The sequence below is a fragment of the Lactuca sativa genome, chromosome 1 (assembly GCF_002870075.4).
Source record: "Lactuca sativa cultivar Salinas chromosome 1, Lsat_Salinas_v11, whole genome shotgun sequence".
Lineage (NCBI taxonomy): Eukaryota > Viridiplantae > Streptophyta > Magnoliopsida > Asterales > Asteraceae > Lactuca > Lactuca sativa.
Window position 1 is genome coordinate 23,989,342 of NC_056623.2, and position 72,089 is coordinate 24,061,430.

Here is a 72,089-nt window from a genome sequence, read left to right on the forward strand (position 1 = left end):
TGTTTGTAGTAAATGTTTGTATCTCCTAGAAAATCCTATATTTTCTACTAAACGTAGCCTTCTACCAAGGCATCAAATGTTCTGTATGTTTGTTTCTTGTAAGAGTGTGTATTTTCCCAAGTGTGACTATCATTAACCAAAAATATAGTTTTACATTACCGTTTATGTGAGAAGATCACAATGTGAATGCAAAGTGGAAATAATAAAGTACTGTAGTGTTGTATTATAGTAACTATTGCTATACCAACTACCTTAAACCAATTGTTATTTAAGGTGTAATGTGATATGATTTCACCATACTATCGACTAATAACACGACGATGAAAGACATCGAAAGAAATGATATTTGGCACCCGTAGACTTGCAAGCCCCACTGTAGCTAACAACAAGGTGTAGGATAGTCAATCAAGTATAGATCTATACACAAATTCACGCTCTCCCTCCAAGAGTCTCTAGATACAAAACGAGCCATGGCAGTGATGCCATGCCCTGAAATAATGGTTCACATTTATGTTATAGTATTCTTGTATATGTATTGTATGTACTAGTGTAATGTATGTTCTCTCTGTCTAGTATGTAGTGTGTTCACTTTGTTTCTTATCATAGTATGTTCTCTTGTATAGTGTATAGTATGTATTGTTTCTCATTATAGTATGTTCTCTTAGTTTCTCATAATAGTATGTTCTCTTAGTTTCTCATAATAGTATGTATTGACTCATGTATGAACTGACTCTTTGTATGTTTCATTGTACTAGAAGTAATGAGTGGTGTCTTCCTAAACTATACCTATTATAGTTTACTCGTAGAGTTGTTTGTATAACTGAGTGTATTGAACTGAGATAAAAGATTTTATGTCTATACATATATACATAATATATAACTAAGGATCAAACGACATTGGACAAACAACAGGGTACTCTAAGTCCACAACCAAACAAGGAACAGGAAATAAAGTGTGTTATCAGTCCTAAGTCCTTCCAACCTTACTTATATAACTATACATGCATTAAACATGGTTTTGACAATATATAAGTTTAAAAGAGTTAAAGGAAAAGGTTTGTCATGTAAGAAAAAGTTTTATAAAGAGTTTAACATCTAAAAGAGTTTAATAAACATTCTAAAGTAGTTTGTTTGATAAAATAGCTAAAAGTATAGCAAATCCATTTGTTTGATAGTTATTAATCACATGTGATTGATATAATAACTATAATGTTTCAACTTGTATTCCCCCCATAAAATCATTTAAAATCATTTACAAGATAGATTAAGGGGTATGAACTCACCTGTAGTGAGTGATACAGAAGTATGCTTGGAAAAAGGATGTAGAGTGTCAGGTGAAACCTTGAGCACACAAATATCCTAATAAACATATAATGACATGTATATGTATTTGATTAGTGTATAAACAACTAATTATAAGGGATAACACCCTAATAGGCTAGGAAACTCTTAGATTCATGGGATAGAATCACATATGATTGCATAATGAGGGTATATCAAAGAGGCATGACCAAAGGGAGTTCGCGATCCAAGTGTTCACAATACTTGGAGTTTACGGTTCTTGGGTTCACGGTCTAATGACCTTACGGTCATGGAGTTCACGGTCTAAGGAGATTCAACCGCAAACTCACCAAATCTTTCACAAATGATGGTTTTCAAGGACTTCAATCAAAGGCATCGGATTCTAGGGACCATGCTTAGGCTTAGGAACGGTAAAGGCTATAAGAACACCCTTTATAAGGGTTTACGATCTATGAAGATTCATAGAACCGTAAACTCTTTTGTTCATGTAAAGAGTGATGATCTTAAGTCCAAAATGAAGGATCCTAACTAGATAGATATAAAGGAGGATGGTACTTACGGTTTTGAAGGCAAGGAAGGTGTTTTCGGTCCAAAACACAACCGTGTCCTTGAGAAACTGATCGGTCTATATTTATAATACAATAAAATGTACTAAATATGTTGAATTAATGTAATGATTGCCCAACAATGGCACTACTTTGATGAGTTGTTGAACTTTATATGCAGGTCATTATATACGGCTAAAATTGGGTGGAAACTGCAAGAAAAATGAGCAAAATGAAGTTAACAAGCGTGGGAGACGAATTGCTAAAGCAATGAAGAAAAATGGTGCTAAGAAATTTGACCACTCTTCAATGTTTTGATCATATCTCAAGATATAGAGCTCCGATTGACATGAGTGATGAAGTTCTAGAAACTAGACAAAATTTCCTACAACTTTTATATTTTTCGTTTTTATTGATTCTACCGTTTTCATCACCAAAAAGGGGAAACAAAGATGAGAGACGTCCTAGAACGCGTCTAATATGCCCCCTAGGACGCCTACCCATTTTAGGCCATTTTCAAGTGAAAATCAAGGACGGCAGAAGACATGTAAAGCGTCCTGAAGGACGCCCTGACGTCCTATATGACGTCTAAGATGCCTACTACGATGCCGACGCGGAAACAGCTCCGAAAATCAGTTTTTCAGCACCTATTTAAAGGAGATTTAACCCTAATCGACTTTGGACCTATCCCCTATGATTTTTCCCAGTTTTGGAGGGTTCCAAACACGTTCAAACCTTCTCCAAACACGTTCTTGATCATCAATTTCCAAATCAAAGCCAAGAAATCATAAAATTCATTATCATTCAACGTTTGAAGATCATTCAACCGGTGAATCGTCATCAATTCCATCAAACTCCATATTTGATTACTTCTTCTCCAAGGTTTATTCGTTCCATGATTGATTGATCATTAGACTTTATTAGTTTTATGATTTCAAGTTTTTTTTATGAATTTTAGTATGAATTTTAGTATGAATTCCATTGTTTAATCAACACGTTTTGATTATTACTTTTATTCTAGTCAATTTCAATTATTGTTTCATTCTTAAAGTTATGATTTTTACTTATAGTAATTGGAGTTGGGTTTTCTTATTGTGTGATATTGCAACTAATATAGTGTATTGTTAATTCACTAATCATTCTGAATTCAAGTAGTTTAGGAACTAAGATGATCAGTTGAACCCACATACATTATTCCGAATTTGTAGTATTATATATTCAACATTGTAATAGGTAATCGTAAGACACATTATCGCCAAACCACTAGTTGTTCCTAATCCAATTAGACATAGGGAGTAAGACAACTAGTTGGTATAACATATTGCGTGCTCAAAATTATTCGTTGCAAGTTAATCAACCTTAATTATGTCTAGGTAATTAAATTGGAATTTAAGGGAAGAAAAACGTGTAACTCCAACCATCTAAACAACTGAACCGGAAGTATCCTGTTTTTTTTCTCTTTGATGGTAGTTTGTTTTAGTGGTTCTTGCATTACCAAGTTTTTAGCTTTTTCATCAACTTTTAGTTTAAATAATTTCGTGACAATTGCTAGTAGTTTTTCATTAACTATTTTAACACAAAGTTTGACCACAACCTCCTCGTGGATTTGACCCTTACTTACCCTAGCTATCTAGTGTGTGTGAGGTTTATTTTTGACTGAGACAACGAACTCGATCAAAATTTGGCGTCGTTTTCGGGGAGTTTGTGCGCTTAAACAATTGTGTTGAAGTAGTCATTAAATTTTGTCTTTTTTTTTTTAGTTTGGAATCTTCACTATTTTTTGTTTTTGTGTAGGCATACCGGTGTCTGCAAACAAGGCACAACATATATATTCTTGGTGATACTCGATCGTGAATGGAGAAATATAATTACATCAATCAAGACATGTGGTGGGAGAACGAAAATCTAGGCCAATATCATTACTATAATGATGATCCATATGATGATGATTGTTGGTGGACTGGCGATTCGTCTCAAAACCAACACTATGAATCACCTTGTTTCCCGGAAGACCAAGAATCAAATGAATCTTCATTCAACAAGAAGTTGGATCAAATGATAGAGATATTGAATGAAACCTTCAACAAAGAAGAAGACATCTCCAAAATCAATTTTAGGGATTGAAGATCAACTAAAACAAATAATGGATCAGCTAGAGCAACAACCACTGGGCAAACCTTCGGATACTACCCAAGTAAATGAGGTTAGTTTTCTATGCAATGATAACATTGAGCATAATCCTACACCACCCGAACTTGAGGTTGTGATGGAGGATGATGCACATTTAAATGATAATGATACCCAAAGGATGTTTGAAATCAAAGAATCTGTAACTGAATTGGAAAAGTCTAATGAAGAGTTTCATGAGTTAGAAGCGTCCAAAGTTGGGGAGGGGTTTGTGGAGGCTAATACCACCCCTACCCAACAACTTTTAAAAAAACCAACCCACAACTTCTTTTGATGGATTCTAAAATATTGGCCAAATACAAACAACCAAGTATAATCATTGATCGTCCTTTTTTGAAAACTATATATGCTCATATGAGTTGTCAGGAAGGTGCGATAAATGTGACCTTTGTAAGCCATAAATTAAGACTCCTATTATTTGGACCTACTAATGATGCTCCAATTAGTGGTGACCTCTTTATAATCAATACTATTGATGATTATGTTTATGAGCATACCGCAAATATGCTCTATGGCACCACCCAAAATTTGGAGAAAATTTTATCATGTAACAGGTCAAAAACATTAGATGATTGCATGAGTCAACACAAGAAAAGAAGATTAGGGAATAAAAAGCATGATTACACACACTCTCAAAAATCAAAAATGAAAGTGTTACATGATATCAAGTATCGATTAAAGAAGTTTACTAGCCTAAAATATAGAATAACACAACAACTTAAAATTTGTAATTCCATCGAACCCTTTGACCATGTATGTCTTTCTAATACCGTGACTTTAAATTTTAGTTATATATCAGTTCACCAAATACTCGAAACACTTAACAAATACTATTAATTATTTACACATATTCATTACATTGACTTTGTTGGTCAAACCATAACAACGCGATAACCTATATTAATCTTGACATGAATAAGTATTTGAACATTGACTTTGAAAATGGAGTTTTATAATTTATTCGAATATCTTAATTCTTACGCAATCTAATTCGAACATGGACTAGAGCCCGCTATTTTGAGGGTAATTTCGTTTTATAGCCCATTAGTAAAACCCTAAAACATAAGCCCAGTTACACTTTAAGATCGGATTCTATGTGATCATCCTCACTCGAATGACCGTGATCACGCAGTTGAAAACACAACACTGATCGGGTTTTTCGTCTCTGGATCTCTCTCCATTCTCGATTTTGCAGGCGAGAGAGAACGATGACGATGTTTCACTTCTTCAACTGTGCAATCTTAACGTTTGGCCCTCACGCCGTATACTATTCCGCTACTCCTCTGTAAGTCTCTCTTCTCGAATTAATGACCTAATTTGTGGCATCGTATCTACAGATTTACTTTTCTAGTGTGATTGTTTCAGCTAGAAATATAGTTAAGCAATTAAGAATTTAAGAGTTCATTTATCGAATGCTGCAACCATAATTATTGAAAGCGATTACTGGGTATTAATTATTTGTACTGTTGTATAATACCGTATGTAAATTGTACCTTCTGCTGTGACATTGTAATTTCGTTATCATGAAGATTTAGTTTGGGGTAAAGAATTTAGTTGATAGCTTTAGATTGGATTTTCCACGTTGAGTTTATGTTCGTCGGACATTTCTATAGATTAATCGAACAACTGAGATTTGTGAGAAACTGGTAATTCTCTAGCTCGTGTTTCTATATTGATGCTTTTGGGACTTTGTTTGCTCTTCGGGAATTTTGTCAATGAAATTGAAACTTGTTTATGTTTAGCTCTGTGAAAGCGTATTGTTGATTTGTGTATTTCACACCAAGAATGCTTACACTTAAGAGATTTAATGAATTAAATTTGAACTAATAGTCAAGAAACTTGCTAATATTTAGCTCAGAAAACCATATTGGTACTTTAAACTCATTGTTTCTTGGGAATTTCGTCATTTGTGTGTGATGGATCATGAAGTTAAAACTCAGATTGTTTAATTACATGGAAACAAACTAGGTGGAAACCAGATGACTCCAGTGTTTGTGAATTATGATCATAATATCCATTCAACCAATACTATGAAATGTGGTATATAATATTAGCATGATTTATAAAAAGTTGAATATTTTTACATAAACTCATGGTAATTTTTTCTTTTTTACTAAAGATCTGAGTATGATACATTGGGGACTTCTGTGAAAACTGCTGTTGTCTATCTTGGCACAGCATTAGTGAAGGTATGCATGCATTCTTCACCAATTTTTTTAATTACTCAAAATTATAAACAAAACTCATAAAAAACATCTTCTTTTAACTAATTTTATCATTTCTATTCAAATATTTGACCACAGCTTGTTTGCCTTGCTACATTTCTTAAAGTTTCCGAAAGCGACAGTTTTGATCCCTCTCAGGTAAACTTTCTTTTCCATTATCAACTCACCAATAAATTCATTGTCTTTTTAATGTTCATTTTTTTGTAGGAACTGTTGAAAGCTTTGATTGGTTTTATCGATGTTGCTGGGCTTTACTTTGCCTTGACTCAGTTGACTCACAGAAACATCTCACAAAATCACAAGTTCCAAGCCGTTGGACTCGGTGAGTCACATTATTATAATAATATAATCATTATATAATTGTTTAATTAAAATTAATGAATTTATGATGACAGGGTGGGCTTTTGCTGATTCTGTTTTGCATAGGCTGGCTCCACTTTGGGTGGGTGCTAGAGGACTTGAATTCACTTGGGATTACATTCTTCAAGGCCTTGAAGCAAATGCAAATCTGGTATTTATTTTCAATTTTTTTTAAAAAAGAAAAAAGTTTACTACATTTTCAAAAACAAGATTATAATGAATTGTTCTTATTTTGAATAAAAAATCCAGATGTTAAGTCTATCACTTGCTGCATTGGGATCTTTGATGTGGTTAAGGAAAAACAAGCCAAAGACATTGATTCCTATCATATACGCATGTGCAGGAATTGTAGCAACAATGCCTTCTATCACAAGGTTTTTTTTTTTTTTTAATACACAAAAAAGCGTATATTATTATTGTATAATAAAAACATATGTTTATGTTTTTGTAGCTATTTGAGGTGGGGGTTGAAATGGCATCTTCCGGAAGTTGTGGGTTTTCAAGTGTTGACCTCGTTGACCATGGCTTTGATCAGCTGGCAACTTTTCTCAGCCTGTCAAAGACCATCATCATCTGCTTGATTCAGATGAATGGGATTTTTCAGCCTCAATGGCACTTTTGTTATTCTTGTAGAAATTTAGACTAAATTCGTCAATCTGTTTTTTGATTTTACTTGTTTTGCCCTATTCCACAACTATTGTTTAGAAATGAGCTTTCGTTAACAACAAAAAAATAAAACCCTTAATTATGTTGTGCTCTAAAATTTTTATGAAAATGAATGACTCGCGAAATGAGACAAAATATTAACCAGCAGATTAATGTCTAAATATAAATACTTAAACGTATATTTATATGAGAAATTTACTAATTTAGCCAAATTTGCTAATTAGTTTTCACAAAATAACTAAAAAAACATTTTTTTGCAAAATAGCTACTAAAATCAAAGATTGTTGGGGGTCGTTTGATTTGTTGGAATCGGAAGGAATTTGAATTTAATTCCATCACTTTCCTATGTTTGGTTCAAGTTTTGAGAAGGAATTGGATTCCTAAATGTGTCAAACTTTTCTTGCATTGAGGGAAACCAAATTCCATCTAAAAGACGAGGAAATTCAAATTCCTTCAAGTGGAAATGTTAAAGGTTATCATTTTGCTCTTTTCGTTTTTAACAATAAATATGAAAAACCTCCATCACTGCTCGCGACCACCTCCACCACTACCCACGACCACCCACCACAACCACCTTCGCCACCCACCACCCACCACCACCACCACTAACCATCACCACTGCCTCTACCATCAACACTAGTGATACCACTACCACCACCACCACACATTGCCGCCATCGCCGCCGCCACCACAACCATTTACTATTTTTATAATTTATAAATATATCTTTACATATAATTATAAAACAAAGTAAAAGTAACCAAAAACCAAGAAGGATAGTTATGCTATTTTACACTATTCCAATTATATTTTCCGCCAACCAAACAAAATATAAAATTGAATTCAAATTTCATTTACAGATAACCAAACAACATATTGAATTGGATTCCAATTCAAGACAGATTCCAATTCCTGAACAGATTCCAATTCCTTCAAAAACATTTTGTGAACCAAACACGCCTTAGATTCTATCTGTTATTTAGGTTTTCCATCTAGTATTTTACAAATGTTATAAACATGTTAAATTTTTCCAATCGGGACACCAAATTGCAAATGTATTTTGTTCTATGTGTGGTTTCTTCTCTTCCCCGTCTGCGATTATATATATATATATATATATATATATATATATATATATATATATATATATATATATATATATATATATATATACACACACACACATTAGGTTATAGTCCGTGGAAACAACGGTTACAAAAATAATTAAACTTTTTATAATAAAAACTCATAATCAATTATTTCAATAAATGATTAATTAAGATAATTATATTTTTTTTATTTATATAAAATTAAATAAATATATGAAACTATTTTTTAAGATATATGAGATAGTTTTGTAAGATAAAAATAAAACAACTACTTATAATAAGTGACCCTTTTATTTATATAAGATTCTTTTTAAACACATAATTAAAATTAAGACATCTAATTGTGCAAAACTTTAAAAGGAGGGAAAGAAGAAACATCAAACATGTATTTAGCTTCAAAACACAATATATCCTTAATGACCTTTATATACAAATACACTCAATTATTTTGTCCTAATTCATTTAGTTACACTAACACTTGAAACCTTCTAAGTTTTATTACACAAAACCTACAAGGCATCTCAGTTTTAGTATTTAGATAGCTCAGTTAAGTAATACAAAAGAAAACAACAAGAGAGTGTAAACCAAGCTTTATATATTATACGATTAAAAAAATATAATTGTAAAACTTTGCATACCATCGACAAAAGACCAAAATTTACATATGTAAGAGTAAAAACAAGTGATGTGAATTTTTAATGTACTGGTTTTTTATTTATAATTCCTAACTTATCGCATCTAAACCACACCTTACAGGCAGTGAAACCGATCGAATATAGTATAACTTTGATAAGCAGGGGTGCCGAACTCAAGGGGAACGGTAGTGAATTAATTTAAAATGTTTGATTATAGGTTATATAAAACACACAAAAGCAGTAAAGAAAGGGTTTATTAAATGTCAAACGAACAACTAAATAGCAAATCTCGATAAACTGGTAGGAAGACAAATCTCTTTAGGTACTTTGGTTTAGACAGATTATATCTTAAAATCATAGATAATTGCTCACACATATTTATTTATTCATGTTCACCGATTTCTAAAATGATTAGGTTCACGTTCGCTATTACTAATCCTTTAACAAACAAGTCAATTCAAACAATGATCAGTTAATTAAACTAACAGGTTTCCTAGTGTTCAGTTCGTATCAAGCAAGACTTGTAATAATAGTGAATCAAATTGGTCGTCCAATTAACTCATTTGTGGTCGGTCATCACACATGCTCACACATTAACTTACTTATTTTCTAGTTAACCCTAGATTCACGTTCGCTATTCATAGGCATATAATCTTAATGGTCATCAAGATCATAAAAGGCAAACAATCAAGCAGATGTTCATACAACTCGATATACTTAAATAACAGAGAATAATTGTCATTAACACATAAGGATCTTTTAACAAGCTTATCAAGATAAATTAAACATGCATAAAACAATCCAATATAGCAATTAATCCACAAATCAAGGTTTTATCTAATCATAAACTCAAAGTAAATGGTTCTGACACCAAAATTAGAAAGTAAAAACATAATAGTATCACAGTGGAATGCTAAACATGGTCACGATAACAAACCACATGATTACCAACACGAATCCGCTCTCTAATCCTTCAGATCTTCGCTCCTGTCAGCTTAACGGCATTCCGGCCACCTCCTATACCCTCAAAACGGCTTACCAGAAGTTATTTGTCGACTAAAATAGGTTAGAAGTCGGAATCTCTCCTTAGAACGAATTAAATGTCAATATATAACAACTTTACACCTCCAAACAAACGCAACACCTAGGTTCAAGGAACGCAACGCGTTCCACCAAGCGATCCCGTAAACAGCAAGCCACGAACGGAGAGTGTTCATCATGGGAACGCAGGGCGTTCGGCCCGCTTTCAGCCCAATTCTTCATATTTGCAGTCTAACTTTGTTTTCTCGGGCTTTTTGCTCCATTTCCGCTCCAACAAAATATAATAGTTGTAACTTGCAAGTCAAAGTATTATAAGTACCTTTTAGTTCTAAATAAGTGTAATAAAGACTAAAATATTAAGATATGATATGGTATATATATATATATATATATATATATATATATATATATATATATATATATATATATATAAACACATATCAAAATATCCCACACTTGGCCTTTGTTTGCCTCCAAGCAAATTTACTTTTAATTTACCAATATCGCATAAAATAATCCATTTTAAACCCAACCATTATTGTAACATCCCAAAAATACAGGCCAAAAATTTTATGTTTAAATACGTCATTATAAAACCAACAGTGTAATAAAACATTTGTAATATCATGTCATATCAAAACCAATGTAGAAATAATCAAACATGTTATCATAAAACAATATCAGAGTGTAATCCCAAAGATCTCATGTGCGGAAAACCATAGTGTGATGCGCTGCGATCAAGCCGACTCCTTTCCTTTAAACACGAAGTACCTGAACCAAAACTGAAAACCGTAAGCACGAAGCTTAGTGAGTTCCCCCATCATACCACATACCATACGATCATATAACATACATATATTGTCAGGCATATCTGGGTGCCCGACCTACCCCTTCGGTCCTCTCGACCGGATACTGCCTAGCATACCTGGGTGCTAGCCTCCCCTTCGGTCCTCTCGACCGGATACTGCCTAGCATACCTGGGTGCTAGCCTCCCCTTCGGTCCTCTCGACCTGTAACCAGGGACTATTTCACCCCCTAACACTACCACATAAAAGCATAGCATAAACACATAAGTCATATACTGCCTAGCATATCTGGGTGCTGGCCTACCCCTTTGGTCCTGTCGACCGGTAAGTAGGGACTATTTCACCCCTACTACTACCACATAATATCATATCACATATATCATAATCTGTCTAGCATAGTTGGGTACTAATCTACCCCTTCGGCCCTATCGACCGGTAACCGGGGACTATTTCACCCCTACTACCACTATCACATAACATCATATCATGCTAGCACATAAACATAACAGGTAATAGCAAACATAGACAATTATCAGAAAGACAATCATCTAACAACAACTCCTACTGGTGGGCCGACATTGTGGTCGTAGACCCACCGCTACTGGAAGGTAACTCACCTCACACTGCCATAAGTCCCAAAGACACAATCCCACACTTGTCGAAGTCCCGCAGACTCGACCCCAGTTGCTGGCTGACAGATTCCCGAACTATCAACACCAAAATAACACCCAATTAATAATTGGGTCCTAATACATAACCATACATACATTCTTTGGGTAATTACTACATTACCCCTCGCTTGGCTTATTCAAGCCCAAGGCCCAATCCGTAGGCCCAAGGTCAATTAGGAATCAAAGCCAAACACATGGCCCAATTTTCCAAATTGGGCCTAGGCCTATACATGGTCTCATTCTGAGGCCCAACATCATATACTCATTAAGGCCCAAACTATGGCCCATCTATGGCCCAATTTTCTAAATTGGGCCCAAGCCCCTTACTTGGGCCTTACCCTAGGCCCATTAAATTGCTCTAGACCATTTGCTTGATCTTGGATAGCCCATTTGATATCCCAATCATTAAGGCCCAACAGAAAGGCCCAACCATAAACCCAAATGAAATTAGGGTTTCACATAAAATGATGATTAGGGTTAAGTTTCCTACTTAACCCATTAAGCACTTAATCCATTAAGGACTTAATCCATTAAGTCCCATATTGCTTAGATTAGTCTTTGCCAATGATTATTATTTAATATCTCCAGTTATTAAATAATTCCCGTGTGTCCCGATTAATTTCCCCTAATTAGGGTTTCCAACCCAATACTAGTCCATTAATTAATTTGTTGGGCTTTTAAATCAATTAGGGCTTTATTGGGCCTATTAAGCCCACTAGAATATCATTAAGCCCATTAGGGTTTTAGTCCTTTGTCCAATCATCCAAACAAGTCCAAACACCATCAAAGAACACCGCCACCCGACACGGCGGCCGGTGGCGGCAGGAGGCGGCAGCCACCACCCTACAGTGGTGGTTTGAGTTTCTTTTCATTATTTTTCTTTCCGGTTACATTTTACAATGTTAACACCCCAAATAATCACACACATACACACACAACAATACAAGTACAAATACAACAACCTAATGGCGGCTGGCAGTGGCACGTAGTGGCAGCCACCATGGCTGGCGGCCATGGTGGTCGTCTTCTCTGTCTTCCAGCCAACTAACACCCCTACAACACCCCCCACACACATTCCTTAACTGCACCAGGACCCAGCCACCCTTCGGTGGCGGTTGGCGACGACAACAACCCAGAGAGGCGGCAACGACGACTTGACAGCGACATCTTGCGGTGGCGTGGCGCGGCTGACGACGAGACTAAAGAGGAGGCGAAAAGGTGGCGGCAGGCGCAACCCTTGACGGAAGGAACTAGGAGCGAGGTTGCGACAACGACAAAACCCTGCCCTGAAGATAACATTGGCGGCAGGACGGAAAGAAGACACCTGCTTGCGTCCTTGTCAGTAACTGCGGTAGCAACGGTGCTGGGAGGCCGTCGGCACACTCCGACAGCAATGTCGTTAGTTGGGAAAGGAAGTCACGCTAACCCCGACGTCGGTCTTCCGTTTCCCCGGTTTACCAGCGACGACTTGTGATGGCGTTGGACTAAGGATAAAGGCAACAACAGACTCGTGGGGGGGGGGGGTAGTTTCGGTGGTTCACGGTCTTAACAGTGGCGGTGAGTTGCCGGAAATGAAGAAGGAGATGAATGATGGCGGCGTCGGTGAGAGGGCATAAGGGTGGAGAGAAGTGGCGGCTGCTTCATACGTGATTAGGGTTAGGGATGAGTTAGGGTTTTTGCAATGAAACAGTGAGATAAAGAGGCTACCGGGTATATCCCGTGTTCCTCTAAACTTTAATTCAAATGTCCATCTTCGGCCCCTCCTCACATAAATCCTTTCATTAAGAGTCTATAAATTTCCATTTAAACCCTGTCCCTTCAATTCCTTTACAATTTAAGTCCAAATTTTACTAAACAACCCTTCTCTCAACAAATCCCTATCAAAATCAATCCATAATTTATCTTTTAACCCCTAATTCTCAGTTATGACATAAGCAGCCCTTCCACCTCATTTCCTTTTAAATTAAATTCAAATAATTACCACGGAGCCCCTGTCTTCATAAATATTTATAAAATGTGTCCCAAACTTACGCTTTTAACCCCCAACAAATAAAAATATGGCAATTAACTCCTCGAACCCAACACTCTGCATATATAATTATTTATTTTCGGCTACCATTCGTTCATTAATTTATTTATTTAACTAAATAAATAAACGGGTGTTACAATTATCCTAAGACCGCAATGCATGTATTTGTGTCTAATTTTTCCTAAGAAACCTCCAACTTCTAAATACTCACAATCCTTATGAACATTCACCCCTTAGTTTATAAAACACTCGTTTCCGCAACCCTCCAAATTAATCCTCATAAATCTTTCTTAACCTCAATGTAACGACCCAAATTTCATGTCCAAAAATTTCGTTTTAAAAACATTACTTTAGAAAAAACATTAATAGTTAAAAACATTGTTTGATCAAACCATAACAAAACGTAAGCCATGTCTAAAAGTCAAATCATACAATCATCAAAATATCAGAGTATGAATCCCAGAGAATCTCATAAGTGCGGAAACCCGTGTGTGTGCATGATGTGCCGCTACCGCGCCGACTCCTTCCCCTTCGACGAAGAGGTACCTGAAACCAAAACTATAAACTGTAAGCACAAAGCTTAGTGAGTTCCCCCACCGTACCACATACCATACAAAAACATAACATACATATTGCCAGGCGATTCTGGGGTGCCTGACTACCCGGTACGACCATTCTGGGGTGCCGACTACCCGTGTCAAGCCATTCTGGGGTGCTGACTACCCATGTCGAGCCATTCTGGGGTGCTGACTACCCATGTCGAGCCATTATGGGGTGCTGACTACCCATGTCAAGCCATTCTGGGGTGCTGACTACCCATCGGTCCTAACAACCGATCCTCGGGGACTAGTCCCCTCCTACTACCACTATCGCATATAACATAACAGGCCAGCATGCAAACATATCATCACGTACTGTCAGACATTTCTGGGGTGTCTAACTACCCTCCGGTCCTAACAACCGAACTCTACTATTATCACATATAACATTTCATGCTAGCATATAACATATCAGGTAGTAGCAACTTAGATGATATCACAAAGACAATTATCTAACATACGGCTCCTACTGGTGGGCCGACATTGTGGCCGTAGACCCACCGCTACTGGAAGGTAACTCACCTCAAAGTAGCTGCTGAACTGAGCAGGAACTGACTGTCTACTGCTGCTGCTGCTGCTCGGGAAATCCTCCGGCTGCAATTCCCACAACATACTCAATCAAACACTGCTAACTGTCCTTTGGGTAAAATGACCATTTTACCCCTGATTATGACCTAAGTCAAAATCAGAGTCAACTTTCAGTTGACCCGACTCGCCGAGTTGGCTTTCCAACTCGCCGAGTCCCTACCCAAACGTTTTCCCTGAATCCCGTTCCTACTCGTCGAGTTAGGCGACGACTCGACGAGTTCTCCTTCTTAACAGGTACTCAAGTCCTTCATCCTACTCACCGAGTTGTATGAACAACTCGTCGAGTGCATCATCATCCGATGAACACTTATGCTAAGACTCGCCGAGTTGTATGAACAACTCGCCGAGTCTGTTCTTGATCTAAGGAGATTGCCTTGAACTCGCCGAGTCAGGGCATTGACTCGCCGAGTACCTCCATAGATGAGTTCAGCTTCCGACTCACTGAGTCACACCCCGTGACTCACTGCTCACTCGACACTACGAAAAAGGGACAAACTCGGAGACTTGCGAACAGACTCGCCGAGTCACATGAACGACTCGCCGAGTCGTTGCCATGCACCCACCAAATACACAGATTTGCTCGATTCCAGTCCATGCCATTCACGGATCTGGACTTCTAGGACATGAATCACACGTAAAGTTTCCAACTTTACGTGTAGATATTCACCAATATGGAATTTAGGGCTCAAAATTCCTCAAAATGGTAGATCTAGGGTGAACAAGCGACATGGGGCCATAAAGCTAACAGATCTGAGCTCCTGGAGCTCAATCTTGCCTAGATCCAGAGGCCAAACATCTTATTATGACATATAATGCACCTACAAGCTTGGGGATTTGTCCAAGAAAGACCTAAATGAAGTACTAAGCATAGAATCATGGGGAAAACGGGTTATACCTCAAAGGAACTGCTGGAAGAGCACAATAATGCCTGGATGGCTTCCCTTCTTCTGGATCTACTTCCTTCCTCCTTCAAAACCTTCAAAAGCACACACCAAAGCTTCAATTCTTCAAAGAACAAGCATAAACGAGGGTTGGGAGCTCTGGAGAGAGAATGGGGGATGGCCTGGGGCGGATAAGTCGCTTAAATAGGGTGCAAACCCATGAAACTTAGGGTTTCATCCAACAGTTGTGACTCGCCGAGTCCAGGATACGGACTCGCCGAGTCGCCAACTTAAACGTGTCCCGGGTCCCGCATCCACTCGGCGAGTCGGACCTATGACTCGCCGAGTCCAAGGCTAAAAGAAAGGAAATACTTCAAATAAGATTTACGTACCAGAAACCGGGTGCTACAAATCTCCCCCGCTTATTTTAGACTTCGTCCTCGAAGTCTGCTACTCGATCCTAAAACAGCTCGGGATAATGCTCCATTATCTCGTCCACCGGCTCCCAAGTCCATTCTGAACCCTTGCAATGTTGCCATTTCACCTTCACTAGCTCCACCCTCTTGTTCCTCAAATCCTTCGACTTCCTGTCGAGGACTGCGACTGAGCGCTCAATGTAATTCAGGCTGTCATCGACCTGAATGTCCTCTAACGGCACAATCGCCGAATCGTCCACTAGGCACTTTCGCAGCTGGGAAACATGGAAAGTGCTGTGGATCTGGCTGAGCTCGGCTGGCAGATCCAACCTATACGCCACCTTGCCCACCCGGGCTACAACCTTGAACGGTCCGATGAATCTCAGGCCCAACTTGCCCCGCTTCCTGAATCGGATGATGCCTTTCCAAGGCGACACCTTCAGGAGAACCCTATCCCCGACTTGAAACTCCAAGTCGGATCGACGCTTGTCGGCGTAACTTTTCTGCCGATTCTGAGCAGTCTGAAGCCTGCTCCGGACCTGCTGAATCCTCTCGGTCATCTTGAGCACCACTTCAGTGCTCCCCATGACTCTCTAGCCAACTTCACCCCAGCATATCGGGGTCCTGCACCTTCGTCCGTACAAGAACTTAAATGGAGGATGATCAATACTCGCGTGGTAGCTGTTGTTGTATGAGAACTCGGCCAGAGGAAGATAGGTATCCCAGCTACCACCGAAATCTAGCACGCATGCCCGCAGCATATCCTCCAGAGTCTGGATGGTCCGCTCGCTCTGACCATCCGTTTGTGGATGAAAGGCAGTGCTGAAATGCAGACGAGTGCCCAACTCGTCATGGAATCTCTTCCAAAATCTGGAAGTAAAACGCACATCCCTGTCCGAGATCACCGATACTGGCACCCCATGCCGTGCCACGATCTCCCTGATATAGATGTCGGCCAATTTCTCGGCCGATATGCTCTCCTGAATCGGAATAAAATGAGCACTCTTGGTCAATCTATCCACGATGACCCAAATCGAATCCACTCCACGTGCGGTCCTGGGAAGCTTCGTGATAAAATCCATCGTGATATCCACCCATTTCCATAGTGGGATGTCCAACGGCTGCATCTTGCCATGTGGCCTCTGGTGTTCGGCCTTGACCTTCATGTAGGTCAAGCAGCGCTCAATGTACCATGCCACATCCCGCTTCATGTAGGGCCACCAATAATCTATACGAAGATCTCTATACATCTTCGTCGCCCCGGGATGCATGGAGAATCGGGACTTGTGCGCCTCCTCCATCAAAATCTGGCGCACGCCTCCGTGATACGGCACCCACACCCTACGGTGCAGTGTCAAAAGTCCTCGACTATCATAATCAAAGGAGGAAACCTGACCCACAACACGCTCACTCTTCCGATGCTCCTCCTTGATAGCCTCCCGTTGAGCCTCCCGAATTTGCTCCAACAGGGGAGTCACCATGGTCATCCTCATACAAACGTCCCTGATCGGCGCCGCCTTGCGGCTAAGCGCATCGGCCACCACATTGGCCTTCCCCGGGTGGTAAAGGATCTCGCAATCATAATCCTTCACCACATCCAACCACCGACGCTGCCTCATGTTCAGATTCAGCTGATCCATGAGGTACCTCAAACTCTTGTGGTCCGTGTAGATGGTACATCGAACCCCGTAGAGTTAATGTCGCCAAATCTTGAGGGCAAAAACCACCGCCCCCAACTCCAAATCATGCGTCGGGTAGTTCGCCTCATGAGGCTTGTGCTGCCTCGAAGCGTAGGCAATGACATGCCCCCTCTGCATCAGTACCGCGCCCAACCCAGAAATGGACGCATCACAATAAACCACAAAATCCTCTACGCCCTCTGGCAGGGCTAAGATTGGCGCCTCGCACAATCTCTGTCTCAGCGTCTCAAATGCAGCCTGCTGCTCGGGCCCCCACCGAAAGACCACGGATTTCTTCGTCAGCCGCGTCAGGGGCACGACTATCTTGGAGAAATCCTGAATAAATCTCCGATAGTAGCCTGCCAATCCCAGGAAACTCCGAATCTCAGATGGAGACTTCGGAACCTCCCATCTCATCACGGCCTCAACCTTGGCCGGATCGACCAGAATCTCGTTTTGGTTGACGAGGTGTCTAAGAAATTGCACCTCGCGCAACCAGAACTCACACTTGGAGAACTTGGCATACAAGCTCTCCCTCCTCAGGGTCTCCAACACCTCCCTCAGGTGTTCCTCATGCTCCTCCTGAGTCTTGGAATATACCAAGATGTCATCGATAAAGACTATCACAGACCGATCCAGCATCGGTCTGCACACGCGGTTCATGAGGTCCATGAATGCGGCAGGAGCATTGGTGAGCCCAAACGGCATCACCACAAACTTATAGTGGCCATAGCGCGTCCGAAACGCTGTCTTCTGCGCATCCTCCTCCCTGACCCTCATCTGATGATAACCCGAACGCAAGTCAATCTTGGAGAACCAAGATGCTCCCTGAAGCTGATCAAAGAGGTCATCAATACTCGGGAGTGGGTAACGGTTCTTCACCGTCACCTTGTTCAGCTCCCGGTAATCTATACACATCCGATGCGACCCATCCTTCTTTTTCACAAATAGGATCGGGGCTCCCCAAGGCGAACTGCTCGGACGAATAAATCCCTTGTCTAACAGCTCCTGCAGCTGCGTAGACAACTCCTGCATCTCGGGGGGAGCCAACCGATACGGTGCTTTGGCTATCGGAGCCGCACCAGGAACAAGGTCAATCCTGAACTCCACCTGTCGCTCCGGAGGTATTCCAGGTAGCTCCTCGGGGAAAACATATGCAAAATCTCGAACCACCGGAACCTCACTCACTGTCGCCTTGCCCGCCTCCTGGGTATCCATCACATACGCGACATATCCTGCGCATCCCTGCTGAAGGTAGCGCCTAGCCCTCGCTGCTGAACATACAGTGGGTCCACACTGAGGCCTCTCACCATGAATCAATAACCCTCCCCCGCTTGGGGTCCTGACCCGCACTAGCTGCTGCGCGCAATCTATCACCGCCCCATTAGGGCTCAACCAATCCATGCCAATGATCACCTTGTTCCCGCGCAACGGAATGGGAACCAAGTCTACCAAATAACGCTCCTCAAACAAACGCAAAACGCAATCTCGAAACACCATCGATGCTCGCATAGATTGATCATCAGCAATCTCTACCTCTGAAGGGCAATCTAACTCGCCCGAAGTCTCATGAAACTTCTTGCTAAGCGCAAGAGAAACAAACGATCGGGATGCACCCGAGTCGAACAATACCTGAACTGGGATGTCGTTCACATGGAACGATCCTAATACATACATATACATACGGAACACATATCAATATAATAACATCATAAAAATTAAAAATAGAGGGAAAGAATCATACCCGTCACCACATCGGGTGCGGCGCGTGCCTCCTCGGTAGTCAACTGGAATGCTCGGCTCCTCACCACCAGAGCCTCTGCCTTACCCTGCCGGCCATCCGTGATCCGCAGGGTCGCTGGAGCTGGCGCCTTTACTGGCGCTGAAACTGTCAACTGGGGGCAATTGGCCTTCTTGTGGCCCCTCTGGTTGCAGTGAAAACACAATAACTCTAATGTCTGAATGACGGCTGCCGGAGCAGTGCAATCCCTGCTGATGTGCCCAGGCTTTCCGCACTTGTAGCAGCCTGATGATCCCATCCTACACGCCCCCTCGTGCGGCCTGCCGCCTTTCCTGCAACGACTCGGTCCTGGATGGCCTTTCGGCCTACCATCTGATCCCTTGGGCTTCTTCCCCGAAGCCCCTCCTGCCTGTCCCTCCTCTAATTTCCGTTTCCGGATGTGCTCCAAATCTATCTCCCTCTCCCTCGCCCTGGCAATCATAGAGTCCAAGGTAGGGCAAGCCGAAAAGCTAACATGCTCCCGGATGTCAGCTCATAGCATATCGTGATAACGAGTCCTCCTCATATCCTCGTCACCAGCATAATGGGGCACCAACAAAGCCCTCTCCCAGAACTTGGCGGTGATCTCCACCACAGTCTCTGTCGTCTGTCTCATATCCAGAAACTCCCTGGCCAGCTGCTGAAGCTCGAACCTGGTCACGAAGTCCGACCAGGTCATAGCCTCGATAACTGAGGCTCCCAACGAGTCACCCACTGACTCCCACCAATCCCGGGCTCGGTCCCGTAAACATCCTGTTGCATATCTCACCTTCGACCCTCGAGGCAGAAGCTAGTCAACTGTGCAGACTCAATGTCTGCAATCCATCGCCTGGCAGCAATGGGGTCTTTCACCCCATGTAAATTCGGTGCACCACTGCCCCTGAAGTCCTTGAAGGACAGTGTGCGAGATCCTGACTGGCTAGATGCCATATCACTCCTGAATGCCCGAAGGCGATCCTCCATCAACTCCATGATCCCTTCCTTGATCGACCCAAAGAGAATGGGGGTCGACTCAAGGATGCCTCTGGTGATCTCTGACGCGATGAACTCGCGTAATCCCTCATCAACCGGCTCGGAACCTGATCCCGAACCTGACCCCTCTCCTGCACCGCCATCTACCGGCCTCGATCGAAGTACCACCATTCTGAAATACATAATACAATCATTAGTGACACTAATACTTCCTGAGGGATCACAACTACTTGCAAGTTCCCTGGTCTTGTCTTGGCCTTCCTTGGTTCGGGTACAGATCCTCTGCTTTCAGTAGTACGGGCCCATACTACCTTCCACATCTATCCGTACCTTCTTCAAGGACCGCCTCGACTCCACCAGATCCCGCCCTATTGCTGATCACTACTAACTCATCCCAGGCTCGCCCTAGGAAATCTCCGACTCCACTCGATCCAGTCCTCAGCTGCTACAGACCTCCTTGTAATGCCAATTAGCCATCACCCGACTACCATCACATGCGACGAGACTCAGATAATCCTTCGAGTACCTGACTCGTCCCTACAACGGTTGAACTCAAACAAGAGCTGCGCAGTAGGATCAAATCCGGCACTCTAAGATTATTCAACTCTGATCACATGTGACGTGACGTATTCGTCTAATGGCTAATTCCCATTATTCGGAGTCCCACATAGCACGAAGCAAGCAGCATTCAGACAAGGGAAACAACCTCAAGCAAATCCGCTCTCATGGAGGGAAACTGAACTAGCACACAGTGCTAACTCACACTACCGGGCACAACCTTAACAGGCTACCCTACTGCTGTCTACTCGATACTAGCATGCAATTCTCATACAGCTGGAACACATAAGGCAGGCACATAAGGCATCACTCCTAGATCCTTAGTCCTATTCTAGCATGCTGTTCTACAAAAGCTGATAAACATAACATAAACTTGTATGGGTACTTTGGGGAATACTTACTTGAGCTCGGCCGGTCGCGCACATCACACACTTCGTTCTTTCTCAAACTCTTTTCTCAATTTTTAGAAAACATTTTCTTTTAGAAATTCTTTTAATCCCTCGATTTGAGTTCAGACACTCCCGAAGGTGTGTCCGAATCCCTCAAACCAGGGCTCTGATACCAACTTGTAACGACCCAAATTTCACGTCCAAAAATTTCGTTTTAAAAACATTACTTTAGAAAAACATTAATAGTTAAAAACATTGTTTGATCAAACCATAACAAAACGTAAGCCATGTCTAAAAGTCAAATCATACAATCATCAAAATATCAGAGTATGAATCCCAGAGAATCTCATAAGTGTGGAAACCCGTGTGTGTGCATGATGTGCCGCTACCGCGCCGACTCCTTCCCCTTCGACGAAGAGGTACCTGAAACCAAAACTATAAACTGTAAGCACAAAGCTTAGTGAGTTCCCCCACCGTACCACATACCATACAAAAACATAACATACATATTGCCAGGCGATTCTGGGGTGCCTGACTACCCGGTACGGCCATTCTGGGGTGCCGACTACCCGTGTCAAGCCATTCTGGGGTGCTGACTACCCATGTCGAGCCATTCTGGGGTGCTGACTACCCATGTCAAGCCATTTTGGGGTGCTGACTACCCATCGGTCCTAACAACCGATCCTCGGGGACTAGTCCCCTCCTACTACCACTATCGCATATAACATAACAGGCCAGCATGCAAACATATCATCACGTACTGTCAGACATTTCTGGGGTGTCTAACTACCCTCCGGTCCTAACAACCGAACTCTACTATTATCACATATAACATTTCATGCTAGCATATAACATATCAGGTAGTAGCAACTTAGATGATATCACAAAGACAATTATCTAACATACGGCTCCTACTGGTGGGCCGACATTGTGGCCGTAGACCCACCGCTACTGGAAGGTAACTCACCTCAAAGTAGCTGCTGAACTGAGCAGGAACAGACTGTCTACTGCTGCTGCTGCTGCTCCGGAAATCCTCCGGTTGCAATTCCCACAACATACTCAATCAAACACTGCTAACTGTCCTTTGGGTAAAATGACCATTTTACCCCTGATTATGACCTAAGTCAAAATCAGAGTCAACTTTCAGTTGACCCGACTCGCCGAGTTGGCTTTCCAACTCGCCGAGTCCCTACCCAAACGTTTGCCCTGAATCTCGTTCCTACTCGTTGAGTTAGGCGACGACTCGACGAGTTCTCCTTCTTAACAGGTACTCAAGTCCTTCATCCTACTCACTGAGTTGTATGAACAACTCGTCGAGTTCATCATCATCCGATGAACACTTATGCTAAGACTCGCCGAGTTGTATGAACAACTCACCGAGTCTGTTCTTGATCTAAGGAGATTGCCTTGAACTCGCCGAGTCAGGGCATTGACTCGCCGAGTACCTCCATAGATGAGTTCAGCTTCCGACTCACTGAGTCACACCCCATGACTCACTGCTCACTCGACACTACGAAAAGGGGACAAACTCGGAGACTCGCGTACAGACTCGCCGAGTCACAGATTTGCTCGATTCCAGTCCATGCCATTCACGCATCTGGACTTCTAGGACATGAATCACACGTAAAGTTTCCAACTTTACGTGTAGATATTCACCAATATGGAATTTAGGGCTCAAAATGCCTCAAAAGGGTAGATCTAGGGTGAACAAGCAACATGGGGCCATAAAGCTAACAGATCTGAGCTCCTGGAGCTCAATCTTGCCTAGATCCAGAGGCCAAACATCTTATTATGACATATAATGCACCTACAAGCTTGGGGATTTGTCCAAGAAAGACCTAAATGAAGTACTAAGCATAGAATCATGGGGAAAACGGGTTATACCTCAAAGGAACTGCTGGAAGAACACAATAATGCCTGGATGGCTTCCCTTTCATCTGGATCTACTTCCTTCCTCCTTCAAAACCTTCAAAAGCACACGACAAAGCTTCAATTCTTCAAAGAACAAGCATAAACGAGGGTTGGGAGCTCTGGGGAGAGAATGGGGGCTGGCCTGGGGCGGATAAGTCGCTTAAATAGGGTGCAAACCCCTGAAACTTAGGGTTTCATCCAACAGCTGTGACACGCCGAGTCCAGGATATGGACTCGCCGAGTCACCAACTTAAACGTGTCCCGGGTCCCGCATCCACTCGGCGAGTCGGACCTATGACTCGCCGAGTCCAAGGCTAAAAGAAAGGAAATACTTCAAATAAGATTTACGTACCAGGAACCGGGTGCTACACTCAATGTGTTTTTTTAAAGCTACCCAAGCATACATACTCTAGAAATTACAACTTTTGATACCATAAAAGCTCTTGTAATTCTTCATTTCTTTGATATTTGATATTTGATTTCTTTGAATTCACCACCTTTTTGTTTGATTTTTGGCATCTTCAACTTTTTGGATTTCTTCAGAATTTTGATCTTTTGATCTTCATAATTTGATAGCTCCAAAATTCTAACAACTTTTTGGTAATTTATCTCTCTCTTTTTTTAACATGTATAACTCACTTTTTTTCACTCAAAACATACATGCTTAAGCATGAGTGCTTAATTTCAACCCTTATTGGTTAAAGTATTAGTCAACGACTATATAGCTCTCCTGGATAGATTTCAAGTTTAGGCTGCAAAACGTATTATGTCATATAAACTACCAGAGTACCTTTCATATCTCATGACTTTTCACTAAGAATGGGAAGCCACAAATGCACTATAACATGTGTAGGCCCGGGTAAACATTTGAGTTCTCATCGGATCATCCCATACAATATTAGCAAAAAAAAATTAATTATCACTAGATTCTCCTAAATTAAACTATTATTTCAAGTTTTTTAAAATTTTAAATTTTCCTAATCTAGCCATTTTTAATTTCTTTTGTCGACCCCTACCCCATACTTATTTCATACAATGCCCTCATTGTATGCATAAAACTAATTAAGCTCATAAAAATAGTAAAAAGGGAGAAAAAAGGAACAAACTCTCATGGGGTAGTTGTGGCGAGATTGAATGGGGCTGCTAAAAGTTGCTCTATAAACTGCTAGAAGACTAGAAAGTGGAACTGCTGCTTTTGAATATCCCGGAAAAATGAAATCAAGAACGCCAACTTCTAAAATGTGGTGCAAAAGATTGCAAATACATGCAATGTGTAGTAACCATGACGTAGGAAAGTGTCGACCACGTCGTGTCGTCGAGTGAGGTGAGATCTATATTGCAAATAATAGCATAACCACACGTGGTAATTGGTGGCCACAACGTGATATCAAGAATGACACTAGTTTTTTTTATTTATAATTCATAATTTATTGCATCTAAATTACACCTTACATGCAGTGAACTTGATCGAGTATATAGCTTTGATAAGCAAGGGTGTTGAACTCAAGGGGAACGGTAGTGAATTAATTTAAAATGTTTGATTATAGGTTACACAAAACACACAAAAGCAGTAAAGAAAGGGTTTATTAAATCTCAAACGAACAACTAAATAGCAAATCTCGATGACAGGAAAACAAATCTCTTTAGGTACTTTGGTTTAGACAGATTATATCTTAAAATCATAGATAATTGTTCACACAAATTTATTTATTCATGTTCACCGATTTCTAAAATGATTAGGTTCACGTTCGCTCTTACTAATCCTTTAGCAAACAAGTCAATTCAAACAGTGATAAGTTGATTAAACTAATAGGTTTCCTAGTGTTCAGTTCGTATCAAGAAGTGTGCATTAATTATGACAAAACAAAGCATGTTCGATTGTGAATGGAAAATGTCAAGAAGTGTGCATTAATTATGACAAAACATTTAGTCACATTGTGAATCTTGCTCCAATTCATACAATTGCCAGTTTAGTTATAGGACAAGATTGGGATGTTCATCAATTTGACATGAAAAACGTATTTCTTCACGGTGATCTTCAAGAAATCGTTTACATGCAGCAACCTCTAGACTTTCAATACACATCATATCCCAACTATGTTCTCAAACTATGAAAATCATTTTTCGGTCTAAAGCAAGCCTTGTAGGCTTGGTATCAGAAGTTTTCTAACTATATTTTCGTCTTGGCTTCACATACAACAAAAGGGACACCCCCTTTTTCATTTAAGTTGTGGAAAAGACATTACATATAACAATCGGTCTTGTAACATTGTTACTTGTTCTCAAAACCAAACACATCAGTATTCCCGCATGTGAATTTGATCTGATGGATCTCTTGTATATATCTTGGTTGTGATTGATGAAATCGACCAAGGAAATTTACCAACCTTTATAGATAATGGTTTCAAACTAAAAATTAAGACAAAATTGCAAGAATGGTCCCTGTGGTATGTCAAAACTAGCAACTTTGGTTCAAAATGGGTTTGGATCGCAAGGATGGTCCAATAGTTTCGTTTTGTTGCGAGTTTAGTCCAATTTCCTATGAACTTTTTTATAATGACGGATTTGACATTTATTATTTTATTTTCCAATTTTCTTTTATTACAACAATTAAAAAACAATTAAAAACAAAACAAAAATAAAATCTCTCTCTCTCTCTCTCTCTCTCTCTCTCGATACCCGAGAACACATACATACAATGACAATCAACAACACACACTCTCTTCCCCTTGTTCTTGCTCCCTGCAACTAAACCCACCAATAACCACCATTGTGAGACAACGTAAAACTAAATCATTTTCTGCAACCCCTACCCAATATTTATGTTTCCATTTTCCCTCTTTTTGCTAAATCCATGGATGAATATAAATATGGAAAAAAGACGAAGCTTCTGAGGAACAAAATCAATCTCTGGTGGTGATGGCTGGTTGTGATGAACTTCATCTTCCCTTCCAAATCAAAAAAATCTAGAAATAGAAAATGAGCAGATCTGCGCATACCTGATTACGACTTGTACCGCTCATCGTCTTCTAAATCATAATCAAACATTATATCAAAATGAACTCAGAAACAAAAGTTCAACCTATAAAAATCAAATTTTGATATCAAAATCTGTTGAAATCATAAGAAAACCCCACACAGATGATAAGGGTTTATTATTTACTCAGTTCCATTTGGTTATATTCCTTGTGATTGGTGTGAACAAATCCATGATTTCAATCCAAAATTTTTAAAAAAAATTAGAACTACATCAAAATTTGAAACCTTGAATCAGGCTTGGTTGCATCTCTTTTTCTTTTAGACGATCTCCTGCTCATCAAACCCTAACTATGTGTAAGTTCTTTTTTTTCACAAATGCGACACACGATGGTTGAACCGACGGCTAGAACAAATCGATGGATGGTAATGATAGATTTGAGATAAGGAGAATGAATACAGATACTTGCATGGAGAGAAAGATTTCATCTCCAGGTCTTTATCTTCGTTTCAGATTTGGAACCAAGAACATACCTACCTTCAACTTTTGGATTTGGGTTTTATTTCGGATCCAAAACAAGAACGAAGAACACCCATTATGGATTTGGATCTGGGATGTTGGATGGTGGTTGGTCACAACAGGGGGAGGCAGAGGAGACGCCACAGTCGACTGTGGTGGCTATCTTCGTCGAAGAAGTGAGAAACGAGGGAGATAGACGATCTGGAGATGAAAGGGAGGTCGAGGAAGGGATTCTAATGGCATTGGCTGTGGTTTGTTCTTGAGAGAGAGAGAGAGAGAGAGAGAGAGAGAGAGAGAGAGAGGGATATATATATATATATATATATATATATATTCTTTTTTTTTTTATTTCTATGATAAAAAAATTAAAAAAGGGAAAATACCAAGGGCAAATCCGTCATTATAAAAAGTTTTAAAATTTTGGGACTAAACTCGCAACAATACGAAACTATTGAACCATCCTTGCGAGCCAAACCCATTTTGGACCAAAGTTGCTAGTTTTGACGTACCACAGGGGACCATTGTAATTTTGTCAAAAACTAATGATGAAGAAAAGTTCCACATTTACCAATCATCAATCTTCGTTTTCATTTCACAATGAGATCTATTTCGTCGTCGGAAATACGAAACATAAATAAAAAGACAAAACGACATCGTGTTATCTACAAATATGCATCTTGCAATGTCCACACATTTCATTGTCAACATATGGTTATTTTGAACAATATATTAAATGGTCCATTTCGTAATGAGAATTACGAAGAAAAAAAAAAAGAGAAACGTTGTATTATTAAATACACCATGTTTTTGCTAGGAACCCTTTGCAAAATATATGGGTAGAATATGTGAAGTTCAGACTATTTTTTAATAAATCCTTGAAAAATTGTTTTCTCTATATCAATATAATATAAAATGCATTATGTTTTTAGTGTTGAAATGTAAATGTACATGTAAATGTTTGACTTCTTTAGTTAAATCTTGAGGAAACACACTTAGTTAAATCTGTTTTGTTTTGATCTGTGTCATCTATCACAGCCACAGGGTCATTTTGGTAAAAACAAACGTCACTCTGTCCCATTCTTTTCCTGGCCCAAACCTTTTCCTGTCCGGGGTCTACTCCTCTACACAAGGCTGTATCTTGGGTTACCGTAGACTCTCTCTCTCTCTCTCTCTCTCTCTCTCTCTCTCTCTCTCTCTCTCTCCGGCTCTTCTCTCTCTCTCTCTCTCTCTCTCTCTCTCTCTCTCTGTTATCTCTCCCTCTCTCTCTCTCTCTCTGTTATCTCTCTCTCTCTCTCTCTCTCTCTCTCTCTCTCTCTCTCTCTCTCTCTCTCTCTCTCTCGATTCACTATATCTTCCTTGAAAATTTCACTATATAGGAAGGGACGGTTGATTTGATTCACGGTGCATCTCAATGTCTGTAATTTTCTTGAGTTGTTTCTAGGGTTTTACAGAAAATCAGCTGATACAACGAGAGATGATGGATGCCAGAAGACCTCATTTTATCAAGGGTTTTAACCCTAACATAAGCTTCGATAAACTGGTAAAAGAAATTCTCATTCATGTTTCATTTGCTTCCTTAGACGCATGTGTACATATACGTAAACAATCACAAAAATCATGAAAGAGTGTCATAAACGTCTGCATTTTGTTTTTCTCTTAGTTAATGATCGAAGTTCAAAGACGAACATCAAAAATCTTTTCTACTGTTATTATAGGACTCACAATCACATTTACAGATTTATACCTAGAGATTAGCATAAATGGGGGCTTTTAATTATATCATCAATGTTCAATCTTCTGTAGAGTTACCAAAGTTAGAGAAAGTCGAATGTAGTTCCGATGTGAATTTGTTTTTACCAATTTGGTTAGGATTTAGGGCTGTTTTATTCAGATTCAGAAGCCTGTTGATGAAATCATATGTTCATAAATCATAAATAGTTATGATCTTCTGATTTAGAATCCCTATGGTGATTTGTGAAAGTTAGATACAGCCAAGAACTGTTGCATATAGCTAGTGGTTCTCATTGTTATGATTTACTGTTATGTCTCTTTTTACTGTTCATTATGTGATTGATACTTGTGGTTACTGTTGCAGAAAATACCTTCAAAATTTGGGAAACATTTGGAAGGGAAAACATGTGGAACAGTTTCATTGATGGGTCCCAGTGGGAACACATGGCATGCTGACTTGGCACAGCAAAGTGATGGTTTGTTTATCTTGGATGGATGGGCAGCTTTTGTGAGAGATCACTTCTTAGAAAATGGCGACTCTTTAGTTTTCAGATATGATGGTAATTTGCATTTCACAGTTCAAATCTTTGATCAAAGTTCTTGTGAGAAAGAGACTGCATTTTCAGCTGAATGCCATCAAGATTTAAGCATCTTTGATCAACATTTTGGTAAAAAAAGGGAAAGGGAATATGCATCTTTGTTGTCAAATATGGTTGATGGAGTCCCAAAGAAACCAAGAAGCTCTCAATCACACAATGAACCCACAAACATATCTGAACAACAAACCATGGATGGAGTTGCAGACTTTTTGAATGGTTCAGAGTTTTGTGGAAGTGGCTTAAAGAATTCCATCACTCCTGCTTTACCTGTATCAGGTAAAAAAGCTTATTACTTTCTGTTTATTCATTGTTCTTAATGCCTTTTTTTAAAAAAAAAATCATTACACCTTTTTGTGTTCTTCTGAACTGATTCAGCTGTACGTCCTAACGAAGAAGAGTTAGGAAGAATATCAGCTTCAGAAGCAGAAAAGATTGCTCAAACTTTCAATTCAAGTTTCCCTCATTTTTCCCAAGTTATGAAAAAATTCAACATAAGTGGCTCATATACTTTGGTTTGTATCTTTCATATCTTTCATATGTCATGGTTATTTGCTTATTTATATATAAAAAGCGTTTATGATTCTGATTGGGTAAAATGAAAATGATGATCCAGAATGTTCCATATCAGTTTGCTATGGCGTATCTTCCAAACTGCAAAGTAAAGATTGTTCTTCAAAACTTAAAAGGAGAATCTTGGATTGTTAATTCGATTCCAACAACAAGAGTTCAAACTTCACATACATTCTGTGGTGGGTGGTTGAATTTTGTTCGTGGGAACAACATAAATGTGAGAGATGTGTGCATATTTGAACTTGTGGGAAACTGTGAAATGCGTGTGAATATTCTTAGAGTTAGACAAGAAGCAGTAGAGTATGAAGAACAACAACAACAACAGGGTAGTAGTGATGTTAAGGCATTGACTCATAAAACTTCCGGAAAGTTGGCAAAGAAAGCGAAAGGAAAATCACGCAAAACACAGAAGCTTTCCATGATGGAAGGTCAGAAGGTTGCCTTCTCCATTGAAAAGGTGAAACTTGGTATTGCTGCTAAAGGGTCTGTTGTTGGGTCCCAATCGAAAACTACAACAAATGGAAAACCAGGTATTGTTTTTTAATTCTAAAATTAATAATTTGTGTTAGTTTTTAATGAGGATAGTAAGAAGTGAAAGGATTGATAGGGAAAGAAAGAGTGTTACAAGAAAAAAGGGGTTCTTCAATGACGGGGTGTATGTCAATGAAGTCAGCACCTGAGGAAAAAATGGCTGCTGAATCTTTTGTTTCTAGTTTTCCTTATTTTGTTAGAGTCATGAAAAAGTTCAATGTCAGTGGATCATACACTCTGGTGAGTATTTGTTTGTTAAAAACTTTTGTTACTTGTTTCTGTTATTATGTAACTAACAACTAACAAGCTTTTATTTTTTAAAAAATAAAACAGAAAGTTCCGTATCAGTTTTCAATGGAACACCTACCTAGCTGCAGAACAGAGATAGTTCTTCAGAATCTGAAAGGGGAATGCTGGACAGTGAATTCAATTCCAACACTGAAAGTGGAGACAATGCATACACTGCATACATTTTGTGGAGGATGGATGGGATTTGTGCGTGAGAATGGGATTCAAATGGGAGATATTTGTATTTTTGAGCTTGTTGGAAGCTGTGAAATGCGTGTCCACATATCAAGTCTTGGAAATCAGTTAACTGCAACTGCAACTGGACCTTCAAATCAGTTAGGCACTTAGTTCATAATCAGGTTCCACTCTTTTTTCCTTTTTTCTGTTTTTGGTATCTTTTCTTTTTCATGAATAAACTCGACATTTTAGAGAGCTAACTGTTGATGTTTTTGCAGGTTGGAGTATTTTTTTTTTATTAATGGAGATGTTGCTGATCTATCTGAGGTGATGTGAGTGTGATTGATGTCCGTATATAATATGAGAGTTAAATTAGGAAAGACTTATCTCATGATGTATGGGCATCATATCATATATGTTTTGTGTCTTTTTGTATCATGTTTCGTAACAAAGAACGTTATGGTTATATTAGAGTCATGAAATTGCTTCATGTTAACCTGGATTTTGTATATAAATGGTAATCTTTAGTTTCCTTTGCTGGGTCATTAAATTGCACTTTGCTGGAATAAAGAAAATTGATTTAGTGACACCTCTGCTTTCATTTACTTAAACATCTGTGTATTTTATACATTAGACTACTCTCTGCTTTTTTCTTGTGACATCAAACAGTGGATAAATACTTGGTTATAAATGTCATTTATCAAATTACAACAAAATGAACTCACCAGTAGCATAAAGTCCAGGGGTAAAATCGACCGAAACTGAATAAAATCAGGAAGTAGGAAATCTGGTGATGATTTTAAACCTTTAGACACAAAATCTATTATTGAAAGTCTTCAACCAGCCCAAAAATAGCTTATGATGAAAACCACCACCAAAGACTTCAACAGCTACCTTCAAAATCCAAATCCATTTGGTAAATCTCATATTACCAAGTTTAACCTCAGTACCCAAAATAACAACCATCTTTAGCTTTCTACTAACTTTTATTTAACAAAAAGTATTGTGAGACCATTTTCAATGGTTAACCTTTTCAAAAAACATTTTTTAGAAATTAACAAATTTATCTTTATATTTTTCGTATATTATTTAAAGTCCTCTCATATAACTTATCATGTTTAAGTGTACACTATAATTCGAAAAACAACATTTGTTGGCACTAATGATTACATAAATGAAAAAAGGCTATAAAATATTATGTGAACATAATGTTTTATAATCTTTGATATTCTTTGTTGTTTTTTAAGTTTCGACAAATACTATTAGTTTAATGATAGTTTTGTGCATGCCAATGTCGATGATTTTTTAAGGAAAAAAAAAGAAGGATTTCATTAACCATTATTGCTTATGAATATGTGATATGGCATCCTAAGTCCTAACAACTAATTGGGCTGTTCTAAAATCAATTGGGCCGGACGATAAGGTGAAAGATCAGACTGGAAACAAGTGCACCATGTAAGTAGGGTGTAAAAAAAACCCGAACCCGATTAACCCGACTCGACCACAACCCGATTAAGACATTTAGGGTCGGGTTTTATAGGGTCAAAATTCTTAATCGGGTTATTCGGGTTAACTCGACAAACCCGAACTATAGTTAGAGTCGGGTTTAGGGTTGATTTTTTTTATAAAAGTCGGGTTTCGGGTTAACCCAATTAACCCGAATAAAGATATACTACAATATTTATGTATTTTATTCCACCTCACATCTTCTATTTTTGTACATTATGTGGCATAAAAAAGAGGAAAATAAAATGCAACACAATTGTAGAACAAAATATTGCTTTGTACAATTGGAAATTAATATGTAGCATAGTAAAATAATATGCAATAGTAGTTTAGGTGGCCTAAAATAAAAAATACACAACCTCAAATCAAATGCATAAAGCTTTTTACTTGTATAGTACAAACAAGAAAAATAAACCATATGTACTCAAAGTCATTTGGATTTAACACATCCTAATTTAACCTTCTGAAAATAAACCTTATTATAAATATGGCACAATATTTATGTCTTACATTGTAACCCGATTAACCCGAATAACCCGACCCTATAAACCAAAAACCCGAATAACCCGAACCCGTACCTTAATAGGGTCGGGTTCCGAGTGAAATTATTTTTATAAAAAACCCGACTAACCCGACCCATTTAACCCGAAACCCGATTAACAGCCCTACATGTAAGCAATATCAGTTTCAGCCTTCAGGTTACTTCATTGCAAGAATTATGGTAAAAATCTTATGTTTTACTAAAATATTACTTTTACTAATAATTTACTAATAAATATGGATGAGTCACACTTACGCTTAAAAATAATTACATAAGATTAATTAAAGATTGATCAACATAACTACTGTATTGGATGATTAAATCTTGTAGTTTTCAAATAATATTCTAAGACTTCCATTCCACCATACAATATTACACATATATGAGAAACTGTATATATCGAATTATGCATAATCAAAAATTAAACCACAATCATGCCATCATCTTCAATCAACTAGCTAGGCTTGAAGAACTTCAACTTCAGCCCATTATCAACAATACTCCAAATCCCCCCAATCGTAAACGCCACACTAAACGCAACCCCAAGCCACCCAAGCGACCAATTGAAGTACCAATTGAAACTATACTTTGTGGGCTTCTTGATCAACACCCACATGAAGCAAGGGTACGCAAATGTCACCGGAAGTGTCAACCCTCCCAACAGTCCGGCGAGACTGGAGAGGAACGGCAGTGCTACACCTATGAAGAAGTTGATGAACCCGTAAACCACCCTGAAACCTGACCGGACCCAGATTGAGCACGGCCGGTTTGTCCGGTGGGTGTAGCTGGCTTCAAAGTTGTCGAAAACCGGCATGGAGTAGATCTGAAAGCTGCTCAGGCAACTGAAGACGACGAGGAGGAAGGTGGTTGCAAGAAGCGATCTTGAAATGTCGTGTTCATGGAAGCCGAATAGTGCGTTCAGAATCCCTCCTGATGGCATCTAAAACATTGAAAATATGGGATTATTAGAAATTAAGCGTCGTCGATGGAGTTTTGAAGAACGTTGAAAAATGAAAACGATCGATGCACTTACGAGATTTCCGTAAGCCCAGAAACCACCGATGGCTAGCGGAAACAAACACATGGCGATGAAGAAGTATGCAACTTTGGCTCCTTTCCACATCGGGACATGAGCTGGGTGCTTGAATGTCGATGGCATCGTCGACTGAGAGAAGATATACACCAGAAAACTTTCAGTTTAACTTTTTGAGGTCAAGGTTACCATTTTCAAAATTCAAATTCATATCTATTTCGTTACAATATTAATACCAAAATCTTCATATATCTGGAATCAATTAATTAGTGAAATCGTTTAATTATATGAATAAAATTTGAAGTCAAAATAATAAAAGTTTGACTTACCTGAATCTCGAGAACTAGATTATGGCCTCTGAATGCAAATGCTATGATCCCAAGTGCATTAAAAACGGAAAATATGGAAGAGGTGAATGTCGGTAACGCGAGAGGCTCATAAGAGATGTTGGGTGGTCTCGGTTGGCTGACGGAGAGGACCCACACCATCGTCGAGTAGATAATGGCGGTCACCGCTCCGACAAGGGAGAGTCCGGCGATGGAGTTGAGATTTGGAAGCTGAGACAACACGATGCATAACGACGTGAAAACCAGATACCATTCAACTGTCGTTAACGGATTTGAAGAACAAAGAGGCCCACAAACGATTTCAAAGAATAGTTTCATGGTTTCTCCTCCGACGATAATCAACGCCGTCGCCGTCCCTGCGGATAAGTAAGCTGTCGGAAACAGCGATAGCCATGCACCCAATCGATTTCCTGTAGAAACAAACAACAGAGAACAGATTTATCACCCAATTCATCGATTTTATCCACGAAAAAGTTAGATTGTATATTGTCGGCCGGAATTCTTACCAAAAGCTGCTTCGGCGAGCTCGACGTATCGGTTGTACCTTTTGCCGGGTACTGCTTCATGGAGTTGTACCAAGATCCATAAAGTGTATAGTTGCCAGATGTAAGCTATGGTTAATGCAATAATCCCCCAACTCCTGTTTACATGATTTGGACACCCAAAAGTAAAATTCAAGATACAGCTTCTACAAATTTCGATATATAAAAAGTTAAAATCAATGAAAAGAGATACGTTCTTTCTTTTAATTAAAGATAAAGACTTTACCATTTATTGGTCAAAACCCATGATGTTTTTCGACAAGAAATGGTTAAAACAACACGGGATGTTCTTGTTTCCCGTCACACAGGAGACAAAAACAAGCAAGATACGACTTTTTATGCACAAAGTACAAAACTCTGAAAGTTATCAAAATAAATATCGTTCACCGAAAATACGCCAAAAACTAGAAAAAAGTGCATGAGCGTAAATACACTTACAAACTTATGATATTTTTGATAATTCATTTTGTTGAAATTTGTTCTATAATAATAATAATAATAAATAAATAAATAAATAAACTCTTTATACACATGTTAAAAAGTGATTTTTGAATAGTTTAAAGGTTAAAAGATTACCAGCCGAGGAAGGAGAAAGCGACAGGTAAAAGCAGAGCTTGGAATCCGACGCCGGCGTTGAGGTTATGAAAAGCGGCGTAATGCGCATTGCCGTTCCGGGACTCGGTGATCGGAAGCCAAGCGTCTTGTGGGTTAAGTTTTGTCAGATGACCGACTTCCTCCAGGTACCCTTTCATGTTCACCAGCACCTTCTTCATCGGCGTTCCGATGGGACTCAAGAACCTCGGTGAAATAAACGACGTCGGTGTCCATGCCGTCGACGACTTCCCACCCTCTTTGGAGTGTGGTCTCGGCGACCTCTGTCCTGATGGCGTCAGTATCTCCGGCGTGGAGTCCCTTGGCGTCGCCGGTATCGAAATGAGCTCCGTTTCGGGTCTTTCTTCCATGAGATCGAGAGATGAAGTTTTTGGCGTTTGGTTTGAGTGAGTGGATGTGGAAGTGGAAGTGAAGTTAAATATTTGGTGGCAGAAGGAGCATAAAGAATGTTTTTTTGAAGGTGGTTTTGGTGTGAAAGTCTGTGAAGAGGAGATCTTGACCGTGGAAAGTGGGGGGTTAATTGCGACGGATCTCGAGACGGTGATAATGAGGAATAAGTGTGTGTCGGGAAAAGCTGGAAATGGAGCGGTAAATATGTAAAATGGACTCAAGTCATAATATTGAATTAGTGTGGGGTTAATCACTTGCAAAAGCAATGTATTATGCCTTAGATATTTATTTATCTCTTAGCGTATCATAATACATCGAACTCGATAGAATTTAATAGATTGCCAAAACATCTTTCTATAAAACATACAACTTCATCATTTTTTTCGTATTGAACTTTATAAAGTTTAATAGAATGTTACAAAATGTAATTTATACTAAATATTTAAGAATTAAAAACTTTCTTTCTTTCCATTAAAGAGTTCAATGGTCATTGAACTTTTCATCCATTGAATGACACATAGACTTATCGTCTCATTCAACTCTCTCGTTGAACTCACCATTATGGATGTTCTGATATCATGTTCAAAAAATATTAATATGATAAGATATCGTAGGTTAATGATTATTTGATATCTATGTTGGGATCTTCGGTCATCCTATACCTCTCATAAGTTTTCAGTCATATTTTTTTTGGTTAACATCACATTTTTGGAAACAAAGCTGAGAGCTAATCTCAAAGTCTTGTACAAGAACAAAAAAGAAAAATAAAGAAGCATTTCAAAAGTTAAAATCGATTACAAGAACATAAATGCGAATATGAGATCAAACAAAATAAATAAACTCCTGGAACAAAAACACACATAAATATGAAACTCTACATACTCAAAGCAAGTTTTTGTTCATTTTAAGTCCGAAACAAACATGAAAATAAAATCATAATGATGTGTGTTCTTTTGTTGGGAAACCGATTTGTCTTTATTGATTCAAGAAACAAACACAAATCGTGAAATCAAGTTTTTTTTTTCATGGATTCATCATTTTATATCCGAAATAAACACAAACTGAAATCCAAATGATGTGTGTACATGTCTATGACGTGTGTTCTTTTTTTGGGAGAACAAATCCTTAAATTGTCATTTTGGGTATGAAACAAACACAAATCAATATTTGTTATTTTGGATTTTTTTGTTCTTGAAATCAGTCAAAGTCTGTATGGATTTAGGGCTTTTCATGTTTTTGGGTTTTCATTTACTTGAAGCTCGTTTTTTTGCAGGTCTTAATAGCCCAGTTCATATTTTTATTTATTTTTGCATATCTTTGAAGCTTTGTTTTAGCAGGTTTACATGGGCACAATTCATGAATAAAGGGGAAGATATAGGGGAAGACCTATAGTGTAAGATTCAAAATTATATATATATATATATATATATATATATATATATATATATATATATATATATAGAAAAGTGAATATGTGGCTGTCATGTATGTAATATTAGGTATAGAACCATCAAAATTGACTTCATTTTGATTAAAAAAAATAATTTTTTTTAATTGTTAACTTCTTTTTATTGTTTTTAAGCTCATATTATTTCTTATTTCATAATTTATCTTCAACATCTATGTATTTCGAATGTGTTGTTTATATTAGACCTCTAGTAGGCTTGATAACTTTCTTTGACACCTACCATATATATACTTGCATGGTTCTTTTTTATGTGTTAAGGGAAAAAGTTTATTGTCTTTTTAATGAACAATTTCAATCTTTCACTATAGTTTTCTATGTTAAATTTGAATATGAAGATTTATAGGTAGTTGATAATGTATTTTTATACATGGTTTGTAGTGCAAAATTAAATATTTAAAACTCCATAAAAATATTTACAAATCCTATTATCTAGTCTAATAGAGAATACAATAAAGATGGTAGAGAGATTTGATTGAATTTTGTTAAAACTATGTAGTTTTTTATAGTTCTATACCTAATATTAGGTACATAACAGCCACATATTCCCTAAACCCATATATATATATATATATATATATATATATATATATATATGTTAGGTGTGTCAAACTCAACAAATAATATAAGTACTATAGAATCCAAATACATTGCTTCTATGCACTAAAAAGCAATACAAGACAAGCATGGTCGATACTAAAAAACACACGACAAAAGTCCATACCTCTTTGCACAAAGTACTTTAGTCGCAAAAGGGGGATTTGTATGCAAAATCTTAAATAATGTAAAAAACAATCTCCTTTTAGAACATGCAGATAACTAAACAGATTTTTAAACAAGTTGTTGAAATGGTTCTAGTTATAGTTCTCAATGTTGTCATTTAACTTGATTATGGCTTGATGTAATTCATGATTACTATTCTAAGTTGATACTGAAAGATATTAACACGTTCTAATACTTATCGCTTGTAAAATTATCTAACCAAAACATGCTTTTTGACTAGACCTTGCTTTACTAATTCAACCAAAACATGCTCTTAGATTGTATTAAAAAGTATATTAAGTTTTGAACAAGTTTCCCAATAATGTTCATTTCTTCTCATACGCCCGAAAAGCATGAAAACATATGATATATGTTCTACAATAATAAAACATATTGTTTGTTACCAATCATTAACTTTATAGAACGATTATGTGTCCTAAAAGTTAATTAACTACACAAAAATTCAATTCATATAAGTGGCAAATCAAACATAAATCAAATTCAAGGATTCTAGTTTAAACAAGAAAATAATCACAAGAACTGAATCAAAAATCAAACATCAAGTCATACACTTCAATTAAAACAATCAATATGTTTTGAACAAGAGTTAGAAATTAGAGATTCTAGCCACACATGGCTAAGAACAAATCAACCAAAAAGATGAAATTGGAAGTGTTTAATGCTTACAAATGAAAATCAAAGATGTTTGCAATGATTGGAATTCTTCAAAAGCTCAAAAAAAAATCTCCAAAATTGCCTCATGCTACTCTTAAAACCGTTTGTCTCCAATAATGAGCCAGATTCCTCTTTTTAGCACGAAAAAGTAATTGCTCACGTACTCATGGGTGAAACACATGGTCAGACTCAAACCATGAGCTTTTGGCATGACCATGTGTTTGTTCAAAAATAAATAAGAGCTTCGATATCTACGCACGGTCTAGCCCAGACCATGCCTTTTAGCCCCATGACCATGTGTTTTCAACATGGCCATGCGTTTTCTGCACGAACACGTGTTTTGACCATTTATTTTAAATTAAACTTTGTGTTTTGCTAAAACTTCAACTAGTCTTTAAACTTGACTTCGTCTTCATTCTAACTTCAACCCATAACACGTTTGGTTCATATTCTCTCCATGATCCATGCTCTATTATCCAAGCTTCATGGTCCTTGCTCCGTGCTCGCCTTTAATGCTACAAGCTCCATAATTCATACAAAATAAGTCAAAAATAGTGAAGTACTGGGCATTTCGAATAAAACATGCAAGTGCCCAAATAGTTAATTAGATGCAAGAATTAGAAATTAAAATGCAATGAAAAAACAGAAATAAACATGAAAAAACGGTGCACAAAATGCACCTAACAATATATATATATATATATATATATATATATATATATATATATATATATATATATATATATATATATATATATATATATATATGGAAGAGTTATTTGGAAAATGAATGATTAGGGCAACACATATTTGAACCAATGATAACATGACAACACATCACTTCCAAAATAACTTCCACAATACATTACTTGTGAAGAAAGTAATGGACACGTGTCATTTGATTGTTGGTTCCGGTAGATGTTGCCCTAGTTATTTGTTTTCCATAGAACTCATTCCTATATCTATCTATCTATATATATATATATATATATATATATATATATATATATATATATATATATATATATATATATATATATAGAGAGAGAGAGAGAGAGAGAGAGAGAGAGAGAGAGAGAGAGTTACATGATGTTGGTTGAATAAGATGACTAGAAAAGATGATATGAGATACTTGGTCTCAAAAAACCGAATAAACCTGTAATACTCGATCATCTTAATATATATATATATATATATATATATATATATATATATATATATATATATATATATATATATATATATATATATATATATATATATATATATATATATATATATATATATTTTGAAAAAGATAAGAGATTCCACTATTAAATGAAGTAAAAAAAACTTCAAATAATAAATGTGCATAAGCCAAAATACATAATGGTGTTAGACCCATTTGTTGGGCATGGTTATCTCATTGATGCGAATGATTTGGGAGAAGGAACATTAGTTTGGTCTCTAGGGTGTAAATGAGTTGAGACGTGTACGCCACATCAACTCCATATAAATATAGTTGGATAGGTTTTCATTTATGTGGCATGTCATATAAGCAAATCTAAGCAAATCAACTACAATAAAATGTCACAATGTATTATAAATCTAAAATTACGTTTAAAGTTTAATTTAATTCGTTTTGAAATTTTTATGTCTAAATATGTACATCTTATAATCAACTTTATATTTAACCATTTATTTTTCTATAAAAACGACACTTAAAGCAAACATAAACCTATAATTAAAGGTTAATACTATCAGAGTGAAAAGTATATCGATTTGTGCAGTTTAAATTCGTAATGGTCAACCCCAAATACAAAATAATAATAACATTTTTTATATAAATTGTCCGGTAAAAATGTATACATATTAATTTTTTTATTCCTTTATAAGATTGAACATAAAAGATGGTAAATCGTATTATTGGAGCGGTCACATGGGGATAAAAATCGCAAAAACATTAGTAATAGTCATAATATGGTTTGAGCATTTGACATCAAAGTGCGGAATTCTACATCTCAATTTACATTATTTATCAAAATTATTTAAATTAGTTGTAAATGTATATTACAAGATTAAACAAAAAGTAAAAATCCATTTAAAGATCCTATAAAGATTTAACTATATGAAATAAATTTATAAATAGAGTTATTCATAAATTAATGGTGTTAGATAAATTATCATATAAGTATATTAAGATGTTTGTGCATTGCACTTGGAAGAGCTGAAGATGCTCTTACTCTTCCCTCTGATTATACACTTTTTGTTTCCTACAAAAGCAGCTTTGAGTACTCCGCCTTTCTTGGATGAATTCTATAACTAAAAATAATAATATATGAAGCTAAAATTCCAAGAAAATGATATCAAAAACATTAAAATAATGATGATGGGTCCATAAATATACTTATAAAAATGACCCAAATGACAAAAAGTAACTTGAACCTCTCAAGTGGTTATAGATTTTTATGTGGTAAAATTAGAAAAAGGAAAATCGTGATAATTAAGATACACCATGTGGAAAAAGAATCATAATTATCGAAATATAACATTTAAATTTCAAAGATAATCAAAAAAGTGTTTAACAGTGTTCCAAACTCTTCATAAATTTAAAGCCTTATCATAGAAATAATGATAAACACACTAGTTTGGTAAATATTTTTGAAACTATACTAGATTGGTAAATATTTTTTTTAATAACCCTATTTTGGTTAAAAACTCTATTAAGAATTAAGTTACACCCATGTAAATTTCCGTTCAAACTTCAAACCAGTGAATGAAGACTCAAGTTCACAGATTAATTAGATATGAGGTGTCAATACTCAATAGTCAATACTATAGATTTAAAAAAAAGAAAAAAGAATATCCACGTGTTATTCTTTATATATAAACTTATATTTTTACTTGAATGGGAAGTATATGAGCATGCTATGAAACTAAGCACTAAGTTTCAACTACGCACCCGGTACCTCTACGAAATGATGAAAAGAGGCAACCAAATTCACAATCATGTTTATTTGTATTAAAAAATAAAATTGCCAAAATGTGCCGAAAGTATCATTGATTTATATTTATTTTGTTGTTAAAACATAAATTTTGAATACTTAACTAAGAAACTATATAATTTACGTGCATTGTATAACATGATAATAAGGATAAACTTGATTTTGATGTACTAACTGAAGTTGCAAATGAAATGTCACTGATAAACATTGAATTTCAATTATGGATGATTATAGTTGATTCACCAACTTCGTGCTCATAATAGATATATCATGGATTTAAAAAAATTTGTTTTATATTTTTTAGAATGTATTTGTAAATTTATAAATGCATTGTACTATTTATTTAATGTGTGTTAAATGTATTTTTGTATTGTATCTTTTCCATTTCTTTTTTCTTTATATCTATTTCTCCGATCATGTTCAATATTATCGATGACTTCGTTGTTGGTCAAGGCTCCTCTAACCAAAGATCGTGAATATGTGGAAAGATCAAAGAAATAATGAAGAATAGACATTACAAATATTCAAAAATATATGAGGTTATGAGATTAGAGTGAAATCAACAAAATAAACATTTGTTCTCCTTTTGATATTCTATACGTAGTTTGTTTCTTTTTTCACAACCTCTTTTTAGGTCGTGGTTTTATAAATTCAATCGGTACCAAAAAAAATATGTTTTTATTTTTATTTCTATATTTTTGGGAAAAAAAAACGACTACATAGCCGTTTGGAATATAAATCAATTATGTGCGAGTCTCTGAATAAGCTCATAATGTTATTGTGGTGAATTGTAAATTTTTAAGGAGAGGAGTTATGTCGTTAACTATGTTCCGTTTATGTTTCTATGCAATTTTGGGCTCTTTTGATGGGCTAAGTGTTAAATATCGATGAGCTCCTGTGATAGGATATCCTTAAGACCTTACTCATAAATAATTGTGTGGAAGACAAGTAGAGAAGAAACGTCATAAGTTTACAAGATACACCACTTTTAATGAAAACCTTTGTTTATATCCGCTCTTGCTAAATCCCATATTTTCATATCAACAATCATTAAAAAAAAAAAAAAAAAAAAACACACACACACACACAACACAAACTCCATACAGCTGAGAATGCAGACCAGTCATCAACAAATAAGACCTAAAAAACATATTATTCATTATAATGTTCGATTTAAATAATCAAATTTGAATCTTGACCGATTTACTCCATATCCATATCTTGGTTGAAGTTTAATCTTTTTCAATTATGGATTGCCAAATTGGTCTAATAACAACCCTTTCTTAGGGAGGAGGAAGTCGTTCCCACTGAACCCACTGCCATATCAGCTTTTCTCTTTGATTTTTCTTCATCTTTTCCGAACCCAAAACACACAAAAATCCTATCTTTCTCAACCCACATAATTAGAAAAAATATACAAAATAATCAAGGTAAAATCTTAATTAGCAATAGAGTTACTGCCGGTGCCACTCCCTCTTCGGCGGATTGTTTAATTGGTTTCACGAACCCACTTCATCCTATCTCTCTACTTTCTCTCTCTCATTTCCTCTTGTACCATATGTTTTAAGACTTGTACCTTAGTTGTTTAGTATTTTTTTAATTGAGTGGGTTGAAAAAGATAGGATTTCCGTGTGTTGTGGGTTCGGAAAGATGAAAAAAAATCAAAGAGAAAAACTGATTTGGCAGTGGGTTCAGTGAGTTCAGTGGTAATGACTCCCTCCTCCCTTAGATCACAAACTCACATCACACTCTTTCTATATCTCTCATCATTTTATCAAAATTGTAATGATATCAAACCCATGACCTAATTAATTTGATGCCAACTTTTAATACAAAGAAAAAACACCTACCAACTTGAAAAAACAAGAGAATATGAAATACGATATATAGAAATATAGATAAGTTACTGAAAATTGAGAAGAGAAGACTATTAGATTTGAAAACAAATATTTGTCTATAATTAAGATGATATTAGAGAGTTCTTCACTTCTTTGAGATAGTGCTGAAAAAACAAAAATATCATCTTATTTATACATAATTAACAACATATGGGCAAAGTGGTCAAAATGGACTCAAATGACTATCCGGCCGGAAAAGGACCGGATCACTTCATCACATTTAGGCACAAAAAAAAAAAAAAATATTGTTGTAAGATATACTTGAAGAGAGTCTGAAAAAATTTGAGCAAGGAACTTTCGATATTAGTCATGATATTTCATTTTATTTGAATCTTACTACTTAGTTTCTCATTCTAATAAATTATTTTTAATATTGGCTTATAAATTTATATAATTAGTAAATACATTTCAAATATTTAAGTATATACTATTTATAATTAAGAATAAAATACTGAAAACTATACATATATAACATTTAAATAATTAATGAGACTAAATTGTAATTTTATTTGAAGTTTATGTCTATTTAGTTAACAACTTTTACTTCTTCAAATGGTTGTTTTGACAATTATATTAGTATTTTTTTTTAGAAGAAAAGGAAAGATGATGATCCTGTTGCTGGGGAACATCCCCACCAGATTCAGTCAAAACTAAAAAAAGGCTGATACCGTATGCGCTTACGTCATCAATCTTTCTACATGCTTCGTCCATGACGTTTTCACTTCTACCCTTCCATCTATTGTCTTTTTCATTAATATCACTTTCAGTTAAAATATTTACAAACAACCCCCACAACCTTTCGTAGTGTGTACTCCTTGTTGATAATAAATAGTTAAATACCAAGACTCTAATTTCATACTACATCCCTAAAACTATATATTTCAAAACAGTGAAATTTTTTCTATATTGTATTACTAAGAGAAATATAAAGTTTATGATTGAATATGATTGTAACATAAATTATTTATTTAGTTGTTAGATATACTAACTTAAATACTCATTTATTTTATTTCTAAGCATATACGTTTATTATAAAGTAAATTACAAATTTGACACGTATGTTTTATATAAAAATGCAAGTTCGGTCTAAAATTTTGAAATTATACTAATATTGTCCTTATATTTGTATTTATTAACGATACAATTTTTGTGTTTTACTCGAAATTGGAAGCTTAGTCCAAAATATTTAAGTCAATTAGAATATAGGATAAGGATTATATCCGAAACAAACCGCAAATATACAGGCGATCTAAAGATTTAGACTGAACTTTTTTTTTTTTTTTTTTTTTTTTAAGACAATGACCAAATTTATAATTTACTATTACTATTTCCTTTTACAAAATTTCAAATTTGAAGGCATAAAAACATTATCTTTACAAAAGAATTATACATACCAAGTCAAAATTTGTCTCTTTTTTAAATAATAAAGTAGAGTTGTTAATTATCTTTACAAACATAATAAATTTATAACTATAGTTTGTGTTTACTAATGAGATAGTGGTTTACATATTTTTATTTTTCTTTTTTCCTAAAAACCTATTTAAAAGGATTTTTTATTGTGTTGTTGACCGATTTGAAATTTATTATTATGATTAGATCGATATCATAGTTCAAATTCTCATGTCACTATCTCATTAACTTGGATACATGTTATTTTTTGGTATTTTTTGAATAAATATTTTTCCATTTGTCATTTTTTTATTTTTTTTTTAATTAACACATCATATTTACACCCCAATTAATAATTGTTTTAATTGAAAATAACTAATAAATTACAAAATTACTATTCATATAGTATTTAATATGTTACTTTGAAAATTTAAATTTTAAACTTTAAATTTGAAATCTAAAATTTCAGATTTAAATAAATTTTTGTTTAATATTTATATTTAATTTTTTGTTTTATCCAACCCGTATAAAATACGGGTCTCACAACTAGTGTTTAAGAAAATAATCACAAAGCACATCATTATATTAAAACAGTCATTAAACTAGAATTGTTTTTCTTAAGTACTATTAAATTAATGTTATTTTATGAACACAAACTTTCATTTGCTTACATTCTAATGAATTATTTTAAACAATTACATTATTATAAACATATATTTATGTATCTTCATAAATATGATTGTCTTGATCTGATAAAATAATAATACATCAAAATACATTCGTGAAACAGATAATAAAAACTGGAAATATTATAAAACGCATCTTAACTTAAAGTCAGAATGGTATTACTGTAATTATTGTGAAAAATAGGGGTGATTAGGTTGAGGAATTGCGCAGCCGCCCCGTATAAACAAAATCACTTATCCCCTTCGGCTTCCGCTTTCCTTGTTTCTTCTCGTCTCTTTCGTCTCCACACCCTTGAGATCTCTCCATCGCTTCCCGGAGGAAATCTCAGGTTGTTTTCAGCTTTGGGGTTTTTCGATTTCATCACTTTCCCCAATTTTCAGCTCCCGATTCTTCGCTTCTTGTTCTAATCTTACCCTTCGATTCAACCCCACCCTCCTAATCTCACTGATTCCTTCATTTTCAATGGGATCTCTTTCTTTGTGAGTTTTCTTTTCACGTCACAACAGTTGATCACCGAAGAAGCAATTTTCCAAATCTTTTTGTTGTTAATCAAAATTGCGTGTATGGCGATCAGATTCACTGTTTCTTACTCCGGCTACGTGGCCCAAAACCTAGCCACCGCCTCCGGAAAATCCAATACATGCCGAATTTTTCACGAGGTTTTTTCTCGTCCTCGTATATTCCAGAATCCCGACCGAGATCCCGTCGCCGGGTACGGTCCGGCAGCAACGGCGGGTTCAAGGTGTTCGGTTTCGGCGTATGCCACTCTCGCATGTGATTTTCTTGGCGTTGAGACCTCCTCCAAACCTTCTCCCCTCGTTGTTGGATTGATCTCGTTGGTAAAGTCAACGGCTACCGGTGGTGGCGTTGGTGGTGGTTCTGGGGTTTTTGGGATTTCGCCGTTGAAGGCGTCTTCCATGATTCCGTTTTTCCAAGGGTCGAAGTGGCTCCCATGTAACGAGATTAACAGTACGGAGGTTGATAAAGGCGGTACTAGCTCGACGAAGTCCAATCAGACTACTTCTGATTGCGTGAAAACCTGCAATGTTGCAAGTACCAAAATCATCGTTGAGAGGAACAATTGGTTTTCAAAACTATTAAATGTTTGCTCCGATGATGCTAAGGCTGCCTTCACCGCTTTGAGTGTCAGTATCTTATTCCGATCGCAGTTGGCTGAACCAAGATCCATCCCCTCTGCATCCATGAGCCCTACCCTTGATGTGGGTGATCGCATAATGGCCGAAAAGGTATAATCCCAATTCTAACCTTATTACACACTATATGAATGATGGTTGCCAATTTCGCCATTTTGGCTTTTCAATTCACATAGTGATTGTATGCAAGATTTTGAGCTTTTGCTTGTTATTGATTTAGGTTTCATACATCTTTCGGAAGCCAGAAGTTTCAGATATTGTGATCTTCAAGGCTCCTCCCATTCTTCAGGTGCGATTCCACTTCTTGATTATAAGTATCTTTGATTAGTTCTGTGTTTTGTTGTTTGCTCATTGTCTTGTATCAATAATCTTGTAGGAATTTGGCTACAGTTCTGGTGATGTATTTATAAAAAGAATTGTAGCAAAGGCTGGAGATTGGGTTGAGGTAAGATTATGATTTATGATCATCCTACTTTTTTCAAAGGAATTATGAATTATCTACAGCATTTATCTTTCCAAGATGTTAAATTCGCTCCATATTTTAGGTAAGAGGAGGGAAACTACTAGTGAATGGTGTAGCACAAGATGAAGAATTCATCTTAGAGCCATTAAAATACGAAATGAAACCTATGGTAACTTTTTTTTTCCTTCAACTCCATATAAAGCCTTCATTATGCTAATTAGAACAAAAGATTTAATCTCAAATCATGTTTATGTTGTTTGTGGTTCAGCTTGTGCCAGAAGGGTGTGTCTTTGTGATGGGTGACAACCGTAACAACAGTTATGACTCGCACGACTGGTAATGCGTGCGTCGTTTTTTATACTGTGTTTGACATGCATTGGACTGATACTCTCAGTCTAGTCCTGTATCAAGATTACAATCCTTATGATTTTTGTGATGTGATGGTGCAGGGGTCCACTTCCGGTGAAAAACATTGTGGGTAGGTCTGTGTTCCGCTATTGGCCACCCACGAAGATTTCAGACACGATATATCAAGCGAAAAGAGGTGTTGCACATTCTTGACACTTGTCACCCTGATCTTTGGTAGAGGGTGAATCTTGAATGACTCCTTTTTTTGACAATTTGGTTTTTGTCCCTCTTTTTTTTTTTTTTTTTTTTTTTTTTTTTTTTTTTTAATTTGTTTAACTTTTGGCTCATTGTTTTTGAGCATTGTGAATAGTTTGCAGTCGTTCTTCAATATATAACTACTATCTGGGTAACCGTGTTGATGGTCGGTTGCGGCTGTTTTAGGATTTGTATTTTCGTTCATTTTTTTAATTGTTGATGAATGTTTTGTTATGAAATTTGAGTAAAGATGAAAAGAAATCACTCATTCTTGTAGTCTTTAAAGATAATTGAGTAGAATTTTGATGCTGAACATTTATTTCTTCCAACACTTAAAAATAGTTGCGTTCAAGTTGCATTGGTGTTAGACTTAAGGTATTCATTATCCAATCGTTCCTTCCTACTCGAGTTTCAAAACACAACTATCCAATTCAATTTTAATTGGTAAAAAAGTTAGTAGCTCACGTTTGATAAAAAGTTAGCTGTAAAATTGTAAAATCACATAGAGGTTAATATAAAAATATGTTTATTGCAATTAATAAAGGATATATATAGAAAAATTTTAAAAAAATCTATAATCTAGTTGAAAATTTATTCTGAGTAGCTTTTAAAAAAAACTACATTATCAACTACTTTTTTGGTTACAAAACATGACAAACTCGAAAAATAAACTAGAGACATCAAATATATTATATTTAATTTATGATTAAATCGAACTTAAAAATATAAATTGTGAGTTGATATAGTACAAATTGTGAGTTGATATAGTACCGATGTATCGATTACTGAGTTAAACATTTTTTCCTTTCAATTTTTAAAGCATAGTTGCATCTTATTGTATATCTATATTATAAAACTTATCTGATTAAGTGTGAATACATATGATGAAAAATGGATGAATAAAAATCCAAGGTGTTACACGTTAGTTGTTAACTTATTAGTTGTTACGTCCCATCTTGTAATAACTCCAAACCCTCTCCACAAGCCCACAACAATTTGCCTATAGTCCAGCCCACACACAAGATTCATTATCAGTCCAAAAATAACAAATGTTCTTCCTAGAGGTGAAAAAAAAAAAACACGGATTCACGATCCAAAACCTGTTTGAAAACTGAAACCGATCTGATTTATAAATTTGTTTGGTTGAAATTGATCTGTTTTTTCTAGAACAGTCCGATATTTTTTTCCGGACAGGTCTCAGGTGGTCAACCGGTCTCAAACGAGACCAGTTTGATAAATCCCTAGTCGGTACCAAAACGAAAACAAAGTATACAAGACCAAGTTTATATATTTGGAAAGTTATTATGGACTCATAGTGACACAACTTCAACTGCAAAAAATATGATAAATCGGTTTGGTATTATTATTATTATTATTATTATTATTATTATTTGTTGAATAACAGATATTATAATTTTTTTTTGTTGATATGCATATAAAGGATGTGGAATTTTAACGAGGTATGCTATATGCGAAAGACCTTGACATCCTTTTCAAGAACCTTAATATTCAATGTATCATGTATTTGTGGTCCAGTGTGATGTGAATCGATATTCGATACCACAACGAATGTATGTAGAGTTTGGCTAAACCACCATACGAAGATGTCACATTGTTCAAAACAATCTTCAATATTTTGCAATAGCCGGATGTAAACCTACCTAACGAAACGTTTTAATACTTAATAGAATACAATTTAATCCATTGTTACATGCTTGGTTATTTATTACTAGTTTGTGATAAAATAACAATGAGAAACATTGATTCTTCGCTTCTGCTTTCTTAATAAATTTTTTGATGTGACATACCTAATAACGAACAACACCAACCATTATTCCAAAGGCGTGGAAAATTGAACTAGGAAACAGATCAACGTTCAACGCATTGACAAACCAGAGTAGATAATATAATTATACATCTTTACATGAAACCAAAGTGCCCTTTTTCATTATTTTTTTTTAAAATTCATTAGATATATATATATATATATATATATATATATATATATATATATATATATATATATATATATATATATATATATATATATATATATATATATATATATATATATATTTTATGTTTAGAGCAAATTATCCAATGACATTTTGCTATTGTACAAAAGCACACATCATAATTCATATGGTCATACAAAGTAACGCGTTTTCGTCAAAATCATAGCACAAACATGCATTAAAGAATTTTCATCCACCTACTTACCATTTTAATAACACGACGATGATATCTCACAAATTATAAATGTCTCTCTCCGTGTCTTATTAGGAAATTGCTAAATATGGATACCAAAAATGCTAGAAAGAAAAAGACTTCAATTAAAATCTGGATAGCTAACTATGGATATGCATATGCTTTCATCTCATTGGGGGAATTGAGAGTTGAGACTAAACATAATATCCATCAGGTTGATTCTTTCCATGGTTGCTTTGTGAAGAGAAATCAACAATCTGATACCAGAACTTCATAACTTACAAATCACAAAACAATACAAGTTGATAATATGGATTTTGAAGGCTGTTTAAATGCAAGAATTGTGGAGGATGAAACATGAGAGGTGTTAAGACCATAGCTGTTAAGACCCCGGTCTTAATTATAAGATCTTACGATTTTAAGATCCTACAAGTGAAAAACAATTCCGATCACACTACGATCTCGATTTCACCTCTTTAGTTTTATTATATAGTCAAGTCTCAAAAATTGTCTATTCAACCTGAAATCAAGTATGCAAGTTCCAAGAAGTCTTGTAGAGCATCACAATTTTATTGATTCATCTCGAATCAAGAAGAGCACACTCATACTAATCCGTTAGTGATCTTATGCCTTTAGTTGTATATGATAAGTATGGCCTTTTCTAATTAAGACGTTTTCCTCTTAATTGTTACTGTTTGTAGCAACAAAAATTATGGTTCACGCTTAAGAAGTTAAACTTGTTTCCACTATTGACATCTTAATCAACATCAAGTTATAATGTATACTTTACTTCCAATATCTTGTGAACAAATTTGAATAAGTTTATTTTGATAGGATCTTTCTATCACGGTCTTGCAAAACCTAAAACAATCTTAAATAAGATCTTAATATTGGCAACCTTGGTTAAAACTTAAAAGCAAGCAGAAAGTGGACGACTATATTCTTTGCTTATGCATATAAATAAATTTGATGTGACATTAGCTAAAAAAAGCTACACCCGACATGTTTTCAAAAGCATGGAAAATAAGGTCCTTGAAACAAATAATAAATGCTCTAAAAATAGAATTATAACTTCACAAGAAACCAAACTGTCATTTTCAAGTTTCAAAGTAGTCAATTGCAACATTTTTCTAAGAATCGATCCAATCTGTATCCATCGGTATATTTGATTAGTTATCCATTATATAACAAATTCTAATCTAGTTTTTATCCAATAACAACCAAATATAATTATGATAAATGTAAGATATATGTGGAATCTCATATAATAAACTCTACAAAAGAGCCCTTATAGAGAGTGGGAAGACTCAAACATAAATATTGACATAAAGAACTGTGTCACACCAATGTGGGATATACTAACAGTCCCTCTCAGATTCGAACATTCGATGAGTATGAGTATAGAGATGGATGTTCTTAGCCACGGGGGTGTGTGACGCCGACTCTGATGCCATATAAACATATGTGCAACCCACAATCGCCTTTCTAAAATAAATATTATGGAGAGTATAGGACTCCATCAAATATATTGACATAAGGGACCATGTCACCTCCATATGGGATACACTAACATTAAATAAAAATAAAACCACACACAATTATGTTTAATAAGACTAGACACTTTAGCTTCAAGGACCAAAGTTCAACCAAAATAAAACAGAAAAAAAGTTTAAAACTTGTAAACTTCAGATGGATGGTAATTAGATATCTATTGGATAATATTAATTGGATATACTATTGGATGAATGTTATATCAGTTTGGTTCTATTATCCGCTAGAATTTTAGGATCATCCAAGAACTACCGATCCAATACAATTGGCATTTAATGAATTTGAAATTCAATGGTCACCGAACTCTTCAATGAGAAAAATGAAAGTTTTTTAATTCTTAAAAAAATATTATAAATTAGTTTTGGTAATGTTCCATTGAACTTTATAGAATTCAATGTTTTGTAGGATTTTTTTTATAGAGTTGTATGTAATGTAAAATGATAATGTGTAGAGGCGAAGCTAAGCTAAATCTAGGTAGGTCCTAGGACCTACCCAAATTTTCAATTTTGCTTATAATTTATTTAACAAAACTTTTAGGACATACCTTAAAAAATGTTTAGAAACCACCTTACATTTTTTGGTTTAGTAACTTGGTAAAGATATTGAGAGTTTAGGTTGTTTCTTATGCTAAAACAGTCCGAAAATGTTTTAAACTAAGGAAAAATAGGTAAATTGTTAGCAACATATTTACAATTAAAATAATAAATATATATTTCTTTACTGTTTAATGTAATTAAAAAAACAAAGAAACCACACTGATAAAAAAGAAGCTCATAAGTCATGCTCAATATTAACTTTTATAAACCATAAAAAAATAGACTAAGAAACCTTAAAGTAAAAGTTAAAAAAAAACCCTAACCCTATCTGTTTGTCTCTGTTCGCCGCTTTATAATTGAAGACAGAAATGTCAATAACTCTCACTCTCCATCGCCCATGACTCATCTCGTCTTTGAGGTTTTGTTGTATGTACATTTCTTGCTTTAACAAGTCCGGTCTCTCGTTTTGCTCTTGTCTCTTTAATTATATTTTTATAAACTGTGAGAATGTGAATTGTGAACACATATGGTCTGTAAAAAGATTCTAGAAAAATATTTGTAAGAGTACGATTGGACGAGTTGTTTATACGTTATACGACCAGGTTCTTCACAAGCATCGTTGACACTTTTATTTTTATCGATTTCTATTAACTAGGGAACTACGTGATTTTCTTTTTAGATTTGCCACTAATAAGGAACTACATGGTTTTCTGTTCTAGACTCGCCATTAAAAATGTGGAAATCCATTAAACTTTATCAAGATAATATATTGTGGATGACCTTACAAGTAACAAGCACAACCATATGAGGTTTTACAATAACACTTATTTAGCGTGTTTTTACACAACAATTAGTTTTCAGTTGAACATAATATTATATAGTATTATGTTCAAATGAAAACTCAAAAATTCAAAGAATCTAGGATTTTTTTTTTCAATAAAACACCACGAAAGACGCATATGCATCACACATGAAAAAAGAAAATGACAAAAAATGTGTAAATATGGCCGAAGAATTTTTTTTCTTGTGAATCATCTAACGAAGCATATGTGCATAGTCGATAGTTTTTTCTTCAAAAAATATGCAATCTATAAACATGCATAGGAAAAAAGTCGATTTTTTTTTTGTGTTTCCTTTTCACGAAATTGCAAATTGGTGCATTAAAACACATTCGATGATATTTTGATTGAATAAATACTGTCCAATGTAACATTCGTGAATTCGAGCTATACAATTAAGATATATTAAGCGATAAAATGACATTTCGATAGATTATTATTTAGGATAAATAATCATAGCTAAAATTATAGTGTATGTGACAATGATTTCACACATATAAAGAAATATGAAATCCGACTTCGTATGAAGAAGTTATTCTTCTTCGAAGTTTCGCAATTTAAGCGACACGACCTTGTGTATCGTAAAAAGTGAATTTTTTATAGATTACTTATTAGCCTAAGTAATCTAAACGAAATCCGCAATAGTTGAAAAACCGAGAATGGGAATATAGAGAATGTCCAAATATGACTTTGTGAGAGGAAGTTATGATTTTTCAAAATTTCAACGTAGCAGTATACGACTCAGAAACCGAAATTGAAATCAGTCAATTGTTAGGAAAATAATCTAAAAGAGAGTTGAAGATCTCGTTAATAGGAGTCTGTCGATATAAAAACAATCGAGAACATATGTCGGACGAGAGAGTTATGAATTTTTAACAGACTTTAACAGTCTAAGCCTATTAAAAATATAACTTTAAAACTAAAGTCAAATTAGTCGACATAGTCTAAATGAAAGTTGTATGTCTCGTCGATAGGTACGCATGAATATAAAATGCGTCGAAAATGGAGCTCGTATGAAGAAGATACAAACTTTTGAAGTTTAAAAAAAATTCACGCAAGCACGCACTGACAAGGGGCACCGCGTGCCTCTGGCAACCCATAAGAACTCACCACGTATCACAATTTCAGTAGAGCCACATTATCGCCCGATGACTTGCGCGACATGCCCAGATAAGGTGTGCATCACACACCTGCTATTTTTGTATATAAATAGTAGTCGAAGTTCACTTCATTTCCACCTCCTTCCTCAATCTCTATCTTGAGTTTCTCTCAACCTTAACCCATTTCGTTAGTTTTTAGTCTTCCACGAGGCCCTAAGGTCCCTAGAAGCCCGACAACTAATAGCTATCAGGACAGAGTACTTCCATTACAGTTTCTGGACTTCTATCTAAGAAATCTCTGTCACATGAAGGTGAAAAGTCAAGGTGTTAGGCGAACCCCTGCCTAAATCACCAGTCATCCACTTTATCATGTGACTGCATAGTTACTTTTGGCTTATACATATATATGAACCATCTATTAAATGTTATATGTGTTTGCTATCTGTGTACTTGATATTTGTGCTATAATATGATTTTATTTATACAAATTACTTTATCATATTCGTATTGGGTAATGATGGGTTTTAAGGAAGATAAAATAATGGGTTTTTGGCAAAATAAAATAATGGTGAAAGGTCATACATTGTATTATCGGTACCAGTCATCTAACAGAGTATAGTTGACGATTACTAACTATTCTAGGTAGTCAGGTGGAACACTAACATATTCGTCACCTGTAGGTGTCCAGATCATACTTTTTAGGGAAAATAAAAGTTGTTTGTTTGGATACTCTATTCCCCTCAGGGTTACCTTGTTGACACATATTGCTATAGATTCCCCGAAACAATATTGTCTACTCATTGAGATCCTTTAGGGTAGGTCTCTTGAGACTAGCATTAGGGATTAGAGGGTAATGATAACGTGAATGAGTAATCGGGATTATTTTTTTCTTGTGAAAAATATATAATTAAAAGATTATGGGTCGAAAACCCTATGTGCTCATCAGGTTTCTCAACCTGACCCACTCAGTTTCTTTATATCACAGGAAACAATCTGAAGGTACAATCCACTGAGAGATTCGAGGAGTTTAGGCATTTAGTACAATAAGTTAATGTAAGGTCAATAATGTTTATGCTTATGTTTTGTATCAGTTATGACATCCCAAATTTTAATAATCAATGAAAAAACATTTTCTTCGGAGATACATTTTATATGGCCAATTCCACATTTATAAAAATCACTTTGATTTAAAATAAAGATAAATAAAAATCTTTTTTTTTTCAGACTTATAAAAATTAAAAAATATTACATCCAATGTAACATCCATAAAAATCAAGCCAATTTAAAACTTTTTCAACCATTCAAAAACCATTAATTATTACAGTGTTTTCAAAATAGTTTCCTGTCAGAGTATCCCAGGAATCAAAATCATAAAATATGAGGAGGTGCACGATCATGCCTTCGCCTTCCCGCGATCATCTGAAGTACCTGAAACAAAATCAACAGTTGTAAGCCCGAAGCTAGGTGAGTTCCCCTAAAATACCAACGTCATATAATCTATAACCATATCATAACAAACAACATGCATATAGAGTCTACTGTATGACTGGACTGCCCTCACCGGGCCATTAGGCTATCTGGCCCACTCTTAGTGTCTACAATATGACTGGACCGCCCTCACCGGGCCATCAGTCTATCTGGCCTACTCTCAAAACCTTTAGCATGTCTAGTCCGCCCCATTGGGCCTTCAGCTTGTCTGGACTGTTCTCCGGGCCTTCAGCCTGACTGGTACGCCCTACTGGCTCTGCATTCTATCTGGGTCGCCCTGGGTATGTTGGCCTACAACACAAAGCGGGTCCGCCTCAACCCATCCCCAATCATAAATCAACACATAGATAACAAATGCTAGCATATACAAATAGTCAAACTGATCCAACAGATCACTAATCATAGCATCATCCTGCATACCAGGATACCAACGTAACCGGTCACTAACCTAACATCATCCTATAACCAGAATACATATGTAACAGATCACTAACATAGCATCATCCTATAACCAGGACACAAATCATAAAGGTCCGACCTCGGTGCCTTAGACCCTGTTGATATAGTGAGAAGAACTCACCTCACACAGCTGAAGTCCCGCGGATAAACTCTAGCTGGTGGGTGATAGATTCCCGAACTGTCAACATCAAAACGACACCCAATCAATAATTGGGTCCCAACACATAACCATAAGTCCATTCTTAGGGGTAAAAGACTACTTTACCCCAACCTAGCTTGATTCAAGCCCAAGGCCCAAGCTCACACTCCAAAGGCCTAAAAGGTCAAACAATGGTCTTACCTTAAGGCCTAACCATTTATTCTAGTCCAAACACTGGGCATTCCAATGGTCCAATATCTTATAATCACCAAGGCCTAATTATGGCCCCATCTATGGGCCTTATCCTAAAGCCCAATCCAAATATTCTAGCCCATATACTTGTTCTTGGATGACCTATCAATAACCCAATCACCAAGCCCGATAAAAGGCCTAACTCAAGGCCCAAGCAAAATTAGAGTTTTCACATAAAATGACAATTAGGGTTAAGTGTTCTCACTTAACCCATTAACGAATTAATCCAGTAAGTCCATCATTCTACTAGGTAAATCATACGGTGTAATCGGGTGTAATTCATAATTCAATTCCAATGGCCCAAAACGCGGGTGACGATAAGTCTAATCCAACAAATCCAAAATTAGGGTTTTCTAAACCCTAATTAGGGTTTCCAACCCAATCGCAATCCAATTAGTCCATTAGTTAAGCTTTTAGGTTAATTAATTGTTAATTAAGTCGGGCACCACCTACTACCACCTCGGGTAGTGGTGGTCAACGGTGGCTCACAGCGGTGGCCACCACCTCACAGTGGTGGTGACGAATTTCCTTAATTATTCCAGCCAAAATATAATTATACAAAATAATACACAAATGAACACACACACACTCAACCGCCCTTATGACATCAGGCGGTGGTTGGAGGCGACACCCACCACCTCACGGTGGTGGTGATGGCTTTTTCTCGTGAAGTCCGACAAAGCAACGATGCACACGACACATCTTTTCCCGTGATATGACACAACCACCCACCTGGTGGCGTATGGCGACGACAGTGGCCTGAGATGACAGCAACAACAGCGGCAGAAGGTGGTGGCCACCACCTCACAGTGGTGGTGGTGGTGAGTTTTCTTCGGTTTCCTGGCCAAGCAAAGATCCATACAGCATTAAGCTTATGAAATATGTTCATACACCCACCAAATCACACACACAACCGCCTCCTCACGGTGGCTGGTGGCGGCGAAAGAAGACGATATGGTGGTAGCCACCATGGTGGTTTCTCACGAACTCTGGCCAACAAAAAACACACAAACACATCCCGATTGACAACCACATCACGCATACCTTCACGATTCCACTGAAACACACCGAATACAACCGCCCTCGAGGTAGTAGGCGACAGTCGGAGAACATTGACAAAACAAACTGGGCACAAGGTGACGAAGGCGACAGCGAGCCACAACGACAACAACGGTGGACGGCGAAATTCATTGGCGGCCATTGCGTGATATCGACGATGTGAATGGTGGTTAACATAACAAACAGAAGAAGAGGGATGAGGCGCGTCCGTTCATGGAGGCACACAACCACGACGTCGGTCTTCGACATTCTTGGCTTCATCAGCGACAACTGTGGTGGCATCGGCCAGAGGGAAGAATAGGGTTGGTGGCTGGAGGTTCACCCTCTAGGGTTAGGGTTTGGAGAAAGGTGACGGGTTTATATACTCCTATCCAATGATCAAACTTCAACCATGTTAACATTTTTAGTCCATCCTCCTCTCATTCTTTTCAGCTTAAGTCCCAATAATTACCATGTAGTCCCTTAGCATCCAAAATCTATTCAAATAAGTCCAAAAGATACCAAACACCCCCTAACTTCTGAAAATCTTTACACAATACATCTTAGAATTACACTTTAACCCTCGAAAGTCCAAATTATATCATTTGGCTCCCCGAAACCAACACCCCGCTAAATATTATTGATTTTAGGGCCATTATAAAATTATATAAAATATAAATTTACATCTTCTGAGTTTATTATTTAATTACCTTATTTCGAACGGGATGTTACTGATGGGTTTTGGTCATAAGACATCCTATGTGCTCATACAAACCTAATGCTTGGATCTAGGTTTCTCTATTGTACATGCTTTGAATCCAAGACTATAAACCCTAATTCTATCATATGGGAATCGATATTAACATATAATTAGGTTTATGATATTACCTTGATTGTTATGTAGCAATAACAATCCTAATTCCTCCTTGATTTGACTTTGGAAGGCTTAGAGTCACAAGTGTCACTCCTCTAATGGCTTACAAACACCATAAGCAAGTGGAGAAGGTATAAAGAGAGAGGAGAGAGGTAGGAATTCGTCCTTAGATGCTCTAGGGATCAAGTGTACGAAATCCTAAGGCCTTAGGGGTCTTTATATAGGGTTGGGATTAGGGTTTCAGTCCTTATCCTTATCTAGTTACTTGCCCATCAAGCAACCATAAGATAAGCCTTGAAAACCCCTATCTCTTGGACCTTGGAGGATTTTAAGGATATTCTTATCCTTGAATTCGTCCATCCTTTAACAAGGATAACCATTGCCCTATTTTGCAACTATCACATAATTACAATTCAGCCCCTCTAGTTTAATTAATTACATTTGATCACAAAATTAATTCTTAATTAATTATTGACCAATATTAATTAAACAAATATGATTTCTCCTTTAATATATTATTCTTATAACATATTAATAAATCATAATAACCTCTCTTTCTTTATTTGTTTCTCCAATCAAGTTGCTTTGGTGAAGGCAACCCAAAAGGACCATGCACCATCGGGTCAAGTACATACCAAAATAGTTATGGACTTAGACACTAATCCAATAGTCTCCTACTTGGATAAGTCTAACAACTATTATGTGTATGACTTCAGATCCTGATCTGCAATCGTAGCTTTCCAAAGCCGCTGTCAACTCTGATCCTATCAGATACGCGTGTCCGTAGATAAGGGATCATATATTCCTCCATTCTAGATATCATATGAGATATGATTTCAAATCATTCTCTTTGTACTATATCTCGATTCCCGATTTATGACGACTGACTAATTGAACAAATTAAATTAGCCCTAGCCCGACCGATCATTTACGTTTGTCATCACTAAATCATCGAGGGGCCCAAAGATATCGCTTTTATCCTACTTTGGATAAAAGGAACGGATAAACTTTGATATAATGCTTGCTTGCACTCACTAACCAAATCACACACACCAATATGTTTTATAACACCAAGTTACTAGTGCGTTTACATATTATCAATGTGCAACCGATTCGCAAGATACAACTCACACATCTCGGTTTCAAGAATATAAGATGTTATCGTCTCACCAATCACTCGTGATACAATTCATGGAGTGATCCAAGTGATCGTGGGTTTGATCCAATGCTCAAATTCATATTCATAAGCACTCATGAACGTTGCAGCAAACATTTGCTTATGTCTAATGCTCTTTAGACAATCCACACACCAATTCACGACAGTCTTTATTCATACCTACTTCCAACGTATGAATGACTGTGGCCCGTTCGAATAATTCGATTATTCTTAATAAACTCAATTATTCTGGAAGTCAAAACATGCAAAGGTGAAACACAAGAATAATACTAATCCCATATGGCCTCAAACCTTTGAGTATAAATAAAACCCCTTTTATTTATCACCATATCGATTACTCATTATTTGTCGTTTCGGGTAATCAACTTCTTACTTGAATTATTACACTTGTCCCATGCTCTTAGCATGCACACAATATTTACCTATGGTTCTTACTTTGTGAAACAGATCAAATTGAACACATTTCCAATCATTCTCATTTCACAACTCCAAATCCTTTTTATAAGCGAAAGAATATCAAATTCTTGCTACTTATAGAATATATTAGATTCTAACACTTTATGCAATGATCCTTTCATAATGTCACTACACCAAAGTCACAAAGACTATTGCCAATGATATTATAAAGTCTTCTATCAGAGATTGTTGCAAGACAATTCCTTAGATATGATGTTTCTCACTCAAAGTACATTCCTTTGAACATCCTTTTGCATAAAGGTTTCTAATCTAGTCATAGATTTTTCAATATTCAATTCCCAATATGGACACGCTTCCATATTTTCCATATGACAACTCATTCTTAATAGAATCTTATCTATTCGTAATGATGTCGATATGGTCCATCCAATATGGAAACATTTCCATATTTTCCAATACTATACTTCCAACTACTCATAAGCGACCAATCCTCGTCGAACTTTGGATTGTCCTTTGATAGTTGTTTAATCATTGTAGTCAAAACCGATTCTAGTCCTTTTTCCCTCTAAATGCGCTAGACATTTGGAAAATTTTAGAATGGTGAAGCCCTAAGGCATCTGCAATCGATCCTATACCCGAAGCGTATGGGACACGACGCATGATGTTTTATTTGCTATGTTCTCAAAATTCGAATTGTGAAGAGGAATGCCGTAATCATAATCGAAATTTTAAGAACACACTATGTACCTTTGACTAAATTTATTAACATTTCTCAACCTAAGCCTTTAGATTTGAAATGAAGCATAATATTCTCTCCCTTAATTATAGCAAAACAACTTTATAACCCTTACTACTTTGCAAGGTATAACTCTTGTTTTCTATAATTAATATTGCCAACTTTGCAATACGTGCCTTAATAATCATACAATCATAACATTTATGCTCCCACTATCATGATGATTATTATAAAACATAACACTTATGCTCCCACTAGCTTCGACATGTATTCATAAACATCTTAACTTTCAGAAAGACAATACCTATTGAATTTCTTAAGTCCATGTTTCTAATACTTAATGCTTTAATAATCTTTTATCAAGGCCTCTTAAAATTATACACCTTTGCCTTAGATAGTTCATATGTGTGTCTAAACAATTAAGACTAATTGCCAAACCTTACAATTCAAATTATGGAAAGGGATACTGTAACCACAATCGAATTCGAGAATGCAATTTTACAATCACTATCTTCTTAAAATCTTTCTTAGTGAAAGTATTTCCCCACAATCAGTTTCATGAAGGAGGAAATCTTATGACACTTAGATTTAAACGGTGTATGTGTTCCTATCCATGTGAATTTGTTAAAACCAAAGTTTACGACAAATTCAAACTTATATGGATCGAACTTTCTTAATCTTGATTTCTTGCCTTATGGTAGCACAGCTGCCCACCATGTCTTCCAACTAGTTAAGCAGCTCACCCTTTCCTATCAATGTACCTTTCATTGATTAAGGTGCCTTGCCTTTTATGCGTTCAAAATGAGAACTCATAGAACTCACATGCATAATTAACTTAATTGGAATAGCACAGAAACAAAATAATGTCAACACAATAGGTTGTAAACCTCAACTCGTGTGCTAGTGATGATTGATAAGGTTTATTTGATTTGTTCTTGAAACTTTTCAAGACCATTAAGACTCCCACTGACTCCTTGACATATAAGATCTGTCATTAACCATTTCTTGACAAACAAATATTCAAGAGTTAGTGTAGCTTTTATCAAAACACTTCATAAATTGGTCCTAGTTGGTCTTTGTCTTATTCAAGACATCACAACTTTCCACATTTGATGAATGTTATAAACCTTTAATACTTTTCACTCATTGTCACAATCTTAACTTTAAGACTTGTTATTGGAATGAAGTATGATTGACTTCTTGATTTAACCATTTCTTCAATCCTCGATTCCTCTTCTTAGACATACAATTGTACTTAGAGGATCAATTGAAATATGGTTCTTAATCATTAAGACCTATCATAAAGCATAAAAGCTACTCTCCCTTCTTCTTAGAATGGAGAAACTTTTATCTTTCTGCCTACTTGATTCTTCTTATTCGTTTTGCTATTGATTTAAACTTTTTCAATCAATTCATAATTACACTTAATCTTGTAAGTATAATCATATTTACTAAACCTTTAGTAAATCATGACGAATATCATTGTTACTCTTATGGTGGACTTTGACCAACACACAACTTTGTGTGTTCGATCTCCTATTCCTTCACTTGACACTTTATCAATGAATTAGTCTAATTTCCAAATATGAAATTCCTCATTCATCGTGCAACCAAGTTGCATGATTCCAAGTTTCTTTCCAATTGAAACTTGGGCGATGAGAAACTCTCCCTATTTGGTAAAATCTCGACTTTCCATAAATAACATAATAAGAACCAAATCCATTATTGCTAATAATAGAAACATTCTAACATCAATTTTCATATATGTCATTGCAAGGATAAATAAATAATATAAAAATCAAAATTTATTTTATTGCGGAAAAATTTGTCCTTACAATGCAATTCATTGAAAAATTATGCTAATACATCTTTCTTAGCAATCTAATTCTAACTCTAAGTAGTAGCTCAAGAATCTAATCTTCGAGAAATGCGATCGAAATCCATTCCTTCACGGTTAGATTTTGCTCACTTCTTCCTTAAGCTTCCTTTCTTTTCTTCGATCCTACAAAACATCAATTGTAATCTTATCACATTATGTATTAAGAATCTAGAATAGAAGCTTAAAAGAGTTAGTTAATGGATTTTACCTATATTAGAGCCATACGTTTCGACTCTCCCATCTCTTAGATCACTTAGGTAAATTGGGCAGCTTCGTTTCCAATGCCCCTTCTCTTGGCAATAAAAGCAGATTGACTCTTTTTGGAACAGGACATGGAACTACTTCAGACATTGCCTTTCTCTTATGATCAAACTTTTCGATCATAGCATGTCTTTCATTGCCATCGTCTACATCCATAGAGGTCTTGAAGGCCGATTCACCAATCAACTTTGCTTTTCTATTGTGCCAAACCATTGCTGATTCAGCAGCAATAAGCATATAGGTGAGATCTATAAGGTTCACGTCGCGGTTCATCATATAGTACTCTCTTACGAACTCACTATACAAGTTAGGAAGTGACTGAAGAACCCAATCAACAACCATCTCCTCACCGACAACAGATCCCATCATTCTTAGTCTATCAATGTGTGACTCCATCCCTAGGACATGTGAACACACCGACTTTCCTTCATTATGTTTACTTGCCAAAAGGGCTTGAGTGATATTGAACCTTTTAATTTTACGATCTTGTGGGTTAGGGAGAATAATTGGAGGAGGTGGAGGAAGTGAAGCATGATTTCTTGTTCCTCGATCGAATCGCGGAATATCATCTTCATGTGGAAAGCTTGTTCCACGGGATTTTGGAAGACCATAGTTGTCAAACTTTGACATCTTAAAACCGGGAGAAAACGAATTCAAGTTAGTTGATTGATTGAGTCCTTAGTAAATCACCCTAATGAGATACTAAGGCCAGGACCCAACATAATATTCCACAACCCGGGAGAGGGATGCCGTAACCCTAATTGAAGAAATATTTGAAGGTAAGTGAATGACAATTCACTAATTTCCACCACGAAAAACGAAAAAGAAATTTAAGTTTTAAATCTATGAAAACTCCTAGATCCTTTAAGATTCATTGAACTTTCAATGGCATGTTTAAATCTCGATATGCCCCTCTTGTTTGTGACTGGGATGCCAAGGATCACAAAGCGGGTGTGAATAACCATGCAAACTTACATGGTGCCCTCACATGTTACAGTCACCTATTCGATGTGCCGGTAAACCACACACGCTCCACCGAACTATGACAAACATTGAGTCGCCCTTTGCTACCTTTGCTTAGAACCAATTAGTGTGCCGGTAAACCACACACGCTCCACTAACGTCTTCGCAAGGGCACAAAGTGTAATTTCATGGAATTGCATCAATTCACTTTTGCCTAAGTAACTAAGATTGGGAATTTTATGAAAACATTTAGTTACTTTTATACTTTATTATACTTATAATGGAAGGTTTCGTCCTATCCTACCCGTTCGGCTAACGACCCTCCACCAGTCAAGAGTGCGGTGGGTAAGAGTGGATACCCATTCAATCGCCATTTTATAGGTAATTTCCTTAAACACCCCTTATAGACTAGCTTCGTGAATGAGGCCTACTAACGGTAAGACTGACTTTTACTCATACATATATATAATGTTAGACCTTTAATGTTATATATAGTATAGGGTGTATTTTATACTTTCAAAATACTAGGTGGTCTAATTTAACAATTATACTTTTAATTCAATTAAATTGTAAACCTAAACTTTTATGGATTTATTAAACTTCTTTTAATTATACACCTTAATTAATTAATAAAACCATAAGGGTGTGATTTGAACTTTTTCAAAACTATACTAGAGTTTTAGAATTTAACATTCCTAATTATACTTTTAATCAACTTTTAAATTCCAAAACTTGAGGGCAAGTTTTGAAACATTTCAACACATTAGGGTTTAGAATTTAAATATACATCAAAATTAAACCATTTAATCAAAATTTAAACTCCAAAACTTGAGGGCAAGTTTTGAAACCTTTTTTTTTCAAAACATTAGGGTTTCAACTATTTAAATTTCAAAACAACAACACTTTTTGGGTTCAAATTTAAACTAAAAAACCTAAAGGGCAAAATATGAAACATTTCATAACAACAAGGATCAAATAACAAATAATTCAAATTAACATTTAATCACATAATTATCCACATTTGATTTATTTAATGATTTCTTGCAAAACAATTTATCAATTTACTCAAAATAATTAATCAATTATCTTATAAGGAAACAATTATCTTATTAATTGATAAATATCTTCAATTAGATCAAAAATATTGTCAAATATATCATATAATCGGATTAATATTGATCTAACATGATAAGGTAACTATCCATAAGCAAAAACAGCAAGAAATCCCGGAATACCCTCCATCTGACGAGCCGACTCGCCGAGTCACCCTCTAGAACTCGCCGAGTCCACAGTGGGACTCGCCGAGTCCATCAAGCAGAACACCAAAAATCAAAATTTTAAAACATATCAAGCATCAATACAATTGAAACCAGTCAAGGCTCTGATACCACTGATGGGTTTTGGTCATAAGACATCCTATGTGCTCATACAAACCTTAATGCTTGGATCTAGGTTTCTCTATTGTACATGCTTTGAATCCAAGACTATAAACCCTAATTCTAGCATATGGGAATCGATATTAACATATAATTAGGTTTATGATATTACCTTGATTGTTATGTAGCAATAACAATCCTAATTCCTCCTTGATTTGACTTTGGAAGGCTTAGAGTCACAAATGTCACTCCTCTAATGGCTTACAAACACCATAAGCAAGTGGAGAAGGTATAAAGAGAGAGGAGAGAGGTAGGAATTCGTCCTTAGATGCTCTAGGGATCAAGTGTACGAAATCCTAAGGCCTTAGGGGTCTTTATATAGGGTTGGGATTAGGGTTTCAGTCCTTATCATTATCTAGTTACTTGTTCATCAAGCAACCATAAGATAAGCCTTGAAAACCCCTATCTCTTGGACCTTGGACGATTTTAAGGATATCCTTATCCTTGAATTCGTCCATCCTTTAACAAGGATAACCATTGCCCTATTTTGCAACTATCACATAATTACAATTCAGCCCCTCTAGTTTAATTAATTACATTTGATCACAAAATTAATTCTTAATTAATTATTGACCAATATTAATTAAACAAATATGATTTATCCTTTAATATATTATTCTTATAACATATTAATAAATCATAATAACCTCTCTCTCTTTATTTGTTTCTCCAATCAAGTTGCTTTGGTGAAGGCAACCCAAAAGGACCATGCACCATTGGGTCAAGTACATACCAAAATAGTTATGGACTTAGACACTAATCCAATAGTTACATCCAAATTGATAGGCCCGTACATACCTTACTTTTCCAATGATAGAAATATAGGGTTTGAAGGCTAGGAAACTAAACCAGAAGTATATAAAGAAATGACAGAAAGACTTTAAAGTCTCAACCAAATAACAAGTACTGACTTGTGGTCATCCCTTAGGCATTAGTATATGATGTTTTTGTAGCTATTCACACTCGAGATAATCCGTAATTATATATACAAAGCATCGCATACATATTAGATTATCCATACCATTACAATGAAACTAGTATTTAAACCTGGACCAACGAAAGGCATTGTAAGAAAAATAAATGGGTCCATCTATCCATACTCATTTTCTAATATATTCATATCCCTTAATAATTAACTAATGATTGTATATATAATCTTTTACCTTTTAACTAATAATTATAAAATAATGATGATTATTATTATTTTTAATATATAAATAATTAATATTTTTGAATTTAATTATTAAAACATTTTTTTTGTATTTTAAGATTATAAATAAAACAAGTTTTATATTTTATTTATATGTAACCTATTAATACTATTTTTAAATAAAATATGTTCTTTTTTATTTTGTTAAAAAATAAGTTAAAGAATTAGTATAAAATTCGATGTTTTATTACAAAAGAGTACATAAATGTTAAATAAATTTTTGATAAGAAAATGATCTTTTTTTATTAAAACAAGTAATTCTTCAAATTAGCAGGTATAAAATAAAATATACTCTATTAGTCCTAAATTGATAGTCAACTTTTGACTTTTGAAGTCTTTTTTCTTTAATTTTGACCTTAAATATTTTTATTTGTATTATATATTACTTGATAAAACTTATACCAATGAACCAACATTTAAAATACAATTCATTCATATATTTTGCATCAAGTATTATTTATCAAAAACAAAAATATTTAAGGTTAAAGTTAAAGAAAAAATATTCCAAAAGTCAAAAATGAACTATAAATTTGGGACGGATGTAGTATTAGACTGTTAATTTAATATTTGAAGGTATATAAATTTACTATCTTCTATACCCTACCACAAATTTTTCGGCTACCAAGATGAGAGAGAATAAAGTTTCGGCGATGTTTTTCAGATCAGCTGTGTGATGATGGGTATCAAAGCGTGGTTGCTTTTTTTTTTCGTTGATCTCTGTCACAGTGGTATACAATTTGTTCTTTTCTCTGACGTATTGGGTGGTCCGACATTGACATAAGATGATGATTGTTTCTCTTATCTGACGTATATGGTGGTCGTATGCAGCGACTTTCACTTGTGGCCACAATGGTGGAGGTGGTGGTCTGCGATGATAGTTGTGGTGACAGTGGTGGAAATGGTGTTGATGGGTGGTTGAGGTGTTGGTCGCATAGCGGAGGTGGTGGTAGAGGTTGTGAGAGGAAACCATAGTTGACCATAGTCCATCTGCGATTTTATGTATTCGAAAATGGGGCAAAATAATTTTTTTATAGTTGAGATGAAACTGTAGGCGAGGAAATGAAACCGCTGACGAGTTGACGAAGTTGTAGACATGTTAGCCTCATTTGCAGTGTTGTTCTCTATTTTCGGATAAATACTATTTTTTTGCGGCGTCGTTTGCTATTTTCGGATAAATACTATTTTTTTACTATTTTAGGCTAAGTGCTAAAAAATTAGGGTACTTTAATAAATTTCTAATAATTTTCATGTTTGAGATGATAAATACTATATATAAAACTAATCCTTCCTAATAAATAAAGAACTTTTTGTCACATGTCATACTCTCATTGATTTGTGCACATGTCATCTTGTGGTTATTTTCAATTAATTTTTTTCCACATGACATTTTGTGGTTTTTTTCATTTTATTAATTTCCACATAATATTTAAATGTAATAATTGCAATAAATGTAATAATAAATGCATATCAATTTAATTAATTGACTTCCTTCTAATTTAAAATTTTCTAAATTCAAGTTTTATTAGTTTCCTTTGATATTTATCTAAATTATTTGTTCAATTTAAAAGAAAAACAAACAATTTAATTTTAATAATTCAATATTTTTCTATTTTTTTATTATAAATTCAAACTATTCAACTGTTTAAAATTTTATATTTTTTTCTTTAAAATGAACTCATATAATGCATGAATTGTACACCTAGTTAGTAATATATAATATTAAAAATAATAAAACGGTTAAGAAGTTATAAAAAGTGTTTATTAATTATAGCATTATAATAATAAGGGAACATTAAACCGTTAATTATGATTATCAATACGTATTCCTTTTAAATAATACATATAACTATAAAATATTAGACAAAACTTCAAAAATGGTCCATGTGGTTTCAAATATTTTAACAAATGATCATTTTCGCTAACTCCGTTAACATTTAGCCATTAAGTGAAAGACATTTCTATCATTTCACAACCACATGGACCATTTATGAAGTTTTGCCTTAATTTAAAAAAAATTATTTAATATTAAAGGTATCTCTCTCTCTCTCATGGTTTCTTCCAAAAACCCAAACCACCGCCTCTGTCAAATGGTATAAATGAACGCCATCGTATCCAAATTTCAGTCAATAATCGATATCATATGGATTTACGAGATGGTTGATACATAGCTCAATCACTCTTCAAGTCCAATCAAGGTGTTTGACCAAGTCACATACTTCAAAAGCTTGTCGCCGTCACCTACAAACCGATTTAGAACAAATTCTTCCGCCCGATCAAACATTTTGGGATCTTGGTCGCAAATGGCTAGTTCGAAAATTAAACAAAACAAAACACACATAAATCTCTTTCTCTCTCTCTTTCTAACTTTCAATGGATCATTCATACAGCACACCAACAAACAAGCTCAAGGCGGAATCTGACAAACTACACTCAACAAATACATCAAAACTGTTGATGTTGATTGATTCTCGCCGAAAAATACCATTGGCAGCTGAACTTGAAGAATTCTTCGCTAAAGCAGAAGAAAACCTATATATCAAATACGCCCGACCAAAAGTTCATGGGGATGTAAGATTTCTTCTTCTTTTTTGCTTTGAATGGACAAAGTTTGAGGAAGGAAGAAGGAACAGTTGGTAAAATAGTGATTTGAGGTGTACTTCAACCTTCCCCCACTAAATCTCGTTTCTTTCTGCCCGGAACAAATTCTTCATGAAGGAGAGGTTCCTTTATGATCCATGGAAGTCCAAGGCAGAGCATAGGTCCCAGATTGAATAAAACCCAGGAGGCAATTAACTTCCGGGTTGGTTTCCAAATACGCCCGACCAAGAAATCAGAAGGCTGCTTGTTCGCCGGTGAGTTAGTGGGTTTGTCTTGGGTACATGGTTGTGGAGAGAAGGGAAAGCTAAAAATGACAGAATCGGGTTTGCCTTTCGAATCAGAGTGAATGGAGAAGACAGGTGTTCATATGATCTGGAAGTATATATGTGTTCATCATATCTAGATTGGGGAAGAAGAACAATTTGCTAGGGGTTTGACTTTGGGTGTGAGAGAGAGAGAGAGAGGGTGGGGCCCTTTAATTAAATATATATATATATATATATATATATATATATATATATATATATATATATATATATATATATATATATATATATATATTAAATAGAGAAAACCTCATAAATGGTCACTGGGTATTGAAATGACGAAAATGCCCCTCACTTAACGGTAGAAAGCTGATGGAGTTAGACGGAAGGACTAACCATTAAATGTTTTGAAACCACAGGGACGATCCATGAGGTTTTTTGAACTTAGGGACTAAACTTTATATCTTCGGAAACCACAGGGACCATTTTTGAAGTTTTGTCAAAATATTATAATCAATTGTATTTTTTATAATAAAACCATCATCATGGTTACTATAGCAAATGATTTGAGTTAAAGAAGTTACAAGAGAAGATATATAGAGTTTGTCTTTTAATGTCTTGAAATTAATATTGTACATTGATTGGCCTAAGAAATATAAAAGGTGCAGTAAATAAATAATTTTAAATGTTCTCACCAGAAAAATAAGAGAAATTTTCAGAAAAGTCCCCAAATTTTAGGCCAATTTATAATAAAGTCCCAAACTAAATTTTGTTTACTGAAAAACACAGAATACCTGTTAAAACTTCAAAAAAAAACCTTTTCGGCCGGTTTTGCTAAATTCTAGGAATAAATTGGTGGTCTAAATACTCCTCTAGTGCTTATTGACCACATCAAACTCTCTATGTTCCTCCTATGCATTGTTGTGGATATGATGGTGGGATGTATTCAGTGGGTGTTCCTCTAATGTTGGTGTTCCTCTTATGTTGTTTAACCTAACTACCACCCAACATTCATACCTCACATGGTAACAACCATAGGCTAACACACATCTATCAAATGTGAAAAAGTGAATCGTGAATGATAGTTTATATGGAAAAAGTGTAGGGTGATTATCTATTTAAATTGTCATTCAAAGTTTATTTTTCACTATGTTTGTAGTTTGATGGTTGTTACCGAATAATGCATGGAGGTTAGGTGGTATTTACGTTAAAGAACATAATAAAATATTTATATGTTCAAGAATCATTATGTAATGATATTTTCTAATAACATGTGATCCTATAGCGTCACACTTAATAGAAAGTAGACACTTATTAATAAATATTATCAACTCTTGTATTTAATTGAAGAAACGTACATAGTACATCTCACTATCACACTCACAACGACACATAGGAGGAACATAAGGAGTTTAAAGTGGTCAACAAACAATAGACCTAGTCGACCATTCTGTTCTTAGAAATTAGAAACAAGTGTATTTCCTTTGTTTATAATAAAGAATATTTGTTATGTTTATAAATGATTTGTTAATAATAATATCCATTAATTCCATAGTAATTTTCAGATAAGTCCTAATATTTTGGTTATCGGGTAATTTTCAAAAAAAATTCTAATATTTTGAGCAAACTAACGAAAAAGGACATAATACTTGCTAAATCTACGAAACCGACCAAAAAAGGGTTTTTCAAAGTTTTAATCGATAGTTTGTGTTTTTTTATAAACATAAATAAAAAAGTCTTTTTCAGACTTTAAAAATTAAGAATGTCACATCCAAATTGATAGGTCCATACATACCTTACTTTTCCGATGAGAGAAATCTAGGGTTTGAAGGCTAGGCAACGAGAAGTATATAAAGAAATGGAAGAAAGACTTTAAAGTCTCAATCAAATAATAGATAATGACTTGTGGTCTTCCCTTAGGCATTAGCACATGATGTTTTTGTAGCTATTCACACTCGGGATAATTAATAGACTGTAATTATATGCACAAACAATCGCATGCATATTAGATTATCCAGGCCATTACAATGAAACTAGTATTTCAACCTGGACCAACTACAGAAATTGTAAGAAAAATAAATTAATATGCTCTTAAACAAACAAATCAACAATGATATAAGTGTATTTACGTATTTTATAAATGAAGAATGATATGAGTGTATTTATGTATTTTATCAATTACTTGTATTAAATAAAATGGGTTGTGTTTATGTAATTATTTTTTATGTTTTAAAGTATGTTATTGGATTTCAATTAATTTGATTTATAAATAAATTTAATATTTTAGTGTATAAATATAATTCTAAATAGATAAAATTAGGTGATTAACCCACATGGTTTCCAAAATATGTGGTGTAAAAACAACGAGAAAGCTCTAGAAAATTCATAATATTTTATCCTAGTTTACGAAAAAATTTCAAGCTAAAATTTGTTTACGAAAAAACATGAATTACCGGTAAAAATGACGTTTTTACCACTTTTGTCCGGTTTATCGATTTCATTAGTTACCCAGTTCCATTAAAATCCCATTATTTTACCATAATTTACGAATAAATTTCAAACTAAAATTAAGTCATGATTTGACAATTTTCTCCATGTAACATACATTTTACCAATTCAATTGCTGACTTGGACGTCTAATCATTAAATGAACTGGTAAAATGGATAAGATGTCTTATATAATGTTATGTTTACCATAAAATTTGATATTCATCTCATCGATTCATTTATGATTATGTATCTAGTTCAACAATAAAATCGGTAAAATGTATGTTTTCGGGAAAAAGTGTGGGAAATGAGTTGATGAAATGGATATATTGCGTTACATAAGATCATATAAACAATTTGAGATTTCTTATAAATTTTAAAAA

At 35.6% G+C, this 72,089-nt stretch overlaps 4 protein-coding genes across 4 annotated transcripts; 3 read left to right on the forward strand and 1 right to left on the reverse strand.

Annotated features, from left to right (window-relative positions):
- The first annotated feature begins 5,139 nt into the window (after positions 1-5,139).
- Positions 5,140-7,382, forward strand: LOC111876236 (uncharacterized). Its single transcript, XM_023872773.3, has 7 exons — positions 5,140-5,319; positions 6,154-6,223; positions 6,338-6,397; positions 6,467-6,581; positions 6,655-6,770; positions 6,869-6,993; positions 7,071-7,382. The coding sequence occupies exons 1-7, from the start codon at positions 5,243-5,245 to the stop codon at positions 7,198-7,200; spliced, it is 693 nt and encodes a 230-aa protein (XP_023728541.1). The 5' UTR covers positions 5,140-5,242; the 3' UTR covers positions 7,201-7,382.
- A 20,707-nt stretch (positions 7,383-28,089) lies between these two features.
- Positions 28,090-31,330, forward strand: LOC111876235 (B3 domain-containing protein Os01g0723500). Its single transcript, XM_023872771.3, has 7 exons — positions 28,090-28,385; positions 28,941-29,451; positions 29,551-29,687; positions 29,789-30,275; positions 30,353-30,516; positions 30,610-30,923; positions 31,020-31,330. The coding sequence occupies exons 1-6, from the start codon at positions 28,320-28,322 to the stop codon at positions 30,910-30,912; spliced, it is 1,668 nt and encodes a 555-aa protein (XP_023728539.1). The 5' UTR covers positions 28,090-28,319; the 3' UTR covers positions 30,913-30,923; positions 31,020-31,330.
- Positions 31,331-33,069: 1,739 nt separating this feature from the next.
- Positions 33,070-35,784, reverse strand: LOC111876234 (lysine histidine transporter-like 8). The gene is made up of 5 exons (XM_023872770.3): positions 35,287-35,784; positions 34,675-34,808; positions 34,151-34,578; positions 33,822-33,953; positions 33,070-33,728 (listed from the first exon to the last, which is right to left on the reverse strand). The coding sequence occupies exons 1-5, from the start codon at positions 35,670-35,672 to the stop codon at positions 33,243-33,245; spliced, it is 1,566 nt and encodes a 521-aa protein (XP_023728538.1). The 5' UTR covers positions 35,673-35,784; the 3' UTR covers positions 33,070-33,242.
- A 10,026-nt stretch (positions 35,785-45,810) lies between these two features.
- LOC111876233 (thylakoidal processing peptidase 1, chloroplastic) lies at positions 45,811-48,082 on the forward strand. Its single transcript, XM_023872769.3, has 6 exons — positions 45,811-46,819; positions 46,947-47,015; positions 47,103-47,171; positions 47,272-47,358; positions 47,458-47,525; positions 47,639-48,082. Exons 1-6 carry the CDS (start codon positions 46,136-46,138, stop codon positions 47,748-47,750), a joined length of 1,089 nt encoding a protein of 362 aa, XP_023728537.2. The 5' UTR covers positions 45,811-46,135; the 3' UTR covers positions 47,751-48,082.
- The last annotated feature ends 24,007 nt before the right edge of the window (positions 48,083-72,089 follow it).

What these genes read in the sequence shown, in the direction of transcription:
- LOC111876236 (XM_023872773.3), top strand. Translation starts at nt 5,243, where the DNA reads ATGACGATGTTTCACTTCTTCAACTGTGCAATCTTAACGTTTGGCCCT. An exon ending in ACAGTTTTGATCCCTCTCAG is followed by an intron (nt 6,398 to 6,466) that starts GTAAACTTTCTT and finishes ATTTTTTTGTAG; the next exon opens with GAACTGTTGAAAGCTTTGAT. An exon ending in TTGAAGCAAATGCAAATCTG is followed by an intron (nt 6,771 to 6,868) that starts GTATTTATTTTC and finishes TAAAAAATCCAG; the next exon opens with ATGTTAAGTCTATCACTTGC.
- LOC111876235 (XM_023872771.3), top strand. Translation starts at nt 28,320, where the DNA reads ATGATGGATGCCAGAAGACCTCATTTTATCAAGGGTTTTAACCCTAAC. An exon ending in TCCTGCTTTACCTGTATCAG is followed by an intron (nt 29,452 to 29,550) that starts GTAAAAAAGCTT and finishes GAACTGATTCAG; the next exon opens with CTGTACGTCCTAACGAAGAA. An exon ending in TACAACAAATGGAAAACCAG is followed by an intron (nt 30,276 to 30,352) that starts GTATTGTTTTTT and finishes AAGGATTGATAG; the next exon opens with GGAAAGAAAGAGTGTTACAA.
- LOC111876234 (XM_023872770.3), bottom strand. Translation starts at nt 35,672, where the DNA reads ATGGAAGAAAGACCCGAAACGGAGCTCATTTCGATACCGGCGACGCCA. An exon ending in GCTTTCTCCTTCCTCGGCTG is followed by an intron (nt 34,809 to 35,286) that starts GTAATCTTTTAA and finishes TCATGTAAACAG; the next exon opens with GAGTTGGGGGATTATTGCAT. An exon ending in TCTGGGCTTACGGAAATCTC is followed by an intron (nt 33,729 to 33,821) that starts GTAAGTGCATCG and finishes TCAATGTTTTAG; the next exon opens with ATGCCATCAGGAGGGATTCT.
- LOC111876233 (XM_023872769.3), top strand. Translation starts at nt 46,136, where the DNA reads ATGGCGATCAGATTCACTGTTTCTTACTCCGGCTACGTGGCCCAAAAC. An exon ending in ATCGCATAATGGCCGAAAAG is followed by an intron (nt 46,820 to 46,946) that starts GTATAATCCCAA and finishes TTATTGATTTAG; the next exon opens with GTTTCATACATCTTTCGGAA. An exon ending in AGGCTCCTCCCATTCTTCAG is followed by an intron (nt 47,016 to 47,102) that starts GTGCGATTCCAC and finishes ATAATCTTGTAG; the next exon opens with GAATTTGGCTACAGTTCTGG.